Below are 72,089 nucleotides of genomic sequence, written 5' to 3'. Positions count from 1 at the left end.
CTTTGGGACAGTCATATTGTCTCCACCAAACTCGCATTCTTCAAACACCTTATTAAAGAGGGCTCTAGTGTAGAGTTTTTTAAAGTTCGCAATAACTTGCTGATCCATTGGCTGAAGAATGGATGTGGTGTTTGGTGGCAAATACTGCACCTTGATAAAAGGATAATTTTCCTGCAATATTTCCTCTAGGTCTTGAGAAGGGGCATTGTCAAGTATCAGAAGGGCTTTGAGCGGCAGTTCTTTTTCCAGCAAGAATTTCTTCACGGCAGGAGCAAAGGTTTCCAGAATCCATTCGTTGAAGATAACTTGGGTCACCCAGGCTTTTTGATTGGACTTCCAATGGACGGGCAGTTTGGACTTAATAACGTTATTTTTCTTGAAAATTCTTGGATTTTCAGAGTGATAAACCAATAGAGGTTTGATCTTGAGGTCTCCGCTGGCATTAGACGAAAACATAAGGGTAAGTCTGTCCTTCATGGCTTTGTGTCCTGGCAATTTCTTCTCCTCTTTTGCAATGAAGGTTCTGCTCGGCATTCTTTTCCAGAAAAGACCCGTTTCATCAGCATTGAACACTTGTTGTGGGCAGTATCCTTCATCCTTAATACATTTTTGAAAGTTAATAGAGAACTTTTCTGCTTCTTTCTTGTCAGCACTGCCAGCCTCACCATGCATAGTAACGCTGTAGATTCCACACCTTTTCTTAAATCTAAAAAACCACCCCCTGCTGGCTTTGAATTCTTCTTCATTATCTTGATTGCTGCTACTTCCAGGGACGTTTTTCTTTAGATCGTCATAAATTCTCTTGGCTTTGTGACAGATAATATCTTGGGTTGTTATGTCACCTTTCACCTGCCTGTCCTTAATCCAAATCACTAATAGCCTCTCCATTTCCTCGTGGATTGAAGACCTATGTTTTTCATGAAATAGTTCTGATACTCCTTTGGCTACTTTGGCTGATTTGATTGCATCCTTATTTGTCAAAATGGTGAAAATGGTGGTCTTGCTGAGGCCAAACTCTTTGACAAGGTCACACTGTTTTATCCCACATTCACTCCTTCTAATTATTTCCTGTTTCATTTCAACAGAAATCACCTTCCTGCTTTTTTTAGAAGCCATGATATAAAAAAAATATTGAGTTTAACTTAAAAGGACGACTGCCGTGATACGTGCGTGATTTAATTAGTAATGAAGAACGATTGCCGCGATACGTGCTTAAGTTAAGCGCAGTGACTAACGACTGCCTGCAGTGCCTGCGCGGAAGGATGGAATACATCGGCAGCGATCGTGGAAGCTCGGGCGAAGCAGTCGTGGAAGCTCGGGCAAAGCGGTCGTGGAAGCTCGGGTGACTTCGTTGTGTGAAACGAAGTTCGTTGTATGAATCATGAAATGAAGTTCGTTGTGTGCAGCGTTCTGTGTGCGAGGCGTTCTTTATGCGAGGCACCACTGTATGTGAAACTCATAAGTTGTCCTTTGAATCTTTGGAACTCTGGATATGACGCTCATTCCAAAAATCAGCTCCACAATGTTTCATAATATTTATTTCATAAATTCTCCATAAATTTGACACATCTTTATGATCCAAACTTAGTGAGAGTGTATTAATCATCTATGGTACCTAGACCTAGAAAATATTGTTTTATAAATATCATCCACTAATATTGAACAGAACTTTACAGTTTATAAGGTTTTATATGTATTTTTAAGTATATGAACTATATTTTTATAGTTTACTTCCCCAAATCTTTACTACCCACTTTATCTACATTTTAACTGATCATAAGTTTTATCTATTTTTATTTCAATCGTATATGGAACAAGATAAAAAGAGCAAGCTAGCTAAATATAGTGGGTGATATATACAAAGTTTCATTATCCATATTTTGTAGGTAGAGAATGTGAGTATGTCCAAGGCCACACATCTCACTAAATTATGAAGCTGGGATGCATACAGAGATGATCTGGCTCATACTCTTTCTACCAAAGCACACTTCCTTTCTGTGATGTGTGATCCATGCTAGTGTAATGCTTTGTCCAAAAGGTCAATCTATTAATAGTATCAAAGTTCACTTGTGTTGTGCTTATTTGTACAAGGCTGTCCCTCCAGCTACAGTATGAACTCTTCAAGCTTTCATATGTTAGCATGAGATGAGCAGTCAGATTGGCCTCTTTGCACTCATCCTGTGGCGATCCCATGCCTGGCACAGCAGTATGTATGCATGTTGGTTGACAGCACAGCCATGTGAGTGCACACACACTCGGGGCACCTCAGTCTTTCTACCTAGTCTCTTTCCAGTCTCTAGCCCTCACCCAGGTTCATTAGCATGCATACCAGGCTGGTGTCCAAAGGAATTTGTCGGACATGGATTTAGGAAATAGGGCTGTCCATGTGAACCCAGTGCAGTGCCAGGCATACAATGGCTGTTCAGTAAGAATAGCTAGATTCCTTAAAATTATTGAAATGTTTAAAATAAAGGACCCACTGATTGGAACATGGATATTTATTTACATTATAGCAAGCATTTTGGTATTCTGGTCATAATAGCAGTTCTAGCAAGATTTGATTTATGATGACAACATGAAGCTCACTTTAAAATCCAAATGCATCAGGATGTTTTCCAACACAACCACTCAGGCCATTTGAAGGAAGCCCAGGAAAAATGAAAGATGAGACAAAGGGACTAAAGAACCAGAACTACAGGCTTTATTAGAGGAGAAGACCCCTGCTGAGCTGCCTTCCAGAGGAGAGAGAGCCCATGTGCTGGGGTGAAGATGCCTTTTGACGGAAGGAAAGGGAAGGGCTGGGGCTTAGGTACTCGGCACAAGCTGATTGGTGGTTTCATATAAGGCACATAATTAGGCACTTAGGTACTTAGGAATCGGGGGCTTAGGGTATTTGGCAGGTGCTGATTGGTGGTCCAATGTACAGTCCATATAAGGTGCCTGGTTAGGTGCTCAGGAATGTTCGGACTGCAGGTGCAGGTTACGCCATACTCTGTCCATCAGTTGGGGGAAGGGAGGATCTATCAAAAACCTCCCAGAAGTCAGTATGCAACCCCCATGGAGTTTGGAGGACAAAGACTAGAAGCTGATTCTAGTCCAGAAGGAGGGCAGAAACTGCAGCCTTTTATGGCTGAGAAGAGAGCGCTTGGGCAGGACCAACCTGCGCTTCCAGAGTTTATAACACAAAAGAGCAGAGTGTTTCCTTTGAGCCAGAATAGATGCCAAGGGAAGTAAAGGGGTTCAAGTTGCCATGAAAGGACCATGCCCGGGTGGTTGCCCTCTAGGATTAGATGACTCCAATAGAAATAACTGGAACTAGGGTCAACGAGAGGGTACCTCTCCTCTCCCAGGGAACAACAGGAGTCTCTTGGGAACCCAAAGAAATCTTCTGATACTCAGAGGGCTACAAAGCCATGTGACCACTGTGCTACTTACGAAAGACTTTTAGGGGTCTCTCTCTCTCTCTCTCTCTCTCTCTCTCTCTCTCTCTCTCTCTCTCTCTCTCTCTCTCTCCTCATCTTGAACTTGAGAAATGAGTAAGACAAAGTGGAATATGGAGGGCAAAGTTAGATCACACATCCTCGTTCCCCACTGCAGGTTTCTGAGCCCAAGTCAGGGTGGGAGTTATGGGGTATGGAGAGGGTCTCTAAGTGTGATAGATGAAATTCTTGACATTCAAGATACTGGGCTTTCACGTTGAGTACTCTTTCTATGCATTTTGCTGCTTACTCCTGGCAATTTCTTGTTTTCTTTATACAGCACATATGTTAGGACATGTATGTCTTTATACAGCACATATGTTAGAACACACAGTGTAGTGCTTAGGAGCTCTGGGTAAGGAGGCAGATAGATGTGGCCTTGGGCTAGTTAGCTAACCTCTGTAGGCCTCAGTCTGCTCACATGCTGAAAGAGAATAACAATAGCACCACTTGATCAGGTTGTTGTGAAGAATGTGGCAGTCCATGGGGAGCAATAGAGGATTCATCATTTGATGAAAAATATTAAATATATACTGTATTCACTTCTTAGGACTACAGCAACAAAGTACCACACCAAAGTAGCTGAGAACAGCAGAAATGTTCCATAGCTCTGGCGATGAGAAGCCTCAAATCAAAGGGTCATCTGGACCCTGCTCCCTCTGAAGGTGCTAAAGAAGGATTTGTTCCAGGCACCTCTCCTTGCTTGTCTTAGCACCTTGGCGTGGGGCAGCATAATGCCAGTGTTCATGAGGCATTCTTCCTGTCCTAACTTCCTTTTACAAGGGTACCAGTCATATTGGATTGGGAGCCCACCCTTCTCCAGTGTGACCTTATTATAACTAATGAGATTTATAACAATTCCATTTTTCAGAACCACAGAATAGATCACATTCTGAGGTCCTGGGAATTAGGACTTAAATATATACATTTTTTATAATTCCGACTTTAATACTTTTTATGTGCCAGAAACTTCTAGGTACTGGCAGTCTGGAAGTGAATAAACTGTATTTAGGGTATTTGTGTTCTTTTTGAGAAAGTCACACAATAAATGTGCAAAGAAATAAAAAAACAAAATAATTTTAGATAGACAAAAGAGCTCTGTAAATGATCAAATAATGAATTAGAACAGTGGTCCTCAAACATTTTGGTCTCAGGATCCCTTTTTCCTCTTGAACCCCCCAAATTTTTATATATAAGTGTTATATATTTGTCATTTTATTTACCAGTTCCAAATTCAAAAACTCATTCTATTTACCAATTCCAAATTCAAAAATTGGTGACATGTGTTAATGCTTCATGTGGAAACACCAAGTTTAATATCAAAAAACTAAATGAATGAATGCTTAGAAATATATAAAATTTTAGTGTCAAGACTTATAACTCAAAAAGACAAAAAAAATTCGTGACTTTTTACATTATTTTATCACTTGAATGTTGATTCAAGTGATCACTCAAAAATCATGCCTAGCTGCCCTGACAGGTTTGGCTCAGTGATTAGAGCATCGGCCTTCAGATTCAAGGGTCCCAGGTTTGATTCCAGTCAAGGGCATGTACCTTGGTTGTGGGCACATATCCAGTGGGCAGCCAATTGATGTTTCTCTCTCATCAATGTTTCTAATGCTCTATTCTTCTTCCTTCCTCTCTGTAAAAAATAAATAAAAATATATATTTTTAAAAAAAAAAATCATGCCTAGCTAAACTACATGGAGCTGAAACCCTATGCAGTGCCTATCTCCTGGTAGGTAATTTATTATCACTTACCTCAACCTAGCTGTGCATTATAATCACTTGGGGAGCTTACAATTTGGGGGTGACTAGACACAACCCCCGAACCATTTAGGTCAGCATGTTTGAATTTGAGTTCTTCTGGGTATCAGTGCTAATCCCTATTTTATCCTACATAATTAAGCTACAGTAGCTATGAAACATTGGAACCAAAGAGACACACATGCCATGCAGATGATGTGTAAGCCAGGACTGAGAACTACTGCTCTAGTCCAAATGCATACTAACCCCAATGGGGGTGTGCTAGTAAGAGCAACCTCTCTCTCCAAATCCTGAGGATCTTCAACCTGACCTTGCTCTGCTCCATGGAATCATTTCAATCCAACATGAATATGAACTAGACTATGTACATCATATTAATCCCCCCTGTATTAAAACAGTCAAGTGATTTCAATGCTGGATGGAAATTTCAGCTCCTGCTGCCTTGGAAAATGCCCAACAATCTGTCCTGCTAAAAGGTTGAAATGTCAAATGACGTTGCTTCCTACAAAACTGAATTTAGAGTGTAACCTCAAATGTTAATATATGCAGATCTTTCCTCTGCCCTTAGAAGGTCAAATATTCACAACAGTCATAAAGTCTACTCCGCACTATCCTCCCAGGATTTCTGAGGCTGCAGCAACAAATTACAAAAACTAAAGAAAAAGACATTCCTATGAAAGGAAAGTTATAGTCCAAGAAAAAGGAAGACATCATGAAGACGGAGCGATGCATGTCATGGATCCCACAATGACGCCTAGTAGTTGTGACATGCTTTACAATTTGCAAAACTCTTATGTATCTGCCAGTTGACCTTCACAACAGCTGTATTTGGTGACTGTTACTCATATTTCCATGTTCTAAATAAGGAAATAGAGATCGCAAAAGGTCAAGTGACTCACCCAATGTTAACGGCACAGATAAGACCTGAATTCAGGTCCTAGTCAGGAAATGCTGAGTCCTTTCAACTGCCTTTCCCAGGATGTGGGAATGTGTCAGTTGTTTCTTGAACAGGTTTTCCTGTTAGATGCAACCTACAACGAAAACTTCCTTCCCAGAACAAATAAATGCAAAGTCTGTTTTCAAATTGTATCGATTTTTGTAGCACTCATAATTCAGAAAGGACGAATTCATTCGCTAAAATAATATTTTCAAAAATGCCCAGATTACTGGACTTTTTCTATACTTGCATTAACAGTTTATGAAACCAACAATCGTGCAGAGGAACCATTTGGGGGCAGATCCTGTAAATGCTAGAGAGCATTTTTTAAAACCTATTTTTATTGCAGTATTATCTCTAAAGTAAGTCAAATAAAACTGTAATAACTGAAAAATCTAACCAAGCAGACCTGAATGCAATCACCCCTAGGAGACAGTTCTGCATCAGGCGCGTGGCTAAATGAAAGAAAAAAGAGCTCTCTAGCATTTCATCTAAAATTGTGTGGGAAAAGCAGGTCGTAATGGTCACCCACATAAAAAGTCAGTACTTTGAATAGTAGTGATGAATATGAAATGCCCCATTTTAAATAACATCTGTGGCTCTTTGTTATCAATAATAATAAAATGATTCTCTGTGTGTTCTCATGCAGAGGGTGTGGGAGAAATAGCCCTCAGAGTAACAAGATGGCAGCGATACCCACTCCTTTCAGATCAATCCCCCAGATAGCAGTCAGCTTTTCCAGAGCCAAGCAGCCAAGTGAACACTGGACAGAAGAAGGGGCCCGGGCAGCAGAAAAGCAGATGCTTTGGCGAGAAGGCAGGCTATCAATGCTGCTTTCCCAGGATTTTGATAGCAGGCGTGTTGGTCTTATTGAAAGCAGAGTCTAATTGAATAAGAGAGTTTTTAAAATAGTGGGCCATTAATTAGGCGGCACTGGGTAAAGCAGGGACTCGGTAATGTAGGAGGCTTCTGGGACCACGGGCGGCACTCATCGATTATGTCGAGGTGCCAGAGGAATGAGAGCGCCGAATATTTTGCCTCCTCTGGAAGCCTACCTGATCCATTTGGAAGTGGCTTCCCCTTGCATTGCTTCTGTTCAAATCATCCCGTAATTACCCTGGCACCGTAAGCGGCGAACTTGGCGGGCTCTGAGAGAGATCAGATGTTTTTCTCATGCTTGCTGAACCTCTCTTAGACAAATTTTGCATTGTTTTTTGTGTCAGTTTTATCGTGGAACATCGTGTTGCCATCTGGGGAGAAAAACAACATGGTAGAGGAGCAGCTGGTGAATGGCGATGGCCAAATAAACATTGGCAGGCACCCGCCATTAGGTGAGATAAGAGGGATGGGCAGTCGCCAACACAGACAATCCCTCACCGCTGGAACATCTTTCACTGTCCCCTTCCCTCTTATCTCCATTCAAATTCATGGCAATTTTTCATTCAGAGGCTCAAGCTCTGCAAGTGTGAAGTATTGGGCTTTCCCTTTTTTTTTTTTTTTTTTTTTTTTTTTTTTTTTTTTTTTTTTTTTTTTTTTCCTGGAGGAACAAGACAGATCTACAAAGTGCCCCACTAATTGAATTTCACATCCTGGGCAGGACAATGGGCTTCTTAAACAAGGGGAGAGCTTTTGATACCTTAACAGAAAGGCTCCCCTGAGGAGTGAGAGGATACCAACACTCTCACCAAACTCTTCAACTAATGGACCTCATGTTGGTCACATCCTACATCACTGGAATTCATGGCTTTCAAACACTTCAATCTCTAAAGGACCATATATACATGGTAAACCAATGTAAATCATACTAATCTGTCTTTGGGAGCAGAGAGGCAAGGGGAAGTCAGTCACACTTAATTAACAAAGTTATCCACCATATTTCCTTGGTTCTAAGATATAAGTTTTCTATTAAAACATTTCTAGAATTGCATTTCTACATGCATAGAATAGATACCTAAAATATATAGAAAATATTATCTATATGCATAAAAGCCTAAGTGACCATTATGACCAGACAACCAGCCTGAAGCTATGATGCGCACTGACCACCAGGGGGCAGATGCTCAACACAGGAGCTGTCCCTGGTGGTCAGTGTGCTCCCACAGCCAACCTCCCATGGTCCCTCCCCAGGCAGGCCAGCCCTTATCGGCCCTGATGGGGATTGGGCTAGATGGGCCTTATCAGCCACAAATGCCGGCCAGGCTGAGGGACTCCACCCATGTACGATTTTATGCACCAGGCCTCTAACGTTGTATAATTAATTATATGTAAGATATAAAATGTAATATATAATATAATCCTATGTACTAAAAGCCTAATATGCTAAGTGTCTGACTGTTCAACTGTTGTTCAATCAGTTGCTATGACATTCACTGACCACCAGAGAGCAGACACTCTGACCAGTAGGTTAGCTTGTTGCTGGGATGGGGACTAGGTGAGACTCGCCAGACACACCCTGGAGCCCTCCCATGGTCCCTTCCCAGCTGGCCAGGGACCCCACTAGTGCATAAATCTGTGCACTAGGCCTTTAGTTAACATATAATTACATAATGTAAATACTATTGTATATAGTTTTCCCTAGTTCAATTATATAGTACATATATATTCAATGATGTATTTTATACTATATTCAATATATATTTTATATGTATATATAATTTTTTTCTCACACACACACACACACACACACACACACACATATTTATATATATATAAATTTTACCAGGAAAAAAATAGAAATGCAAACAAAACCTTGGTACTCTCAGTAAGATTATAGTCCAAATCCTAAAAAGAATGAGATTATGTACAAGAAGAGCAGTGTAACACCATGTCATTTATGAAAGCCAGTGGCTGAGAGCGTTTCAATGCTGGAGTAAAAAAAGCTAAATACAAATTTTGATTGTGATAGTTATGAAAATGGCATGAAATTATATGTATCAATGATTATTTTAAAAGCATCATACATAAAACCTGTGTAAATTGTTTCTTGCACCACCACCAACAACAAAAGTCGATGGGAATATCATAGGAAATAGACTTATTTTCAGAATTGTTGGGAATCATCTTACTCAATCCTTTGTTTTGAACAGTAAGGTCCTAAAGCTCCACAGCTTACTTGGACAGAACTCAAACTAGAAATTATGAGCAAAGTCAGGTGGAGAGGGGGACTTCATTGAAGGGAGAAGGGAGAACGTTAAATTAAATGTTTTGACCTAATGGGTAGGCCAAATTAGGACCAACCAGTAACTCTTTTTAAACAGCATCAATAGTTCTCTGGAAAAATCTCCTCTATTAAATCAATGCTCATTTATACATCTATGATTAAACATGATCAAGATTGCTGGGAAAATCTATCAGACAAAACAAAGAAAACTTTCTGAAAGTCTGTCTAAATTCACTTCAATATTTTTCATGAGAAAAGTGAGTCATTCTGACTGTCTCAATAAACCATATAATTTATTTGTAGCCACATTTTTGTCAATGACCTACTCATTCTTTTGACATCTGTCAGTTACCTATATGAGAGTTTTTATTAGTCTGATTTGAGCTGCAATGGGATTGTATTAGTCTCTCATTATACTGTTAATTCAGAAACTTTGAGGATATATCCCATTAGGCCATAATCCTCAGTCCATGAAATCCATAAGATTTTTTTTTATTTCTTACCAACATGTATAAGAAATTATGTCCTAGAGCAGCAGGGGAACATTTTCAAAAGTAAACCCATCATTGGCAGAAAGAAGCGCTCCCTATGTTCTTCTTGAGCATCTACTATATTGTAACACTAGATAGACTCTTTATAGATGACAAAAAAGGTCATTCCTGGTCTCATTTTACTGATACAGAAACTGAATTTCAAAGATAGCAAATAAATAACTGGCCTCAAGGTCAAGCAGCTTGAAAACCCAGAGAATCTATCTGGAAGGCCCATGACCATAACCACTATGCTGTGATGCAAGGTGTGCACTAATTAAATACCAAACCATTACCTCTATTACTACTTTAAAGTCAGTCAGTGTAGTTCAGGTAAACTTCCTGGAAGAGCTGGAAAATAGAATAGGGCCTGGAGGGATCGGTAAACTTAATTAAGGTAAATTTTGTCAAAGCAAATAAACAAAACTGAAAAGCAACTATTGCATCACAAGAAGGGGCATGTCAGGAGAGAATAAGTGGAGTTTTGTAGGAGGCCTAGAGGAGATGAAATCGGAATTGCAATTACATGCTGGCCAAGGCGGTGCAAATCCATTTGTAAAGGATGGATGTCCCCATTGGAAAGCTTCCAGGGAGACACAGCAGTACAGACAGGAAGTCCCCCACCTTGATGAGTGAGTCAGAGCCTTCCTGAGAAGGGTAATAGCCTTACCACTCAGTTGGACTCAGATGACAGAATGTAAGAAGGCGACAGAGCTAATATGGTCATTGCATGATAAATTAAAGCATATAATCACATGGATATTTTTCACCCCAAAAGACAGGATCTTGTCACTTAACAGGATCAATGAAAAAAGAAGCATATCCCTGGCCACTGAGAAGCATCCAGAGCAGATGAATTTCTGACCTGTTGAGAGGGAGATGATTTTGACACAGTACAAGTTCATCTTCGGACCGACCAGAAGGTCTCTGTTAACAAGAGAATTCCATAGGAATAGTGTAAAATGTAATGATTAAGTACCCCCAACTCTAAGAATGCAACTATATGGCTAAGTGAGAGCTCAGGCTTTCAGATTTAAGATATCTAGGGTAGGAAAATCTTGTCATTGACATTAGAAAAGGGGCATAATGAGTTTGAAAAAATAGGCAAATTATCATGAGCAAAAACAGAAAAGATGCTAGCATTGCACACTAATGAAGCCAGGCCAGAGATGAAGGAGGAGCCATTGGAGTGGGGGAAAGCCTTGCCACAGAGTGGGCCTACGTGGGAACCCTATAGGTTACAGAATCTGTTTAAATACGGAAGGACCACTTCTCAGCATTAGGCATCACCCCCCCACTCTCTCTCAGGTAAATGGCCCTGAAGCAGCAAGTTCATGACATCTAACTGACGTCACTCTCTGAAGGATAAATGGCATTAATAGTTTGATTTGGATATGTCAAAAGCAGGTGAGGTCAAACAAACAGGCAAGCAAACAAACAAAAGGAACGTGTTAATTACTTAATCTACCTGGAGCTTCCAGCAGAGAAGACAGCTTTTGTAACACACAGGCCCACCATACTTTAAAGCAGTAGCAAAGTTTGATTTCTCTGGCCCATGTTCCCTGCTTCCTTACTCTCTTCATTCCTTTCAATCGCTTTTTAATTACAGCTTCAGGAGCACCCATGTACACAGACAGCTGTTTGTTAGTAAAAATAGGCTCTGTTGCCCTATTCTGTTTGTCTCAGTGGATAGAGCATCAGCCTGCAGACCAAAGGGTCCCGGGTTCGATTTCTATCAAAGGCACATACGCTGTAGCGGGCTCCACGAGGGCCCTGGTCAGGGGAATGCGAGAGGCAATCAATCAATGTGTTTCTCTCACATCGATGTTTCTCTCTGTCTTTCCCTCTCTCTTCTACTTTCTCTAAAAATCAATGGAAAAATATTCTCTGGTGAGGATTAAAAAAAATACAATGCTCTGTTATGCTAAATACAACTCCTGCTTCTAGTTATCTTTATTCCCTCTCATTCAAGCTACCTACCAAATATCACAGCATATTACATAGCTACAACAACTAGTATGTAGTGGTGCTGGTATATAAATTGACAGAAAAAAAAGTTATTAAATGACTTAGAAATAGGAAGTTGAGTTTATTAAAATTTACATATTGCAAATGTGATAACCTAAATCAGTTTTACCAGTAAATATTACTGAAATGATTAGTTAACTCTTAGAGAATTCAAATCTACTTAATTCCTAATCCATTTAAAAGGCAAGTGCAGCCTGGCAACCGTAGCTCAGTGGTTGAGCCTCTAATTACAAACCAGGAAGTCATGGTTTGATTATCGGTCGGGGCACATTGCTTGGCTTGTGGGCTCAGTCCTCAGCGTGGGCATGCAGAAAGCAGTCAATCAATGATTCTCTCATCATTGATGTTCCTATCTATCTCTCCCTCTCCCTTCCTCTCTGAAATCAACAAAAAAAATGTATTTTAAATAAATAAATAAATAATAAATGCAAAAATATATACCAGGGGGAAAATTGAAAATAAAAAGTAGGTTTATCAATTTTTCTAGGTTTTTAAGCTTTAAAGTTAAGTAAGAATTACAGGGGGAAATGGTTAAATTTGACAATATGAATACTTTGTCTTTATATCAGAAAACACTTTGAACAAATTAAAAATACAATAAACATCTAGTTTTGTGGAGGTAGTACTAACTTTATACTTCTATGGGCAAATGATGCTCCCTTCTGGCTTATTTAGGTCTATCTCCAGTTCCCTAAAAATGGTGTCTGAGGGAAGTGTGTGGCCTATCCTATATTCTATATCTATGACTATTTTTCAACCACCGTTATTAAGAAGTTCAAATTAGTAGCTACAGAATAGTCACGGGGATGTATTCTAATAATTAGTGTGGTGCTGGATGGGTGTGGGATTCATTGAGATGACCACATATTAAGTTATGTAATATCTGGTCACTGGGGTATATAAATTTTTTTAAATTAAAAACAAAAGAATGACTATTTTAGGAGTGGGCACATGGTTGGTCATGTCCTAGTGAGACTCAATTCAAGAGACTGTACTAGAATAGCTGGGATAGAGAATCCTGCACTAGGGTAGCAGAGAGAGGTGAGTCTCCCTCTGCATGGCCATTGGCCACCGATAGAGAAGGTGTGCTTGAATGGGGTCAATCAAGAGGAAATTCAAGCTGAGAGATGGACACATTCTGAGTTTAGGTGATGCTATTAGGTCCCTGAACTCAGCTCTAACTGGAGGCAGTTCTCTGAAGCCTTCAGGGAGCCAATAAATTCCCATTTTTATTCAACTAATTTGAATTGACTTTCTGTCTCTTGTCACCAAAAATAAAGGAATTAAAACTCAAAACCAGGAGGTATAGGAGATAGAATATACCGGGTAACATTACAGAAGAGTGGTGATTTTCTGAATATTTAAATTATTCACAAAGATTGATCAGTATTTTACCTCATAGAAGATTAGCAATTTAATAACAGGATAAAATGACTAATAAACATGCATAAAAGTTTAAAATAAACCATAATAATCAAAGAAATGCAATTAAAGCATACTTTAAGTATCATTTTCACCTTTGAGGTTAATCATCCAAAATGAGAGCAAAGATGAGGTAGAGGAGCACTCCCCAGCACTGCCTGTGGGAGTCTACATCTGGACAGACACTTGGTTAGTTCCAGGGTTTCCCCTGTGAAATATGACACTGGCCCTGTACATGGAGGGCAGGGAGAGACCGAAGAAAGAGGTAGGCCACTCCAGATTGGTAGGTGGCACTTTTAATCAGCAAGGGAATCTGAGGCTTGCTTTGGGTGACGAGACAAATACATCTCCGCATCCATTGGACAGAATTTAAAGTTTATATAGAGGCCTTATCTGGGCTCCATCATGCATACCGTCTGAATGGTCTCAACAACACATTGGTCTCTCAAGACTGCATCCTTGAGGATGAGCCTCACTGTAAGGACAGTGGGTAGAGCATGCATTCCAAGGACGGAGGAAGAGGTGAGCAGTCTCCGACTGCCCAGGTCCAATATCCTCTTGATAATCTTCTCCAACTTTTTAAAGGACCATTTACACACACACACACACACACACACACACTCTTAAAGGCTCTAACACTTTGTTAAAATAATTCCACATTTAGAAATCTATCCTAATAAATAATCTGAAATAGAGATAAAATATTATGTTTTAAAAATTTCAAAAAGTGTGTCATTAAAAATTATATTTATAAAAAGTTTGAAAAGCTTAGTAAAATATTTTCATTATATCCTTTAAAAAGGCAGCAAACAAACTTGTGTTTAATATGATTGTGACTGAAAAAATTATGTGAACAGAGAAAAAAAGAACAAAAGTAAGTCAATGTTCATGGTGACTGTCACTGGGTGGTTGGGTAATGGTTTTTCCCCCCCTTCATATTACTTTTCTAAATGTTCCAAATTCTCTATAATAAGTATAATCTTGAACCAAAACAAATTTTAAAAATTATTTTTTAAAACTTATTTGCCTCTTTGTTCCTTTTTTCTGATGTACAGTGGTGCCTCGCATAAAGAACGCCTCGCACAGCGAACGCTGCACACAACGAACTTCATTTCATGATTCATACAACGAACTTCGTTTCACACAACGAAGTCGCCCGAGCTTCCACGACTGCTTCGCTCGAGCTTCCATGATCGCTGCCGATGTATTGCATCCTTCCGCGCAGGCACTGCAGGCAGTCATTAGTCACTGCGCTTAACTTAAGCCCGTATCGCGGCAATCGTTCTTCATTACTAATTAAATCACGCACGTATCATGGCAGTCGTCCTTTTAAGTTAAACTCAATATTTTTTTTATATCATGGCTTCTAAAAAAAGCAGGAAGGTGATTTCTGTTTAAATGAAACAGGACAATGCTCAAAGGGAAGCGTCATCTGATAATGAGGAGCAACAATCAAACAATCAACCAATCCCAACTGCTGACATCAAGAACATCCTGGTCAAATGGAAAGCAGTTCAGGAGTTTCCAATGCCCACTATCCGGATTCAGCTGAAGCAAACAGGATCAACGATCTTTACTCCGATACTCTTGTCCGTTATTTCCGGCAGATGTTGGAGAAAAGAGAAAAACAAACGACTTTGGACAGGTTTTTCATGAAACCATCGGCCAAAAAGCAGAAAATGGATGAAGATGTGCAAGATTCGGTAGACTCTACTTAGTCTGTCTTAAAATTAAAAAAATGTGTGTTTTTTTTTTAAATTATGTTTTTAGATGTATCTAAATAAAAATAATAACAAAAAATTTATCTTTTTTATGTCATCTTAGCATATTTTATGCTACAGAACGAATTATTTTTTTAACATGTATTGTTATGGGAAAACGCATTTCACATAACGAACTTTTCACATAACAAACTTGCTCCTGGAACGAATTAAGTTCGTTGTGTGAGGCACCACTGTATATGGACTTTTGAAGGGTGCAGACTGTCAGACTCAATAGGTACTCTAATTCAGTGTTTCCCAACCTTCTCTCATGATGAGAATCACCTGGTGGAGTTGTTAAAACACAGATTCCTGAATCCCAACTAAGAAGTGCTAAACTAGAATTTCTGGGAACATATAGGTAAAATTGTATACTTAACTAGTGCTCTAAGACAGATTTTATATACAGAGCACTAAGTTAGGTATGCAATTTTACCTATATGTTCCCAAAAATTCTAGTTTAGCACTTCTTAGTTGGGATTCAGGAATCTGTGTTTTAACAACTCCACCAGGTGATTCTCATCATGAGAGAAGGTTGGGAAACACTGCTCTAATTGGAAAGGGTTTCAGAGGTGATGTGGATCAACATTTCCCCTAATACCGCTACCACATCTGCAGCACCTCTGACAGATAGTCCTTCCTTCTCCATTTGAAGACCTGCAGTGACAGTGGGAGGAGCAAGGCACAAAGCTGACTCATACTCAAGAGGATTCATAACTAAGTGGTAGAAAATTACCCCTTATATTGACAGCATCTTACGCTGGATTTATACGTTGATTCGCCCCTTGGTAACTACAAATCATTAACCCTAGTTCTATTTTTTGAAGAATAAAAATTATGTCATGGGAAAATCATGGTTTTATCATCAGGTAGATTAAAGTTTGAATCTCTGCTACAGCATTGTGCTAGTATTATGATCTTGGACCACAACTCTGAACTTTTGTTTCCTCAAAATGGAGATAATGATACCTATTTCTCAGACAAGTAAAAAAGGACCCATCTGTAAATCACCTAGTATAAGTATACACAGTACTTATTGAAAATTAATTCTCTCACTGTCACCTCACTACATTTAATTTTAAAAGATAAAGGAAAATACAAAAAAAAGAAGAAAAAATACAACACACCAAAATTTATGGGATTTTGCTTCTTTAAAAAGTAATTCTCTGTTCTCTTATCCTAAGGGCTAGGCATACTACAGCAAGAATTCAAAAATATTTTTGAATGAATAGTTTCTCAAACAGCTGTGAATCCACCAAGCAAACAATAAATATTTGAGAATGCACTGAGAGAGTGTGAGATACTCTATGGAATTCAGGATACATTATTATTGCAGCTTTACTCTGAATTAGATAAAATTGAAATTTAGTACATTCTAATCTAAGCAATACTTACTAGTAGGGAATTCAAACACCCCTAAATTATAGTTCCTTTTGAAAAGTGAATAAGGAATTGGACAGGTGTGCCATATCCAGCATGACTAGAGACAGGATAACAGCAAAGTGAATAACATGTACTTTCACCCCAAATACCTGGGAAATAAGCACAGATAAAATATCCAAGGGCTTAAAATATAGGTGTGGGAAATTTACTGCAGCAAAATAGAGAAGAAAACAGCTGATCCCAGAGGGAAGCAAGTAGACGGCAATGTAGGATGCAATTAAGAGCAGTGGCAAAGTAATTCACCATTACTATTTGTTTAATCCAGTCTCTCTAAGCAAAGGTAGCCACAGGGAGGGAACCATACTCTCCACTCCAGTGTCTGGGGAATTCAGGGATTTCCAGCACAAAGACCCATCAGTTGAAGGGCGAAGTGACAGAGGCTTGAGAGAGATTGGTTGGCTAATGGACGAGGAATAAATTCTCCCAGAACTCTCCCTGTTCAAACCATTGGAAATGGAGTCGCCCTTCAGATCATCTGTGTGCCTGTTTCTTTTTTCCATTTTCAATTTATAATAACAATAACGACCTAGACATAGGACATTTCCTGGGCTTTAATGACTGTCTGAGGTTAATGGCCCTCAACTACACCTCAGGCCATCAACCCCTCCCAGCCCGTCATTAATCTCCAGGAAATATCCTGTTCCAGGGTCATTATTGTTTCAATATCAACTATACCTTAAAAGCTTTATGGATTCTGCAAATACAGGTCTCTTGCCAACAGAGGTTATAAAACCTGTTTAGAATTCTGAAATTATCTTACGTTTCACCTTTCAGATATGTTTTGTTCAAAACTAAAGTTGCCTTAAGAAAATATGCAATTTTATCTGTTGACATCTCCTCAGGAAAGAGGACTATTAAATATTACAAGGACCCAAATAAAAATCGGTGATTACTGGAAGACAAAGGTCAGCTTCAAAGGGAAGCACGCTCTCTCCTGGACAGTAGCATAACTCAACCTTTGAGAATACTACTTGATTTGTGAAAATAGCTCCCTAAAATGATTTATGTGTCTCCAGACTACACTCCATGCATAGAATTTTCAAAATACATCCTAATTCTAAAGTTTCATTTTTCACTTCCATAAGAAGTACCCACTTTATACATTAACATTAGTATAATAAGCATTCTGCCCACAGCTGCTGAAACGTGGGTGAAATACAACTTCTAGAAGGGAACAGCCTTCAATGTTCTGATTCAGCAGCCAAAGGAAAGATGTTGGCCCAAGAAGCATTTGAAATCTAAAGAACTGGTATAAACAAAAGAGGAGGGCAGGGCAGATGTTTAAATCCAAGGAAATCCAATAAATGGAAACCAGGGCATGCCCCAGCAAACAGGCAGACCTTAGAAATGTGGGGAAGCACCAGACTGGCCCCAGCTTTGGGTCAGAGACCCATGCATAGTGGTTCTGGCAAGAACTGAGCCTAACCACAGCATTAGGCAGAACTGCATTCTCAACTGGACTGTGACAGAGTCCCAGACCTTGAAACGAAGGAATAAAGTAGGTCCCTGGTCACAGGACTGGGCACAAGCTGAGGTGCCATACCAGGAGCACAGCCAGAGAAGACAGGAAGAAAGGCTAACTGGATCATAGCGGAATTCAGATTCCCATGGTCAGTGAGGGAGTCATTCTGGAGCCTGACTCGGAGCTGAATCTGTCGGTGACACACAGCTATCTTCTCCAATATTATTGTACAATTTCAGAGGGGGGCAAAAACCTTTTATTTGAAATGCCACTAGAAGATTTTACTATGGGTCACATAAATGTGAAAAGTGCAAGGAATTAGGACTCAAAGCTGGAAGCAGGAAGAAAAAAAAATTGTAACCTCCCACAATTTTCACATTAACTCTTTATTGTAGGGGAATAAATCAGTTAACTCATAAAAACTGAAGCAATGGGGCAATGGTAAAATATGTTCACATATAATACCTTAATAAAAAAAATGAAGAAAAAAAAACTGAAGCACTATGTTAATTTTTTTCCTACTTAACCATGATTATAACATTTTTTTTTAAATATCAAAGTTGACATATAAATTGCTACTGAAATATTTTAATAGTTAAATTAGGAAAGCTTAAGACAAAAGATGAACTTGAAGCAGACCGTGAGATAAGGACTTCAGTGAAAATAGTTTATTTGGAAAACTTCTTAGATGATTCTTAAACCCTCACCTGCTTTTAGAATTAAACCTGAGCCAGATTGGAAGGAAGACTTCTTCAGAGGGCTGTGCTGTGTGTGAGTTGATGCCCACAATGGGGAGGTGAGAGTGCCACCCTCCCAGGCCAGGGAGATGTGAGTGACGAAGGGAAGGATGGGAGCGGCTTTTCCCTTTCCTCAAGACAAGTCTGCCCCAAAGATGTCTGTCCTAAGGCTCCGTGAATACGGTACTTCACACAAAGGGTCTTTGCAGATGTGATTAAGGATCTGGAAATAAAGAGGTTATCCTGGGTTCTTGAGATGGGCCAGAGGTAATCATAGAGTCTTTCTAACAGAGAGCTAAGAGGGTGAGAGTGAGAGAAGGCAATGTGATGATAGGAGCAAAGGTCAGAGAATCCAAGATTTGACGATCGTGTACTGTTGGCATTGGAAACGAAGGATGGGCCATGAGCCTCAGCCTCAGGGCGCAGGTAGCTTCAGGAAGCTGGAAAAGGCCAGAAAACGGATTCTTTCCTGGCGCTGTCAGAAGGGACACAGTTCTGCTGACACCTTGAGGTTACCCAGTGAGAACCTTGTCAAACTTCTGATCTCCAGAACCGTATGATAACACATTTGTATTGTGTTACGCCCCAAAATTGTGGTAATGTATTACAGCAGCAATAGGAAACTAATACACCAAAAGAAGGCTTTGGGGAGCTCATTGGGAGATCTTTCTACTTGACCTCTAAAGCACAGGAAGTACTAGGAACGGCTGTCTGACTCTCATCTGGGAGATTTAAGGATATGACACAGGTTAGCTAACTGCTTTGACAGCAGAATAAACAAGTGGTAATTGGTCTATGTTCCAGAGCCTGTTTAGACAAAGAATAAATGAGTGTGTGCTGCCTACATAGGATTATCTTAAGTCTTATTTGAGGGGTCGCTTCATGAACATAGGACTTCTGCAGTTAGAGAGGGATCTGCTTTCAAAAGAAACCTGTACTTGGTTTAATGTTCTTCTGTCACTGACTTGAAATTCCTAATTCTTTTTGAGCAAGAGGTTCTACATTTTCATTTTTGCGCTGAGTTAGCAAATTAGGTGACCAGTGCTGGACACATGGAAGGGCCAAAGACTAGCAGAGAGAAGCTGGCAGAATAACAAAAGTCTTAGTGGTTGAGGAAAAAGCAAGTGATTAGCTGGACTACACATGCAATCGCCCAAATCAGATATAGAGATTGTAGGTACATTGTGACAGTGGTTGGGCGGCCTCCACATCCTTTGGAAGAGCACCCCCAAGAGAAAGAATCAGGTTTAGTCACCAACCAGGCCTCAGGGAACAGGGTGCCAGGGCACATCTGTATCAATCAAGTAAAGACTTTCAAGTCCTTCCTTCCTCTTTGACCCAGGGGGTGTCTGAAAGTGTGGCCAGCTTGGTGAGGAGAAGTAGATGTGCTCTGTGTGGAAAGAGGTAAGTAAAATAAACCCATTCCCTGTCGCTACCTTCCTACCCAACAGTAGGCCTCAGCTGCCAAAGGAAAGAACCCTTGACTCCACCAAATTTAGAGTTTTGATTATGACATGGTACTGGATCCTTTGATTACTGAACTGGGAACATAGCTTTGTGACTGAAAGCAAGCAGAAAATGTCATGAGAATGCCAGATTTTCATTTGGGGAAGAATTGTCCCTAATAAAAACAATTTAAAAGAACAATGGGAGACCAAATAATCTATAATACATACTTCAGTTGTTCAACACAGTGGTCACATAGGTCTAGGTAGAAGAGTTAGGGATAAAAAGCTCTTGCACTGCAAGTTTGGTGGACATTGTTCAATCAAGAAGAATAAATAATACAAGGGGGGAGATTTCAATATACAATTTCCAATTAGAAAAAAATGATAATAAAAATGTAAACCCCATTCCAAATGGAAACATAAGGTAATCCAGCTCCCCTAAGATGTCTCATTGCAATGCCCAGTATCAATCAGCACTGGGGATTCTTCCTCCCATGCCCCCTACATTGCCCCAGAATTATCTTTCTTAAATACAATGGCCATGCCACTTTTCTACCTAAAATTTATATGAGCCTCGTGGGGTGTTTTAAGATGAACCCAAATTCTTTAAACAAGTGTATGTAGTGCTCCCCACTTGACCTAGCTGTCTCTCCCCGACCTGGCCACAGATGCTCATAGGGCATCTTCAGTTACTTACAGACCACCTTCACAGTGTTTGCGATATTCACATTCCCTATGAGAATTCTCTACTTAATATATTTATATTAAATTAGTACTTTTTTTGCTCAAATAATTTATTCTCTTCCAAAGCTGTCTTTAAATCAAGTTTTAATGTACTGCTTATAGCGTTACTAGTTAGCTATTGCTATTAAAATTCATTCTTAAAATTAAAAATGTTACCTCTGTGTCCCACCTAAAACCTGTTTCACCACCAGTTGTTCATGCAACACATACGGGGATATGCTACTCTAGACAGGAACAACAGTGAGTTGTGGGGGTTTTTTTACCAGTGAGCATACTGTGCCTTTGAATCTGTTGTTCCCTCCTCTTAGTATATCCTTTCCTATTATCTGTAAACTTACTCGCTTCCTTTAGGACTCAGCTCAACCTGTAAGACACCTCCCCTTTGAAGCCCCCCTAAATCATAGTTACATGTTCCCCTCTGTATTCCTAAACTCTTTCTACCTGCCAACACTCTAACATTTATCACATTGTAGTGCCATATGAAACTTAGTACTCTAGTCATCTTTGGGTCATTTCATTATCTAGATCAATACATATTGGTTACTCATAAAAATGTTTGCTAAATAAATGAAGAATGATGGAATACAGGCATGCACCACATATCATTTTGTCAATGATATAGTGTATATACAATAGTAGTCCCATAAAATTATAATGGAGCTGAAATTTTCATATCACTTAATGACACTATAGTTATCATCACATCATAATGTCATAGCGTAACACGTTACTCACATGTTTGTGGTGGTGCTGGTGTAAACAAACCTACTGTGCTGCCTGTCATATAGAAGTACAGCACATACAATTATAGTGGTGAGCTACACTAAGCTTGTGTGAGAATACTCTATGATCTTTGCACAATGATGAAGTTGCCTATGGATTTATTTCTCTGAACATACCCTGTTATTAAGCAGCACATGACTGTATATAGCCAAAGCTAAGCCAATCATAAATCATTTATGCTATGAATATTCTAACATTAAATTATTTCTGTCAAACAAAATACATCCTAAAATTTCAACATATAGAAGACTTCTCTATAATTATCAAACGGGACTAACAAAAAAATTTAAAGGGCTGTGTTTCCAGTGTAGCCCAAAAGAACACAGGACAATTGAGAAGGTAGTATAAAATTACACCAAATATCAGTGTAATATTTTGATAAAAATTTGCTTGCAGAAACTCTAGTTATCCTTTTTTAGAAATCCCCTATTTATTGCTCACTTTCTAACTGTAAATTTTAAAAAGTAAAGCCAATGAAGCAAATTTAAAATAAAGCTAAGGGTGATTAAAGCAGAGTTCAAGCATCAATTAACTTCAAAAGAAATGACCTCATTGAAAACAAAAGTAATGTCACTAATATATAGGATATACTGAATAACTGCTCTATAATATTAATTCCATATTATAAGTAAGGAAATTCTTTTTCCTACTGTGCTTTCTCAGTCTTTCAGAAGAATAAATCTGAAAAAGTGTTAAGAGGTATGGACTCAGGTATAGGAGATTTTTTTTTTATTGATTTCAGAGAAGGAAGGAAGGGAGAGATAGAAACATCAATGATCAATTGATTGGCTGCCTCCTGCATGCACCATTGGGGACTGAGCCCACAATCTGGGCATGTGCCCTTGATCAGAATGAAATCTGGGACCCTTCAGTCTTCAGGCTGACACTCCATTCACTGAGCCAAACCAGCCAGGAGATATTTTAATCTTCTTTTTTAATCCCAACAAGACATTTAAACTCTCTTGTCCTTATTTCCTTATCTGTAAAATAAAAAGCAGTTGACTGATGTGCGAATGTATAAAAATTCAAAATGGAAAAAAATCTAAGTGCATGTTTTGGTTATACATAAAAAAAATTAATGACTGTCTATATAAATAAAAAGTTGATATGCAAAGTGTCCCCTCGGGAGTTCCACCAGGAGACTAGGAGTACCATTGCTCGCTATGACATGTGCTGACCACCAGGGGGCGGCACAAAATGAAGGAAGACCCCAGCAGCCAGCAGCCAGGGAAGGAGGGCCCTGGGCAGGTAGCCAGAAGGCCCTTATTGGCCCTGATCACCGGCCAGGCCTAGGGACCCTATCCTTGCACAAATTTCGTGTACTGGGCCTCTAGTGTGTGTATGTATATTTATATATGTGTGTGTGTGTGTGTATATATATATATATATATATATATATATATATATATGTGTGTGTGTGTGTGTGTGTGTGTGTGTGTGTGTCTAAAATATATTTTTTTTATTTCAGTGAAGAAGGGAGAGGGAAAAAGAGATAGAAACATCAATGATGAGAGAGAATTGTTGGCTTTTATTGGATTTTTTATCTTTAGATACAATCAGTAAGGTGAGTAATCTTGGGAGGACACATATGTTTGCATTGTCCTCTTGATTGGTTGCTTCCTGCATGCTCCCCACTGGAAATCGAGCCCATAACCCGAGTATGTGCCCTTTTTGGGAATCAAATCATGACCTCCTGATTCATAGGTTGACACTCAACCATGGAGCCATGTCAGCCAGGCTAAATGTATTTTTGAAGTGCTTCTTTTTGGGGAATGGGAAAACCACCTGAGTGTTTATAAACTTGGTCACAGTTTAACACTTGTTGAATACTTCATGTAGATTGAGTTGTGTCCCCAAAATTCATGGATTAAAGTCTTAATCCCTCAGAATGTGACTTTATTTGGAAATAGGGTCTTTAAATAGATAATTAATTTTAAATGAGGGCATTGGGGTAAGCCCTAAACCCATATGATTGGTATCCTTATAAGAAGAAGAAAGTAGGACAGAAACACACAGACGGATGACCATGTAAGAACACTGAGAGAAGCAAGCCAAAAAAAAACAGCCTCAGGAGAAACAATCCTACCAACGCCTTAATCAGGACTCACAGCTTCCAGAAATGTGAGAAAACAAATGTCTGCTGTTCAAACTCCCCCGTCTGTAGAACTCAGCTATGGCAGCCTTAGAAAATGAACATAGGCATCCTCCTGGCCCTCAAGAGGATACGGGTATGCAAACAGAGAAACTGAATGGTTAGAAAGAAATGGTGAAGCAAATTATGAATCTGATCAACTCATAGAATTTTAAGCAGTGAATGAAATAATAATTATAGAGAATATGTAGGAACCTGGAAAATGTTTATAAAAATGTTAAGTAGAAAGACAAAACACTGTAATATATATATTCTATGATAACAATAAAAGATGGTTTGGTAATAGAAAAAAATATATAAGAAACTTGGAAAAATACAAGGTTTTTGCTAAGGAGAGATCCTTGATAAACTTTCTTTTTTATTTTTATTTTTTATTGCTGTCCTAATTGCAATGGTGCAATAAACTTAAAAACATTTAATTTTAAAAGAAAAAATATATATTTTTTTACTGGTTCAAACTACCATAATTGATTGTTAATGGCACTCTCCATCTCTCTTTTTATCCTTCACATTTTAATTGAAGTTTTTACTTTTGAAAAAGCTACTCTGAGAAGATTCTGAAAGGAAATTCAAACAAAGTTTATGAACCTAAATATTGTACAGAAATAGTCACTAAAAATAACTAGGGACCAAAAAATAAAAATAGCTCTGGCTGGTGTGGCTTGGTTGGTTGGAGGTTCAGTCCCTGGTCAGGATACATACCTGGGTTGCAGGCTTGATACCCAGTTGAGACAAGTACAGGAGGCAACTGATAGATGTTTCTCTCTTGCTGGGGTTGGCCAGCAGCCCCTGAATGACAGATGAACAGACTACTCGGGCACAGTTTCACTGTGAAAGAGAAGGCTAAGGGACGACGTGGCTGATGGTAGCCAGGCAGCCTCGATTGCTTGCCTCGTTAGGCCTTTATTGGAATTTTTATCTTTAGATAGGGTGGGTAATCTAGGGAGGATATATGTGTTTGCATTGTCCTCTTGGCCAGGTCACCCAAAGATAATAATAAGGATTCCAGTAAGTACCAAGGGGCCTGCATTAGCCCAGATTTGTTTGGAAAGGTCAAGGAGTAATTAGGGGCATCACTTTTGACACTTCCCTAAGTCTCCCTTAAGTTGGAATTCTGATAAACAGGGCAGGCGACCTTCCACATACTTCCCTTTTCTCAGAATGTCCTCCTTACAACTTTCCAACCAATCTCATGCTTCCTCTCTCTCTCAAGAAAAAAAAAGAAAAAAAAAACTCAATAAGCATGTTCTCAGGTGAAGATATTTTTTTAAAAAGTAAAAATAAAAATAAGTAGAGACATAAGGGAAATAGCAAAATTGATTCTGTATTCAAAAACAGTGACTAAAAAAAGAGGTTTTAGAGCCTTGTCTGAATGTGAGCCTCAAAACTGGGCTCATTTATAAATTATCTAAGAAAAAATTACCAAAGTGACATGCAGGGAAGCAAGAAGTAGTTCTCCACCTCTGTGAAGCAGCAAGAAGGCCAAGGCCCAGGACCTCCATTTATGGCTCATGTCCCCTGCCAGTCCCCTCCCCGCAGAAGGGTAGAGGCCCAGCAAACAGCCTGAATGCCTGGTTTGGAAAAAGAGAGAGTTGTTTTCACAACAGATTTCCACACAAAGGCCACTGCATGCCTGGCAGCAATGCAGCAAAGCCTGACCTCTCTCAGCGACTCTTCTGAACAGGGCAGGACCTGACATGCAAAAGTTAGCAAGGTGAAAACAGCTGCTCTAAGCTGCACTGGGCGTTAATCAAACCACCTCCTGAATAGCAGGAAGGCTTATATCAAGGACCTTAATTTACCCCCAAGGCCCTGTTTTTACCTTGATTTAACAATTCTCACTACCCAGCAATCTGTTGTCCTCATCCCATATGAGGCCCCAACCTTGGGGTTCTGCTGCTCCTGTAGGCTTGTCTTTGGTAGCTCCTCAAGGAGAAAAGCTCCCCTGGAAGGAGAGAGAGCTTTATTTTTATCCCAGTTAAAGTCCCCATCCAATGCATTAATAGCCACGATAACCTTGGTCCCAGGCATTTCCTGGAGACGCTATAACCTGCTGGGGTTAATGAACTCTCCCTACCATTAATTCCTGGGAGAGGCCATTGGCCTGAATTGTTACTTAATTACTCTTCTGTGTACAGCTTCATAAAGCAATGAAATGCCTTCTTTCAGGAAGAAGGGAGATGGTAATGGGGTCATCAGAGGCCATTAATTTTACAAATAGTTTGTTGGAAACTACAGTGTGTTAAGAAGTCACTCTGGACCACAAATCAACTCAATGTGGTCCTTATCAAGTCAAGATCCAAACTTCCCAGGTTAACATGGTTCACACACACAGAAAGTTACCAATGGTGCAGAATCGGGCCAAATATACATACTCCGGTATGTAGAAACGTATTCATTGTATGTATTCTGCACTTGATTTTATCATCCTCTTTTAGCTCCTATGCCTATAGTTGGGGGGAGGGGGTGAAGACTCAATGGGGCCAATTCAAGATAATCATGAACTTTTCCCAGTTAAAAAAATCTCTTTTGGGTAATTTCCCGGTATTTTAAGAAGATTCTCCCTCTTCAGAGCTCTCTTCTTTCTCAGGAAGTGGGAGGGATAGGGAAAAGCTCTGCATCCTTAAAGCATTGAAGGAGGAGCTTCGGGTCTTCATGCCTCCCCTCGGGGCTCCTGGACCCACTGGCCTTCCCAGCAGCATGCTGGCCCAAGCTACTACTGACCACAGACTCGCTATTACCCGTGACTGTGATGTCTGTGGATTGTGCATCTATCTCAGCAGGACATAAGGTGTCCAATTTACTAGGACTCCTAACACATCTACATGACCAGCTCTAACAATGCCCATCTGCTTTCTCTGCTCTGCCCTGTTTGAAACTGCAACACCTTCTCTCCCACACACACAATACACCATGCATTTCCTCTTACCCACTCCGCCCATTTGTTTCTTCCTAGCATTCTGCTCTGTTATCGCACCAAATAAAAATAAATATATTCATTTATTTTGTTGCTTGTGCTACCCTTCCCCCATAAATACACATCCTAGAATGTAAATTCCACGAGAGCTCAGTGTTTTGTTCACTCTGTCTGCCTCCTGTTAGAACAGTGCCTGCCTGGCATATAAAGGTGCTCTCTCAATGTTTCAGTGTTTGATGAATGAATGAATGATGAATGAATGAATGGTTAGTTAGCTACATAATGGGATCAGACTGCTGGTCTTAGGACTCAGAGTTCTCACATTAGTCACACTTGGGAGGGAGCTCAACCTCCCAGAGAAATAAAAGAAAGGGGCTACCCCTTCATGCACCCCAGAAATCAGGCCCATTAAATCAACTGCTACCAGAGGGAAGACTCGGCCATGAAACACGTGTGCCCATCTAGGCTCTGAACTCTACACCAGTCCTGAGAACCCATTGTCATCCTCCTCATTGTGACATGCTGCCCCACCCACCTAATGTCAACAGCAGAGCCATGACTACGTGGGAGTTACTGAGATTCTACTGGATAGTTCCAGTGGGAAAAGATTAGACTCTTCAGAAGAAAGCTGACTAGGGCAGAATCAGAAAGATCATATACATCAGGGGAGGTAGAGCTTGTTGAAGAAATGAAGTAAAAGAGAAAACTGAGGGGCAGAATGAGCCAAAAACTTTGGCTTGGTTTTTCTTAGCCAATTTAATATCAAAGATCTTAATATACAGAGATTCCTGCAGAGGCCAGGCTAGAGAGCAGAGGAGTTACTTTTTAGGGTGGTTATACACACCATCCTCATTGAGGCCTTAAAGAAAGCAGCAAGGCCTAGAGCAAAAAGTTTATACACAGAGGTAAGAATAAAGATTATACTTTATTCTTACCTCTGTGTATAAACTTCTAAAGGTTTTGGGTTAGTGATCCATCTCTGAATATACCTCCTAGCAGGACATATATTTAACTTGCCAGCATTATCCCTATCTCCTCACTTTATCCTTACTAAGGCATAATCAGATATCAAAAGGCTAGGTTTTGTCATGGCCAAAATGTGAGGATTGAAGGGAGAAAACCAGTTAATTTAATTTTGTTCCTATGTTTTGGACTCTTAGCTAGTTACTCTGTGTTTCATATATAGACCCATTTCCCCAATTCATTAGAAACATCTCTGCTGGTATTTTAGGGAATCAACAATGGAAGAACAGAAGGAAAATCAGCTAGATTATGAGTAAGTAATCATGATTATGCAAAGCCACATCCAAGGACCAAGGTATGAAGCAGGTCTGCTATTGGTGCTTTCCCTTGTCCTCTAGTCTCCCTTTCTCCTCCTCCTCTTATCTATCTGTCTTCCACTGTACTCCACCCCAAGGCCTTTATGCCTACCTGAAATGAGAACATTTGCAAATTTCCTATCTAAGCCAGCTTTCCAGGGTAGGACTTTCTTTTCCAAAATCATCCCATTCCTATTCAAAAGTCCTTTTATCTGACTACCTTAATTCTGGTTAATCATTTCAAAGACAATCCAAGGAAAAGTTTCTTGAGAGCTTCACGTGTGCCAAACACCCTTTCTAGACTACTCTAGTGTTACCATTCAAATTTACTTCTAAAAAGATGTTTGCATGTTTTATTAAATTTATTGGGGTGACATTGGTAAACAAATAGGTTTCAGTGTACAGTTCTAAAATGTATCACCTGTATATTGCACTGTGTGTTTCCACCCAAAGTTAAACCTCCTTTTGTCACCATATATTTGAGCTTTACTATCTCTTCCCCACCCTTCTTTCCCTCTGGTAACAACCAACTGTTATCCACGAGTTTTTGTTTGTTTGTCTTGTTTGTTTTCAGTTTTATATCCAACATATGAGTGATATCATAGGGTTCTTAACTTTTTTCATCTGATTTATTTCACTTAACATGATATTCTTAAGATCCATCCATGTTGTTGCACATGACAATATTTCAGCTTTTTCCTATGGCTGAAAGTATTCCATTGTGCATTTGTACCACACCTTCGTTATCCAATCATCTATGGAAGAGCACTTCTGTTGTTTCCATGTCTTGGCTACTGTGAATAATGCTGCAATGAACATAGGGATATATCAGTCTTTACAAATATTTTCAAATGTTTTGGGTAGGTACTGAGAACAGAGATTGCTGGGTCATATGGTAACTCTATTATTAATTTTTGAGGCAACTCCATACTGTTTTCCATATAGTGGCTGTACCAATTTACATTCCCACCAACAGTGAATGAGGATTCCTTTTCCTCCCCAATATCTCTAACACTTACTGTTACTTGTCTTATTGATGATATCTCATGGTAGTTTATATTTGCATTTCCCTAATAGCTAGTGATGTTGAGCATCTTTTCTTTCATATATCTGTTGGACATTTGCATGTCTTCTTAGGAGAAGTGTCTGTTCAGGTCCTCTTACCATTTTTAATTGAATTATTTTTTGTTGTTGAGTTATATGAGTTCTTTATATAGTTTGGATATTAAACCTTTCTTGGAGGTGTTGTTTGCAGATACCTTTTCCTATTTGATTGGTTAACTTTTTGTTTTGTTGAAAGTTTATTTTGCTGTGCAGAAGCTTTTTAGCTTTATATAGTGCCATTCATTTATTTTTGCTTCTTGTTCCCCTTGCCTTTGAAATCAAATTCGTGAAATCTTCTCTAAGATCAAGACCCATAAATTTAGTATCTATGTTTTCTTTTATGCAATTTATTGTTTCAGGATTGTATTTAGGTCTTTGATTCATTTTTAGCTATTTTATGTATGGTCCCAGAGAGCAATCTAGTTTTATTCTTTTGAATATGGCTTTCCAATTTTCCTAGGACAATTCATTAAAGAGGCTTCCTTTTCTCCATTGTATGCTTTTGGCTATTTGGTTGAAGATTATTTGCTCATATATCTGTGCCTTTATTTCTGGAATCTCAATTCTGTTCCATTGGTCTGTATGTCTCTTTTTCTGCTGATACCATGCTGTTTTGATTATTGTAGTATAATTTGACGTCACTTTGTAGTATAATTTGACGTCAGAGAGTGTGATACCTCTGGCTTTGTTCTTTTTTTTCTCCTGGCTGCTTTAGCTATTCAAGGTCTTTTGTGGGTCCATGAAAATCTAATGATTTTTGTTCTATTTTAAAAAATAATATTTCTATTAATTTCAGAGGAAGAGAGAGAGAGAGATAATAGAAACACCAATGATGAGAGAAAATCACTGGCCAGCTATTCCTGAATGCCCCTTACTGGGAAATGTGTCCTGACCTGGAATCAAACTGTGAACCCCTAATTCATACATGGGTCAATGCTCAACCATTGAGCCACACCAGCTGGCTATTCTACTTATTTAAAATACCATTGGGATTTTAATGGGGATTGCATTAAATCTGTATATTGCTTTGGGTAATATGGCCATTTCAACTATGTTAATTCTTCCAATCCATGAACACAAAATATCTTACTGTTTCTTTGTGCCTTTTTTCAATTTATTTAAATAATATCATAGTTTTCAGTGTATATGTCCTTCACATCCTTTGTTAAGTTTATTCCTAGGTATTTTATTCTTTTTGTTGCAATTGCAAAGGAAATTATTGTTTTTTCTTACCCTGAAATTTTGCTGTTAGTAGATTGACTTTGTATACTGCAAATTTATCTTATTCGTTTATTGTTTCTAATAGTTTTTACCTGGAGTCTTTGGGGTTTTCTATATATAAAGAATCATGCCATCTGCAAAAAGTAACATTTTTACTTCTTCATTACCATTTGGATAACTTTTATTTCTTTCTCTTGCTTGATTGCTCCTGCTAAGATTTCCATTACTATGTTGAATAGCAGTGGTGAGAGTTCCTGATCTTAGAGGAAAAGTTTTCACTTTTTCATCTTGAGTCTGATATTAGCTGGCAGTTTGTCATATATGGCCTTTATTATGTTGAGATATTTTCCTTACACAATCATTTTATTGAGTGCTTGAATCATAATTGAATATTATATCTTGTCAAATTAATTTTTTGCATCTATTAATAAGATCATATGATTTTTATCCTTTATTTTGTGAATGAGGTGCATCGTATTGACTGATGTTGAACTATTCTTGAGCTCCTGGGATGAACCCCATTTGATCATGACGTACTATCTTTTTAATGTATTGTTGTATCCAATTTGCTAGAATTTTGTTTTGGAGTTTTGCATCTGTAGCTTTCTTTTTGGTGTGTTATTCTCTCCAGATTTTGGTATCAGGGTAATGTTGGCCTCATAAAATGTGTTAGGAAGTATTGCCTTTTCTTCAATGTTTTGAAAGAGTTTGAAAAGGATAGGTATTAAACCCCTTTTGAATGTTTAGTAGAATTCATGAGTGAAGCCATCTGGCCCTGAACTTTATATATATATATATATATATATATATATATATATATAAAATTGATTTTTTACAGAGAGGAAGGGAGAGTGATAGAGAGTTAGAAACATCGATGAGAGAGAATCACCTATCAGCTGCATTTTGCACACCCCCTACTGGGGAAGTGCCCAAAACCAAGGTACATGCCCTTGACCAGAATAGAACCTGGGACCTTTCAGTCCACAGACCGATGCTCTATCCACCGAGCCAAACTGGTTTTAGCTGGACTTTTACTTTTTTAGAGGTTTTTGATGGTTGCTTCTATTTTCTCACTGTTGACCATCATTCTGTTTAGATTTTCCAGGTCTTCCTGATTCAGTCTAGGGAGATTATATATTTCTAAGAACTTGCCCATATTCTAGGTTACTGTTTGGTGGCATATAGGTTTTCACAGTATTCATGTATGAACCTTTGTATATCTGTGATGTCTATGGTTACTTTTCTTTCATTTCTGGTTTTGTTTGAGTCTTTTCTCTATATTCTTTAGTGAGTCCGGGCAAAGGTTTGTCAATTTTATTAATTTTGTCAAAGAACCAACTCTGTTGCCTTAATTTTTTGTATTGTCTTTTTATTTTCTGTTTCATTTAATTCTGCTTTAACTATTTTTTTTCTTTGGCTAAATGTGGGCTGAATTTCTTCTTTCCCTAGTTCTTTAAGATGTAATATTAAGTTGTTTAGTTAGGATTTTTCTTGTTTCTTGATAGCCTGTAATGATATGAACTTCCCTTTTATTACTGTTTTTGCTGCATCTCAATAGTTTGATATGTCATATTCATTCTCATTTGTCTCTATGGATCTTTTTATCTCTTCTCTGACCCATTTGTTTTGTAGTAGCATGTTGTTAATCTCTAAATATTTGTGGTATCCCCCCTCCTTGCTTTGTGCAGTTGATTTCCAGATTCAGAACATTGTGAACATACTTGGAGACACAAGAAAGCACAGAAAGTTTAATGGATTCAGAAATAAAATAAATGAACAAAATGAATATTTTTACCAGAGTCTGAAACTTAAAAAAAAAAAAAGAACCAAATAGAAATTCTGAAGATGAAGAACTCAGTAAAAGACATGAATGATTAGCAAACTGAGGAAAAAGAGTTGACTAGAAGGAGGAAAGAATTAGTGATATTGAAGACAGAAATTTAGAAATGATTCAGATGGAAAAAAAAAAAAGATTTGAGAGTAAAAAACAAACAATGAACAAAAAAAAACACAAAAAATGAAAAAACTACGAGATCATACTTTGTACAATATAATTTCAATCTTCTTAAAGTTGTTGAGGCTAGTTTTGCATCCCAAAATATGGTTTGTGCTTGAGAATGTTCCATGTGCACTGGAAAAGAATGTATAACTTGTTCTGGAATGAAGAGCTCTGTAAATGTCTGTTATGTCCATTTGGTCTAATGCGTCATTCAAAGCCAATGTTTCCTTACTGACTTCCTGTTAGGGTGATATACCCATAGCTGTCAATGGTGTACTTAGATGCCCTACTATAACTGTGTTTGTGTCAGTTTTTCCCTTTAATTCTGTTAGTAGTTGCTTTATATATTTTGGTGCTCCCTGGTTGGGTGTATGTATGTTGAAAAATATGTTTGTTTTTTTTGAAGTATTGTTCCCATTATCATCATAAAATGTCCACCGCTGCCTCTTGTTACTTTATCTTAAAATCTGTTTTGTCAGATATAAGTATGGCTGCATCCACTTTTCTCTGCTCATTTGCTCAAAAAATCATTTTCCACCCTTTCACTTTGAGTCAATATCTGTCCTTACAGTTTAAATGTGTCTCCTAAACGTCACATATGATTGGTTTTTTTTAATCTAATCTGTTCCTCTGCCTTTTTATTGCTAAATTCAGTCCATTGATATTTAGGGTGGTTATTGATGTATGCGGATTTCCTTTAACCATTTTATCTTTTATTTTCTGGTAATTCTGTGTCTCCATTGTTTCTTTTCCCTTGTGTGTGTGTTTGTTGTTTTAGTTTGGAGGAGTCTATGATTTTTTTTCTCTGTTTTCTCTTTTTTTTTAACTAATGTGTCTCAGTTTTAGGTTTTTGTTTTATTTTGTTTTGTTTTTGTTTTGTTTTGTTTTTGTATGTGGTTACCATTGGGTATATGCAAAAGGAAGTCCTTTTTCTTCTGAATGCATCTTATCTCCATTCCCCTTTGCAAATTCAGACCTTTACCTCCTCCCATTTTATGTTTTTATTGTCACAAATTATCTCTATTTTTTATGAGTCCATTTCTAAATTATAGTAATATTGTCTTTGCCTTCTCTCCATTTTTAATGTTTTTACTTCCTTTAAAATTTATTTTAAATGAATAATACCCATTTCTGAAAAAGGGGTACAATATACTGCTTCTGTCTGTCTAATAATCTTACTCATAGTTTTGTTTCAGATGTAATTAACCCACTTCATTGTGGTGATAAATTCTATCAGCGTCTGTATGTTTGGAATAGCCTTTATTTCTTTTTTCATATATATAGGATAACATTCTTAGCTGGTAGATTTTCTCTTTCAATAGTTTAAATATTTGATTTTACTCTCTCCTAGCTTGTAGGGTTTATGCTGATAAATCTAATGGGATTTCCTTAACATGTTACTGTCTTCTTTTCCCTTGCCTGCTTGAGAATTCCTTGTCATTAATTTTTGACAATTTTAATATTATGTGCCTTGGAGAAGGTCTTTATAGATTGAGATAATTAAGTGTTCTGTTTGCTTCCTGGATTCAAGGATCTAGCTCTTTCCATAGGTTTGAAAAGTTTTCATGAAATATTTGAATAGGCTCTCTATTCTCTTGTCCCTCTCTTTTCCTTCTGGTGAGCCTATTACTCTTTCTGATGTAGTCAGATAGTTCTTGTAGTTTTTTCATCTTTTGTTTTATGTTTGTTTGTTTGTTTGTTTGTTACTCTCAAATTCTTTTTTCATCTGCATCATTTCTAGATTTCTATCTTCAATATTACTAATTATTTCCTCCATCTAGTCATTTCTGTTTCTTCAGCATGCTAATCATTCATGTATTTTACTGAATTCTTCATCTCCAGAATTTCTATTTGGTTCTTTTTTAAAGTTTCAATCTCTGGGAAAGTATTCATTTTGTTCATTTATTTTATTTCTGAATTCATTAAACTTTCTGTGTTTTCTTGTGTCTCACTGAATTTTTTTCAGAACTGAAATCTTGAAGTCTTTGTCATTGAAATCATATATTTCTTTACATTTATTTTCTGAAGATTTTTTGTTTCCTTTCTGAGCTACCTCATTACTTCGGTTATTTTAGGTATTCGATGGATTCCTTCTCTGTCCAGGCATCTGAGGGAATTATATTATTAAGAGTGACATTCTCTAGTAGATTGATAAGGAGAAGTCTTTCTTTTGTTTTTCATTTAGGGGCACTGAAGCACTGATGGTTCTTTTAGTTTCTCTTGCACTGCACTGGCTTCTGGGATTTCCTATAACCGTTTTATCTTTTTTTCTGGCATCTCTGAAGGTGAAAAATGCCCTTTATTTCTTAGTGAGGTGGGCATATCCTTTGTGATCAGGAATCATTGGTCTCAGGGCACCACCCCCATAGGGGAATGTACCAAGCTGTACCCTGCAACCAGCCTCTGCCAACAGTGAGTGGGAGTGAGATGAGCTGGGAGAGACCACCTGACACTTTTATAGCTTTGTCTTCCCCCCAGTACTGATGACTGCCAGATATCACTTCTGTGTCTTTACCCCCTGTCATAGAGATCAGCAGCAACATTTACCCATGACTCAGGAGAAAAAATACCTCCATTGTTCCAGTTCACAGGGTTGAATACAGTGTGCTCTGTAGTCCAGCACTCACCACTACAGCATCTTCTGGGGCCTGCTGCAAGCTCTGAGAGGGTGAGGGGGAGCAAACTCTGGATGGATGAAGGGAAATGGCCAGGCTCCTTGGCTTTGTTTTTCTGCCTGTCAATGGCAGCTGCCAGATAGTTGCAGTAACCTCTGTGCTCTGTCTCCACCTGGGTCATGGGTTTAGCCACAGCGTGCACCAATCACTCTGGCAGAGCTTACAGTATCGCCTTGCTTTTCTAAGCTCAGGGAGTGCAGGCAGCCACCTGGTTCTTCCCCCTTCCCAAGATGTACTGTGAGCTACAGGTTGTCAGTCAATGGCACTGTCCCACACTTCTTTCTCCCATCCCTCTTCCCTAGCTCACTCCTACTCACCCACCTTCAGAAGTTTCAGCGTGCTTGTCTCTCAGACATGTTTGTGTGTTGAGCAGGGAATCCTTTGTTGAATTATAGCTGTTTAAATTGTTATAATTTTAAGGGGAGAGAGCAGCGGAACCTCTCAAACTGTCATTCCTCTGATGCCACCAATGTTTGCATTCTTGAAAGTGAATGCTTCGGTCATATTTGTGCGCTCAATGTTATGATTTCCCATGGTAGTTCTCAAGCTTTCTACTAGGCAATGGAGAAAATTTGAGATGGGAGGGAGGGGAATGACTAAAGCCCTACCTGCTGGTGGAAACCTCTTGTGGCTCTGCACAAAGCTGGGCGCAACCATAGTGATGTGCCAGCTGCCTGAAAAGTACTCAATAAAAGTGCATTGTATGAGCAGATGTTTGTGAAAAATGTGTATGACAAACCATTCTCTTCATTGCACGAGGAGATTTAGGGAAGCAAAGCTCCTGGAAGCAGAGTGGAGCACTCTGAAAAAGCTTGAGGAAAGAACTCCACTGGTGACTGAGTTTGTAAAGCATGATTAAGAAATATAACTTCTTAAGAATGAGAAATAAAAGGCTTGCTCCCAGAGAGAGTGATATTAATGAATTATAGGTCTATTAGAGATTCCCTTTAGCCCAAAGTTTGTTGATCTTAAGATAACTGGCCCTTGTTCATTTGGGGGGGCTGAGCTTATAGGTCAAATAAAGTGGAAATCTTAAGACTGGCCCAGTCAAAGAGGAACATTGACAGTTTGAACATGGACCTGGAAAAGGATATGCAGAGAATAGACGAAGCAAATCAGGAACTTCTCCTCAAAATCCATGAGAAAGAAGATGAGATTCAGAGGTGAGTGTTAGGGTTTCATATGTGAAACTCCCTATCTAAAAAGAGGGGAGAAGGGTGAATTTTCCAGCTTGCTCTAGAGACCTCTATCTTGTACAGCAAAAACTTGCTTCTTCATTCTTTGGCATTTCTCTTTGACTTATGCCCTGAAATATGGAAAGTTTCTAGCAGATTTCTAAGAGACTAGGTGACACTTACCTGAGTAGGAGGAACATTGTGTGTGTGACTTGGAAAGCAGGGGAGTCTTACTTCTACTACCTTTAAAGTGAATCTGATTCTAAGGATCCAGGAAAGGAGGGTTCTAAACCTGAGGTTTGTATTTGTTTTCTTTGAAGTACCCTTAAAACTGATTTCTGTGTTTTATCAGTTCTGAAACTGTCAGGTTCTCACAGTTTGTGCTTGTGCCATTCAGGCTGGAAAGTGAGATCACTCAGACCAGAGATTCGGCAGAAGATGAGCAGTGGGAGAAGGAAAACAGTGCCGCCCTGGAAAGGGAAAGAGTCTTGCAGGAGGTGGAAGAAGAAACAGATAGACTTGTAAGCTAGAAGCTGGGGAGAGCTATTGGATAAGTTTTATTCCTCATCCTGTCCCTCACCAATTGCCAGAAAGGCTAGTCCTCCCTTCTTTATTCAAAAAAGAGTCAACTGAAAAGTCATGGTGGACAAAGAACATAGTATATGCATAGCCCATGGACATAGACAAGTGTGGCGATGGCCAGAAGGGCGATGGGGTTGTGGGTTGCGTGAAGGTGGGTAAGGGGAGGAGGGATGCAGAGCATCTGTAATAGTGTCAACAATAAAATTGAAAAAGAAGAACTAGATGTATTTAATTAAAACAAACAAAAAAGCCATGGCAGAATGAGTTCATGCATGGAAAGGGATGTGTGGAAAGCAGAGTTTCTTTGATAACACTTAATATTGGTAGGCCCTACAGTGGGCGTCTCTGTCCCTGGAAAGTTGGTGTGTATATATTGAGATCAAACCACAGGTTCTTTATGAAGCAAGGTAGAGTTGCTGCAGGAAAATATCACTGGGTTGAAATGGAGAACAATCCACTGAATAAAGAAGGATGGTAGAGTACGGATGCACACTTACACTCTGCCTCTTTCAACAGGAAAGGAAGAATGAGACTCTGGTCCACAGTATAGGAGAACTTCAAAGAAAGGTAGAATGGAGTGCTGTGTTTCCCCAGTGTCCCCACATCATTCCCAGTCATCAAAGAGGCAAGGAGGGAAAATCACTATAGGAACCCAGATGTCAGGGAGGCCTGAGCTGGGGGTGGGTACTACTCCTGTTCCACTCTCCTGAGGCTGAACTTCATGACTTAAATGCCATTGATTCTCCCTGGAAGCACAAGGTGAGAGCAGTGGATGGGATATCCAGGGTATTCAGTGATCCCATGGGGTCTTCATTCTACCACAAGAAAAGGCATTCCAACAGACACTCAGTTGAAGTAATTAACTGGAGCCTTTGTGGTGAAGTAAGTTTTACTTTCATCAGAGACTTTTAAAAAACAAATTTCAAGAAGTCTCTTTCTGTTGTCCAGGCATTCCCTCTACCCCAACTTCTACTCAGAGTACAGTGGATTTCCTATGGTTACCCTACTTTATGACCAATACCTGCAACCCTGAGTGACCCAAAATTGAGTTCAGGGAAGTAGTCCTGTTTTGAGAGGACTCTAGCTTTGGTGGCTAAGACTAGTGAGAAGATGAAAGTAGAATTAAAATGTTCCTGTGTATCCACCAAGGGACCATCTTCTGGCAGTTTGTTTATTTGTTGTTATTGTTTTGTTAAGGGTGGGGGGAAAACAGAGAGAGAGAAACATCAACACGAGAGAGACACATCGATTGTTGCCTTCCATATATTCCCTGACCTGGGCCAGGATTGAGCCAAAACTGAAATATATAAATGTCCTTCACCAGTATCAAACCCGAGACCCTTCAGTCTGTGGGCCGGTGCTCTCACCACTGAGCAAACCAACTAGAGTTCTTGGGAGTTTTTATTAAGACCAAGTTACTAGCCCCCATACATCAGAAAACGCCTTTGTCTTCTATAGCTTTTAATTTGATGTATTTTTAAATTTTTTGAAATGCTTTTTTTCTTTTTTTTCTTTTTTTTAAACCATAGCTTACAAGAAAATCACCTAAAGCAACCAGGTCTGAAAAAGGCAATCTAGAGGGAACCCCAAAAGAGTCACAGGTAAATGAAGAAAAAAAAAAACTATTTTAAATGGGTTTGGGGTATGTGACCAGGAAATAAGCCTTCAAGTGGAAACAGTTGTCAAGATTGGAATGAATTGTTTGTAGTTTTAGTCCCTGTCAAGCTTAAGACAGAGCCACTGAATGCTGAATTCTCCTCTGCCCTTAGTAAGAATTTTCACTCTGAAGCCACCTATTGTATTTTGTTCTCACTTCCATCAGGAAAAGCAGAGCACAAATACATATATAACATTGGAGTCTGTAGTTTAAATCCTGGCCCCAGCATTTAGTGTGGTTGATGTATGAAGCTGGGCAATTTAATCAGTTATCGCCAGCCTCGATTTGAAGATTGAATGAGGTTGTGTATATAAAAATTTGTGTGGATAAAATATTTTTCCCCTTTTTGGAGGGCTAAACTTTTAAAAGTCACATAATTTTAAGGTAAGTGTTTAAAAATGTGACTGAAATATATGTATGAATTCAGAGGCAGAACTAGGATTTGTAAATCTACTGTGAATTAGACAGTTCACACACCTTGCCAATAATTCCAATACAGAAAGAATTTGTTCCATTGTTCACTTAAATATTTTGCAACCTACCCAAGGGAATATTATGCAGCTATAAAAAAGGAGTTCTTACCCTTTGTGACAGCATGGATGGACCTGGAGACTATTATGCTAAGCAAAATAAGCCAGTTAGAAAAAGACAAATATCACATGATCTCACTTATATGTGGAATCTAAGGAACAAAATAAACTGACAACAAAATAGGTCCAGAGGCATGGATGCATGGAACATACTTAACAGATCTCCATGGGAAAGGGGATGGAGGGTCCAGGAAGTGATTAACCGAAGATTATATATATGCTTAACTCATGGACACAGACCATAGTATTGAGAAGATCTGGGGTGGGGCAGGGGTGTGTGGAGTGGGGCAAAAAAGGAGAAAAGGGAAATATCTATAATACTGACACCAATTAAAAAAATTCCATCCACATCTCAGAGTTTGCTTTATTTACTTGGATTGATAAGACTTTGTTATTTTCTGAGCATGGCAAAAGTATCCCCATTGTCTATATGATGTATATAGTGACCTCTACCTACTAAGCTCATCACACAATGCTTTGCATTTCTCTGATTTTGTTCCAAAGTTAAGTATCTGGGCACAACCACAACCATCTGATCAAAGATACAAGATTAATTAAAGACTTATTTATTTTATTCAGAGAGCAGATATAATTCTAAATACTTTCTGTAGAATTAGTCTTTGTCCTTGCCTTATCTAACTTCTCTTTTGTTTCTTAAACCCACACTTAAGCTAACATTGAACTATATGTATAAAATCTCCAAAGATATGAACCCACTAAAAATAGAAACAGAAGAGGAAAGAACAGGGAATTACTCCCCTATCTTCTGCTGGCCAATTAGTGTTGATGACTGAAAAAAAAGCACAGGAAGTCCAAATCTACCAAGTAAACTTGCTTGGCCATGCTTCTCCAGGAAATTTATCTGGAAAGAAAGAAATCTGGAGACTGCAGGTATAGTGCACATTGGGAAGAAATTAGAGCTCAGACTAAAAAGGATTAGAAGCCCCTTGACTTCTTTTGCCATATAACTACAGCAATCCGGATTTTTTCTTCCTTCTTCTCTCCAGAACAAGTTTTTCTGACAGTAACCCAGCCAGGATTTAGTGGTGACATTTTAAGTCTGGCTGTGCTGGCTATGTCAGGTGAGCTGAGCTGATAGACAATAGATAGAGAGTTCCAGACATTGTCAGAACAATGGCTATTTTTTCCTGGCGTTATCAACCCAGTCCTAAAGAGTTCTTAGAGGGTTATTAACCACTTGAATCATTCCCTTTTGCCCATCTGCATCTTAGAATCATCAGGTGATATCTCTAATTCTATGAAATACACAGCATTTCTTTTGCTTCTGGTCCTCTTATATGTTGGTGATCAATTCAGCAGTTTAATAGGATGCTTGCTTCAATTCCTTGTGACTCACATCACTGTCTTGAAAATAGAGTCCTGAGCACATCTGGTTGTCTGGCCCTGGATATAACTAATTGGAAGGGAAAGGAACTGTTGGAAGAGTACAGATGTGACATAATGGTACCTGGATGAAAGTGGGAACAATAGGGTTGAAAATAAAAGGAGGGATATGCAGTTATGACTGCTCTAGCTACAGAATAAACCCCAAATGCACCTATTTCTCTCTGTTCACTACTACCACCCTTTTGGAAGGCACTATAACCTCTCACACTAGCCTCCTACCTAGTCTTCCTGCTTCTACTCTTACTTCCAGGGTACATCCCATAAGCAATGTTCCATGCATAGAAAAGTCCTCTTTAAAAACACAAATCAGATTGTATCTTTACTACTTTGAGATCTTTCCTGGCTTATCACTGCAATTAGAATAAAGAATCAAACTAATTTTAGAAATTATAAAACCCCACATAATCTCATTCGTGGCAAGCATTCCTCACCTCATTTTCTTCTTTCTCCCATGTTCCAGCCACATAACTTCTCCATACACACCAAACTGTGCTACTCGACAGTCTTGGCCCTTGCTGTAACTTCTGCGAGGAACATATTTCTTCCAGATATCCATTTGTCTAATATTTATCACTTAGACATCAGCTCAAATAGCATCTCATCAGAGAGGCCTCAGCCAACCACCTATAATAGCTCTTACACCATCACTCACTCTCACCACATTACTCTGTTTTCATTTCCTTCATAGCACTTATCATTATCATGTCGACTTATTTGTTATGTCCCCCAACTAGAATGTCAGCTCCACGAGGCAGAGAGCCAATCAATCCTATCACCCCTGTATCGTCAGTGCTTCCTCTACCCCCTCCTGTCACTCCAGCATAGTGGCCAATAGAGAATTGGCTTTCAACAAATATTTAAGGGAGGAAAAAGAGGGATGAGGGGACGCAGAGAGTGAGGAGAGGGTGAGCAATTTATAAAAGGAAAAGGAATAGTGAACTTTTTCAAGATTGATGTTTTCCCTGAGAAAAAAGGCTAAAAAGGAAGTTGAGAATTGAAGTTTAGGGGTGAAGGAAGCACTGATGGATAGAAGAGGTCAAAAGTTTAGAAAAGCAGGTCCCCGGGCAGCTGCAAAGGATGCTGGATGGTTTGGCTCCTCCATCAAAAAGACACCTGCGATGGTGCCTGATGTACTCCAGCCACCTTCGAAAGAGCATTTCAGAATGGGTCCCCTCTGGTTTTCACTTTGCTGTGTTACCAATCTCCTTTCCTTCCTCCAGGCTAGGTTACAGCAGTTGGAGGTTTCCTGTGCTGACCAAGAGAAGAAGCTGACCAAGGTATCGGCAGGAATTTAAACATTACTTCTCCCAAAGGAAAGGAAACCTAATCCTTGGTCAGACCGTTTAATGCATTCCTCAAATGACTGAGTTGGAATAGGATTCCAGATCCAGGCCATGAGGGACCCATGGAGGAGAGGAAGAAACATTAATACAGTCCCCTAGGTGTACTTCTTTCTGACATTGTTCCAGGGTACATCCCATAATCCATAAAATCCACAAATTAGTATCTATTCTTCTCCAACTCTTCCCAAATATTTCCCATTGGGATTGGAAAATACCACTTGTTTATCCTTTAAAAAAAAAATGAAATGAGTACATACATACAGCTAAAACATACTAAGAACAATTCACATTCGGGGTTTTCATGTAGAACGAAACAAGCATACTCTTATTCTTGTAGCAATTTACTGAGAGAACTTGAAAACTGAGTTTTGGCTTCTCAGGTAATGGAAGACTTTGCATTTGTGGTCCAGCTCTGTGAAGACCAGGCCCTCTGCATAAAGGTACAGCTCCTAAGCAAAGGGCTAGCAAAGGGTTTGTTAAGACACGGGATGAAATGTAACCAGGCTTTTCAAAGAATACTATCTCGAACAATTTTAACTCTTCAAGGTGGTATTACAAAAGACTTCATTCAGGGCCCTCGAGTCACCACAGCTAATATAATTCTATTACTGCCATGGTCTCCCAACCTGTCTGCTCTTAAATTAATAATGAGCACTTTGCCTATTTATAATCCCTATTACCTCAGGGTCCTGCCCAATGGTGAATTATAGTGAGAGATCAATAGCGGTGGGGTGGGGGCAAGGAAAGCAGACAAAGGGGCAATAGGAATACCACACACTCATGTTACAATGTAATAATACATGCTTATTATGATTAGAAAAAGCATAAAGTTTCTCATTAGTAACTTTGGTTTCTTTTCTTTCCCTTTGAAGAAATACCAGGAAACTTTGAGGAAAATAGAAGAAGAATTAGAGACCCGGTTCCTTGAGAGAGAAGTGTGAGCTTTGGCAAACAAAGGAACATCCTGGTTTTAGTGGTAACTCCATCTCAGCCTGGGTCAGAGCAAACATTTCTCTGACCAGTTCTTAGCTGGAATTGAGGGTGCCCAGCTTTCCCTGCCAGTGATCTGGTGGACCCCCGTTAAACCATATCAGCATTAAAGTGCAGGTCCTCCTCCCCTTCTTCTAAAAAGACTTGAGAAACACATCTCCTTTTATAAGTGTATCATATTAACAATTATTCAAGTTTATATTAAGGTCAAAAATATATGCTTTAGAAAGGATTATTGGTCAGTCACCTTGATAAGTAAGACATTCCTTATATATTACAGAAAGTATCTTAAAACTTAATACCATCCTTATTTCCCCCAAATATATGAAAACAAAACCATATGGGATAAAAATTAAACTAATCCCTAGACAAACATTAAATCTATCATAGTATAAAACTCAAACTATATTAAACTATGAACATTAAAAATTAGAAAGGAGGGGCAGAGATGGGTGGAGGTGGAAGGGGATATAAGAGGGATACATGGTGATGGAGGGGAAACAAAATTTAAAAAATAGAAATGATAAATAAGAGTCTAAATGGTGAGAAACGAAAACTGAAAATCTCATTTCCATTTCTTGACCCTCCTTATAAGTCAAATCTAAGTTTAGTCAAGACGTATTTCTATTTATTAAATAGTTTTGAATCTTGGGAATCAAGAGAAGGAGACCCAAACTGCATTTAGTCTCTAAATAGCCCAAATACTCACTATGGCCTGGGGGTAAGTGTACCATGACTGGGAGATCCTCACCTCTAAAGGACACCTTCAAGCTTGCCCAACTTCTTGAGCATTAGCTATGGCTCGACTTCTAAGCCAAGATCCTAGAACAGGGCTGCCCATAAGAACTTTCTGTGCTATCCAATAGGTAAAACCTAGTCACCTATTGCGTTGTCTCTAAGTAACTGATTTTTTCTTAATTTAAGTGTAAATATCTACATGTAGCCATAGTGGACAGCTATTTAAAAACAAGAATCTAAAATTATTTTTAAGTTTATGAATAATATGAATATTTGAGTGTACTTTATTCAATCCCTATTTTGGTTCTTTTCCCCAAGATCAAAAGTCTTGAGCATGAGCTCGTCAAGAAAAGGGCATAACAGAAAAAATAATAAGGTAAGCACTCCACTGACCCTTCAGCTTCTCTCAGTGCCAATGCCTCTCAAACGAGTTTTCTAAATACCACAAGTCACCAACCATCTATCAGTCTTCCTATGTGTATTTTCCAAGAATAGTACCAGACATCATTCTAACTAGCCTAAGACCTAAGGGAATGCAGAATGGAAGCAAGAAGGAACATATAACTGAGGGTACGCTTTATGGAGAGGAGACCAGCACACAACACGTACACCACTCATTCCTTCCATCTCCCACATTCCTTCCATCTCCACAACCACATAGTCTTTCCTGATGATCCCAACATGGTCCTGAATCTTTCACAACACAGAGCGTCAGGCATCTCTCACCATCTAATCAGAGTTGGCCTGAGTTAAAACATAAGAAGTCATTGCTTCTTTGTGTCTATTTATATATAACATCATGATGTCACCAGGATATATGCAAAGGTCTGAAGGAAATAGAATTAGGTATAAAGCACTAGGCCTCTTGGCCCATGTGACATCTTATATATAGCAGCAAGTACATAAGACAAAAAAATAAACTTTTTGGACTTTACTTTTGTAATTTATATTGGCTTTAGAGCCGAGGTTGGCATTCACCAGAAATGTTATGTTGTGGAGATATTTGGACTTTATAATCTAACAAAAGAGAACTTATCTGTTCCTTATAAACAAGTATCAATATTTAACCTTTGAGCCTGAGCAGGTGTGAGTCAATGATTGAGTATCAACCTATGAACCAGGAGGTCACAGTTTAATTCCCATCAGGGCACTTGCCCAGGGTTGTGGGCTCTATCCCCAGTAGGGGGATGTGAGAAGGCAGCCAATCAATGATTCTCTCTCATCATTGATGTCTCTCTCTCTCTCTCTCTCTCTCTCTCTCTCTCTCTCTATCTATCTATCTATCTATCTTTCTCCCTCCCACTCTCTGAAATGAATAAAAACATATTTTAAAATAGTAATAACTAACCATTGATTGTCCTTGGAGTCATCCAGATGTTTAGATATTTGTTAGACAATGTTCATAGTGGCCATGGTTCTCTTTGTCCTAAACAAGATAGTCTGGCCCCAAGCTTGCATAACCTCTCAGCAAACAAAACTGAAATTGACCTCTCTTGAACCAAGCATGGCATGCTCCCTGATGTGTCCCACCATCTATTTCCAGTAGCTATTAGTGTTCCCTCTGACCACCTGTCAGAGGAAAAACAGTTATCTTTATCAAGATTATCAATCCCATAATGGTTTTCTGACTATGATGTTTAAGCAATCTGTATAGAGAGGCTGCCTGTGTAACTGTGCTGTGTAACTGTCTGCTAGCATGCCACCTGATCTCACTCCAGCTGTAACCAAATCTGTAACCCAGGAAGTTTCTAATTCCAGTTCTGTGAGCCTCACTACCCCACTTTGAATGATTATAATTTCTGTACATATTTTTATTTTAAAGTTAAAACTAAAATAAAATAACTAAGAAAATACTTTAGAATAGAGATACCTCATAAATTCAGGATCTATCGTCACCCTTACATTTTTATAACTTTTAAAACTTATCCCTTTGAATAAGTTTGCATGGTTTTCAAAGCCTGTAACTTCTCTTAAGGATTACTGGCTGAGGAGAAGGTAAGGGCGCACCTGAGAGAGCCCAGAATTGGCAACATGCTTTACCTTTCTATGCCTTCATTTATTCCTATCAGTCTGTAAAAAGAAAACATAAAATTTTTATATATTTTTTATATTTTAAATTTTAATATTTTGCCCTTGCCTGTGTGACTCAGTTTATTGAGAACTGCCCCCAAGCACCTGAAGATCGACAGTTCTATTCTCAGGGCATATGCCCAGATTGTAGGTTCACTTCCCAGTAAGAGTGCATGTGAGAAGCAACTGATCAATGTTTCTCTCTCACATCAATATCTCTTTCTCTCTCTCTCTCTCTCTCTCTCTCTCTCTCTCTCTCTCTTTCTCTCTCTCTCTCTCTCTTTCCATCTTCCTTTTTCTCTCCCCCTCTTCTTTTCTCTCTAAAAATCAATAAAAACATTTTAATATTATATCTATTTATGCATATTAAAATATAAGTTATTACCTAAATACTATGTAACATTAACTAATGTTCACTGAATATTATTTTACAGTAGTGGTAGCTTCCAGAAATTGCTTATCAGTGTTTCTTCTTCTCCCAGGTTAATTCTCTCCAAAATAATGGAATATGGTTCTGTAAAAGGTAAGTAAGTATCTTTGAGTACACTTCCTGGAAAACTGAGAGTTATGCTTAGCCATCCTGGCAGAAAGTGAAGTCTAGACAAGGAGAACTTTGTAAAAACACACACACACACACACACACACACACACACACACACACATCAACAAATTAATGTCATAGATGACTATGTTTCTCAGTTCTAATGTTATGATTTCTTTCTTCAAAGACAATTACTAATCTCAACTTTCCAATACTAGAAAATAATGGCCCAATGGCCATCAGAAACAAGAATCATTCATCTAAAACAGATACAGCACATCTCATCTTACTCCATTTTCCCTTTAATAATTTGAATTAGCTTGATGTATCTAGTTCCTCAGTAGCATCAGTAGTTTGAAAATGGGGAGATCATTCTGTGATTCATAAGCATGATTATTGGGTGTTCATGCTATTTTGTATAATAGTCCTCCTTCAAACCTTGTTACAATGTCAGTACATTACCCCTCTGATATGGGGGGGGGGGAATGAGGAGAGAACTTCTAAATGCAAGTATACTACTATCTAACAGCACATAAAAGAGAGAGAGAAATGACTAAGAAAAGAGATAGCACCTAACACTATCCAACACATAAAAATTGCCCAAAAATACATGTTAAACTAAATAAGAACTCAAGATTCAAACAACTGAGTGGATATTATTAGTTCTGAGGGACTCACTGTGATAGCAAAGTAAAATTGGTATTCATGAGGCCCTTGAATTTCCAAGAAAAGGTCAAATTGTGTCCAATACAATCTGTTTAAGAAGGCATAAAGTGGTTTGAAATAGGATGTAAAAAGAGTTCCATCAAAATAGTTAACATGAAATTATTGGTAGTTAAAGGTTAGCTTCAATTGTCTGGAAATTTTCATACCAGATAAGTGATGCATTACTTATTTTGATATATCTAAATATAAAGTTTTCTGAACAACTAGCAGAATTTCTTCACCTATACTTTAATACCAGTACCCAGCCTGGAATTTCCTGTACAATTTACAATATCCAAAATCTGGGAACAGCCAAAGTGCCCATCAATAGATGAATAGATAAAAAATCTGTGGTATATTTATACCATGGAATACTATACAGCAGTCAAAAAGAAGAATATCTTACCCTTTGAGACAGCATGAAGGGACCTGAAGAGTATCATGTTAAGTGAAATAAGTCAGTCAGAGAAAGACAAGTATCGCATGATTTCACTCATATGTGGAATCTAATTAACAAAATAAACTGGTGAATGGAGTGGATCCAGATACATGGAAGCATGGAACAGAGTGCAGAATCTCCGAGAGAAGGAGGGGGAGGGTGGGTAGGTAGGAGGTAATCAACCAAAGACCTTGTATGCATATTTGCATGGCCCATGGACATAGTCAATGAGATGGTGAGGGCCTGGGGCTGGGGGTTGGGATGGGTTGGAGGGGGTCGGTGGGGAAAAAAAGGGGACATATGTAATACTTTCAACAGAGAGTTGGTATCCAGAAGAGAGCTTCACAACATCCTGCAAGTCTAGTTCATCATATCAAACTACAAATATCTTTCCTCTTGTTCTGCTCTGACATCCTGTGGAGCACTGACTCAAGAGATAAGAAAGCTAGGTTATTCCTAGGATTTTCCCTGGAAATGTCATTCCAGAGATGTCATCGCAAAACCTTCTCATGAATGTTATATGCAGCTTCAGGGAGAGTGGTGGGAAGAGCCTTGTAAAGGGCTTCTGATTCTAATTCTGACCAAGATGCTGTACTAGAATGGATCCTGGGTCCTGTCACCAAAATTGACTCTATAGGAAAACTTTAACAGCTGGTAGGAATGGACTGTTTTTGACTGGTGTGTGAAAGTGGATGGTAAATTTGTCCTGGGGCAGTCGAAAGCCCAGCACAGGTAGATAAGGGTAATACAAAAACAAACAAAAACGGTGGAAGCTTCCTCCTGCGTATTATTTTAAAACCACATGTGCAAAATAATCAGTTAAAGAAGAAATAAAGAATACCATAGGGAAATTTGTAAAAATGTATCAGGAAATATTAAAAGTAACAAGAGTGAAAGAGAAATACCATAGTTATGGATAGGAGGCCTTAACGTCAAAAAGATATCAATTGCCTCCAAATTATTAATAGAGTCAATTCAATTCCAAACTCCCGAAAAGATTTTTCATGCACCTAAATAAAGTTCTAAAAAATACTGTATATGGGAGAGTAAGAATTAACAATAACCTGGGCAACTTTAAAGAAGGGCAAGGAGCAATGCTCTTCCATGAATTGCTATGAAGCTACAGCGATTATGATTGTGTAGTATTGTCACAGGACTTAGAAAATTGACCAATGAAATAAAACAAAAAGTTCTGAAACAGTGCACTTATAGAATGTTGATATGTGACAGTTATTGTATGTCAGAGGGGAAAGGAAGAATTGTTCAATAAATATGGTGAGGAGAAAATGGTTATCCAGATTATTACTCTTCAGTATATACAAAAAGCAAGTCCAGATGTGCTGAGGACTGAAATGTCAAAAACAAAACAAAACAAAAAAAATGGGCATTAGTTACCTACCGCTGCAAAAAAAGAAAACTCATGGACATGGACAAAGTGTGGTGATTGTGAGGGTGGATGGAGGTGGAAGAGGGCATAGAGGGGATAAATAGTGATGGCAAAACTAAATAAAATAAAATAAAATAGAATAAAATAAAATAAAATAAAATAAAATAAAATAATAAAATAAAATAAATAAATAAAATAAAATAAAATAAAATAAAATAAAATAAAGGTTTTCAAAAGAAAAAAAAATGACTCCAAAACTTAGTGGCTTCAAACAACAAACATTTGTTATTTCACAATTTCTATGAGTCAGGAATTTGTGAACCACCTAGCTGATGGTTCTAGCTCAGAGCCTATTAGAAGGTTACTGTTAAGATCTTGGCCAAAGTCGTAGAAGGTTTGGCTGGGACTAGAGAGTCAATGTTTAAGGTAATTTATACACACATCTGGCAAATTTTATTGGTTATTGGCAAGAGATCTTAGTTCCTCATCTCATGGACCTCTCCACAGGCCTGATTGTGTGTCCTCACAGCATGACTGCTGGCTTCCTCCTAAGTGTAAAGAGGAAGCTGCACTGTCTTTAGCGTGCAGCCTGGGAAGTCACATGCTATCACTTCCACAATATTCTCTTCTTTTGAAACAAGTCATTAAGTCCAGTCCGCATTCCAATGGAGGGGAATCTCTTGAAGGGAAAAATATCAAAGAATTTGTGGACATATTTTTAATCATAAACGCTTAATAAAATAGTATCTCTTAGGGCTTCAGATAAGAAGTGATTTTTTTTTAATGACACAAAAATCATTGATTCTAATTAAAGAAAGGGCTAATAAGTGACTGCTGGCTTCCTCCTAAGCTTAAAGAGGAAGCTGCACTGTCTTTAGCATGTAAATATTCTCTTAACTAATCATAAACTCTTAATAAAATAGTATCTCTTAGTAGTGTGTAAATGCCTTTATATGGGATTGTTGAGAATAAAAGGAGACATTTGACTACCAAGAAGAAGCTTGACATGCATTTTCATATGACTTATTATTTTGTTTCAGGTTTTCTAACCTCTAGTTAACAGTTTCTTGGCTTTATCTTTGCAGGATTTTTCGATACTCCTTTTTCACCACCCTGTTCTTCATCCGACTTCTGGGCTACTTGTTTTTCCATATAAGTTTTATAAACCCAGATGTACTTATCAACGTATTGCCCAAGATACTGAGCAGGGGCATCTTGTGGAAGCTAAAAAGCTTCCTGTTTCCATCTCTCACGCTTGAGACAGAGGACATGCTACCCCACTGATCCCCAAGAAATATCCTTGAGCGAAAGAAGCAAGTGGTATCAGTCTAGGAGACAGCAGACCTTGAGGAGGGAAAGGTTTTCTTCCATTTTCCCCATGAGGTTGGCCTGCTTGATTACCTTTTCTCCCCATACTGTCTTTCCAAGATTGACCTTGCCCAGTAAAGAGCTCTGTCAATAGATTTCTGTGGCTCTGTGGATACGCTAAACCGTACCAGACAGTAAACAAACTAGACCATTTTTAGAATAACATCATGGATGCTAAGCAAAGTTAGAATTTATCAACTCTTCTGGTGAATCTTAATCTAAGAAACTGGATCCCTGCAATGCAGAAGACTGCTCACTACTTATGTTAGAACTCCTTGGTTGCAAATGACCTTCACTTAAACTAATTTATAAATTTATATCAGAAAGATCATTGCCTCATGGAACTAAAAATCTGGGCTTCAGGTATGGTTGGATCCAGAAGCCTCAAAGCAATGTTACTGGGTTTCATCTCTCTCCTCTCTCTTTGAAAGGCATTCTCCTCTTAGTGACAAGAAGTCCTTGGGAAGGTAGGAAGGAGAGACAAATATATCACATGCATACATGATGTGTCCCACAATAGAGAAAATGGAGGAGGGATTCCCATACCTATGTATGTCCAATAGGTGAGATCTGATCCATGTATTATGCTAGTCTGAGACAGGGAATGACATACAAAGCACTAAGTCAGCTGGTCGCGTGTTCGCAAAGCCATTCTTTACTGAAAGACTAAAAGAATCTTCTACATAAGATGAATATTTTAAGTGAGACCAACCAAATAGAAGTAACTAAATAGAAGTAATCAAATAGAAATACCAAACAATTGAACAACTTAATCTGGTAAATTTCATGTAATGAGTAAATTCCTAACTCTTGGCTTCAGAGAACACCAAAGCTGTTTGTGTGTGTAGCGTAATGTACAAGTACCTTTAGGCTGACAGCACAATGAACTCTTGAGTTATTTACCCAGCACCCTAAATGGAAATACCCTCCACAATGTCAATAAAATCTACATTCTCCCCACCACTTATTCCTCTAATGAATGGCAATGGAATTCTGAGATCCAGTGGAATCAGGCAGTTTTTTTCCCGTGGAGTGGCCAATGCTGCATTAAAATTGACTACATTCTTTTCAAATATACATATATATATATATATATATATATATATATATATATATATATATATTATTGATTTTTTACAGAGAGTTAGAAACACCTATGAGAGAGAAACATCGATCAGCTGCCTCTTGCACCCCCGCCCCCGGGGATGTGCCCACAACCAAGGTACATGCCCTTGACCGAAATTGAACCCAGGACCCTGCAGTCCGCAGGCTGACACTCTATCCACTGTTCCAAACGGGTTTCGGCAAAATGGACTACATTATTGATGGAAGAGAAAGATAAGATATGGCCAGTTTCCTTTTATCAACATCCTGCCACATGATAGAGTAAGAAATGCATGCCCTCTACACTCATAAATTGAAACTTGGAATCATGAAAGAAAATGCGCTTTCACAGACTGAAGCTTCAGAGTCATTTAAGAAAACTTTTAAAAAATTTTCCTTTCATGCCTATTTCATTACTCATCACTATGTATTTTTGGGGGGTAGCTAAGTAGAATAATGCTTCAAAAGTTATTGTAAAGAATGCAAATTCCTACAAATGCAGGCTTACAAACCTCAGAATTCTCCTTTTTGTTGGTTAAAGTAAAAGAACACGCTGACTACTTTTGGAGGTCATACCCAGAATACAGTAGTTGAGAGAGAGAATTCAGAGCGCAGATGTCTGCTCAGAAGGTAAGGAGGGCCAGCAAAACAAATAAATAAAAATAAATCTAACCTGTTCCCAGAAGGTAGGAAAAGTTAGCAAAAACAGTTTCCCCCATGTAACATCATTACTGTAGATTATAGGGGTGTCGAACTCAATCAGAGAAGGGGCCAAAATCTAAAATCCAGCCTAAATCGCGGGCCGAATGGTTTACTGAACAGTCATAAACTGTCATTGTGATGGAAACGCAGTGGAGTGCAGTGATGACAGCGCGGTGCGGGCCAGTGGCCTGGCGGGACGGATTTGGCCCGCGGGCCTTGTGTTTGACACATGTGCTGTAGAAAATGGTTCTGTGGCCTTTGAAAATAAAAGATGAGAAAAATAAAAGATTCTGTGGTATTTTAGATGGTTTTATTAAAGAAGAAGAAGAAGAAGAAGAAGAAGAAGAAGAAGAAGAAGAAGAAGAAGAAGAAGAGGAGGAGGAGGAGGAGGAGGAGGAGGAGGAGGAGGAGGAGGAGGAGGAGGAGGAGGAGGAGGAGGAGAAGGAGGATGGCAAAACAGGAAGGAAGGAAGAGTAAAGGAAAGGAAAGGAAAAAATAATATTTTGATCCCTTGCTGGTATAAACTTTGAACTGTTTCCTATGACAGCCTCCTTAAAGTGGTTTAAATTTTTTAATTTTATAATACTGAGAAGCTAAGGTCTTCTAAAGGCAAACTTCAATGGTTAAACTCACTGTTTTACAACTTCTTCCTGCCGAAGCTTCCAGATTGCTGAAGTGGAGATTTGGGGGCAGTGATGTGCTCAGGGGCCATGGAAGCTCCTTCCCTTTCCCCATACCTCACATGTCTTCCATTTATCTGTTCCTGAGTTATATATTTTATAACAAACTGGTAACCTAGTTTAAAAATAACCATAAAAAATTTATTTCTGCTGAATGACCAGCATGGCTCAGTGGTTGAGCATCAACCTATGAACCAGGAGGTTGAGGTTTGATTCCCTGTCAGGGCATATGCCCAGGGTTGCAGGCTCCATCCCCAGTGTGGGGTATGCAGGAGGCAGCCAATCAATGATTCTCTTTCTTCATTGATGTTTCTATCCCTCCCTTCATCCCTCCCTCTCCCTTCCTCTCTGGAATCAATTTTTAAAATTATTTCTGCTAAGAAGCAAAACTAATAGGAGCTCTTCTGTGTTTGCAGGGAGAAGTGGGAGGGGAGCATTCATACGCAGCATGGGGTCAGCACCTGCCTAGAAACTAGAGTAAGGGAGGTAAGCTGCTGCTGGCAGGGCTGTCTTGCTTCTGCTGAGGATTTACAGCAATCGGTGCCAGCAGCTGGCCTCCCAGTGTCCTAATGATTGCAGTCAGCAGAGCAGCTTTTTTGCTCCGGAGCAGTGCACTTCCCTCATGATCTGACCACAGCTGCATGGTTCCCTCAGGAACAGTAGAGGGCACTGTTTCACGATGCTTGTGCCATGCAGCAATTTCTTTACATTATATGTCTGCTCATTGCAGACCAGACTTTTATTGTGGGGAAAGCCCACAATAAAAGTAAACCTGTCCCATTTTTCCCCACAGGTTCCTAGGTCAGAAAGGTTTGAACATCAAGAGCATAGATGATATACGTAGTGCCCTGACCCAAGATATTATAACCTGCCTAAAGTCTTCAAAATAGATGTTCTGAGTAGATTTCCTTAACATACTGTGTTCTTACAACTATGCCCACCTTGAAGCAGGACTCCACACTTTGATAAATCCCCAAAACAGATCTCACTCCTCAGTGCTAAATAAAGTTTTATAAATATTTAAACTTAAAAATTATGAAGTCAGAGGGGAAAGGGTGCATGGTGCTCATCGCTCTGCAGAAACTGGATCAAATTCCCTCGTAGTAATGTTTGTTTTTCCTTTTTAAAGTCCTCTCACCTCCCAACTCTTTCCATAATCTACTCTCTTCTTACTCCACACAGCCTTAAAAAATATTGCTGCCTAGAACCTTCCAGTTCTCCCTCTCTGATATTTTCCACTCAACAAAACTACAACTTAGGAGTTACCTAAATAGTTAACTTGATTCTTTCTACCACACAATAAAATGCCTCAGCAGATTCAGAAAGAGCACAGCATGAGTCTGCCATGACACTCACCCAGCCCTTTACAACAAACATGATGTTAATGATCATAAATCCCATTTATTGAGCTCTTATTGTAGTCTTGGCACTTCAGTGTTTCTCTTGCATTCTTATATTAAACACAATCTTACAAGGTAGATATTATCATGCCCAGTTTACAAATAAGAAAGCTGGTTCTGAAAGCAAATAAGGCAATTGAAGTTCAGAGATGAAGTAACCACAATCCATGCCTATGTCTGACTCCAAAACTTGACCTGTAAAACCCCTATTATTGACAGCAGATGTTAACCAGACAGCTGGCCAAGGAGAGGCTGAGGCATAGTCCAGAGTGTTGGTATGTTCACCCATCTGTGAAGGGGGAAACCTCAGCCACGATTGCATTTATAGAAGAATCAGGCAACCAGGAGACTCTGAAACAAAGCATAGACTCATGGAATTGGCAAGAAATTTGGGGACCGCTCATTCAAAACCAGTGATCTTTTCCCAAGATTACTCAACTAGTTACTAACAGAACCAGGATAAAAACCTGGTCTCCTGAGTCCCTTTTCAGTGGTCTTTTTAGTAAACCAGCATCCCCAGACTCTTCAAGGGAAGGCACAAACATAATGGCAGTTTTGTTGCAATTGTTATTTAAAACCAAAATCAACTTTACCCTCCTGTCTTCTAAAATAAAGGTATCATTCTCACTTCTGGGAAAGTAAATTTCCGTATTTCTGTCCCCGCTCCTATAGAAACCAGCAGCAAAGGCAAGAAAAGAAAGGGTGACACTTGGAACACATCAATCTTTGTTTGCAGAGCGCATTAATCTTGAGCTATGCAAAGTGTGAATTGTGGGGGAATAGAGGGAAGTGCTAGAGCTGAATGCTCTTTAAATCATAATATAAAGGAATTTTTGTCACATCTGGGAGAGGAAGCAAGAAAGCTGAGCAATGGGATGAGATACTGAAATCCAAGTTGGTAGAAATGATAAAGGGACTTTTAGGTGCTCATTTCAGTTTTATTTTCTAAGTGGTGCTGCAACCTCTGCTCCCACACACTTACTTCAGTTGCTAGTAAAATCTACCACACATGATTGTAGATATTTGCCCCTCCAAATTTTCTTGTGTTGACTCTTACAAGCAAATTTTGGGAGAAAAGAAAGGATTATGTCTCAAGTTAAAACCGATGTTGGATCAGAGATCAAGAGCCTTGTAAAGTTACAGAATGGAGAAGTGACTAGGAGAAAAGATTTGCAAAAATTCTCAGGAGCCTAAACCGGTTTGGCTCAGTGGATAGAGCTTCGGCCTGCAGACTGAAAGGTCCCAGGTTTGATTCCTGTCAAGGGCATGTACCTTAGTTGCGAGCACATCCCCAGTAGGGGGTGTGCAAGAGGCAGCTGTTCGATGATTCTCTCTCATCGATGTTTCTAACTCTCTATCCCTCTCTCTTCCTCTCTGTAAAAAAATCAATAAAATATAAATAAAAAAATTCTCAGGAAAAGAAGAAAAACCTGGAAGGTGGAGGATGGCAGGAAAGGCAATCTTAGCTAATATCAAAGAATAGGGCGGGGAGGGGAGGGGGCTTGGTGACACCTAGATTATAGAAGAATCTTTTACATCATTCTCCTCTTTCCTCTTAGCTTTCTCCAGAATCAGGCCAATATCAAAGGAGCTTTTTCCTTATGTTTTCTTCTGGGAATTGTATGGTTTCAGGTCTTACATTTAAGTGGTTTGAGTTGATCCATTCTGAGTTTATTTTAATCTGTGGTATAAAGATCCCATTTCATTCTTTTGAGAAACCCACTTATTGAAGAGACTATTTCCCCCATTCTGGATTCTTGAGGCCTTTCTCAAAACATAGTTGACCTTGTATGGCTGGGTTTAATTATGGACTCCATTCTGTTCTACTGATCTAGGTCTCATTTTATGCCAGCAGCATATTCTTTTGATCACTACAGCTTTATAATGCAGTTTGGAATTGGGATGTGTGATGCTTCCAGTTTGTTCTTCCTGCTCATGATTGCTTGAACCATTTGGTACTCATGTGGTTTCATACAAATTTTAGGATTGTTTTCTTCCTATTTATGTAAAAAATGCCATTGGAATTTTGATAGAGATTGAATTGAATTTGTAAGTTCCACAATTCCATTTATTTGTGTCTTCTTCAGTTTCATCAGTGTTTTATAGTTTCCAGTGAACAGGTCTTTTACTTCCGTGGTTAAATTTATTCCTAAATATTTTGTTCTTTTTTATGATATTGTAAATGGAGTTGTTTGCTTGATTTCTCTTTTAGATAAGACATTGTTAGTGTATTAGGAATGCAACTGATTTTTGTATGTTGATTTTGTATCCTGCAATTTTACTGAATTCACTTATTTGTTTTTATGCCTTTTTTTGTGGTGTCTTTATTAATTTTTATTTATAGGGTGTCCCAAATATATATATGCACACATTTTGAATAATTATAAAGGCAGGTTTTATTAAAATACATTTCATTTTCAAAATTGAGCTATCAGCTGTTAAAGTATGTATGCATTTTTGGGACACCCTGTATAAGATTATATCATCTGCAAACAGAAACAATTTTACTTCTACCTCTCTGATTTGGATACCTTTTATTTCTTTTATTGGCCTAATTAATCTGCTAAGACTTCCAGCACTCCGTTTAAGAGAAGTAATGAGAATAGGCACATTTTTCCTAATCTTAGAGGAAAAGCTTGCAACTGAGTATAAAGTCAGCTGTGGGCTTGTCATATATGGCCTTTATACATTGAGGTACACTCCTTTCATAGCTAAGTTGTTGAGAGTTATCATGAAAAGATGTTGAATTTTGCTAAATGCTTTTACTGCATCAATTGAAATGTTCATATGATTTTTATCCTTCATTTTGTTAATGCGATGTAATATATGGATTGATTTACATATGTTGAACCATCTTTGCATCCACTTGACCATGGTGTATGATACTTTTAATGTGTTAAATTTGTTTTGCTAGAATTTTATCATGGATTTCTGCATCTATGTTTGTTTATTGGGGATATTGGCCTATACTTTTCTTTTCTTGTAGTGTCCTTGCCTGATTTTGGTATTAGGGTATTGCAAGCCTTAATAAGCCAGTTGGAAGTGTTCCTTCCTCTTCAGTTTATTGAAAAAGTTTGAAATGGATTGGTACTCTTTTTAAAATTCTAGGTAGAATTTATTAGTGAAGCCACAGTCCTGAACTTTTCTTTGTTGGAAGAGTTTTGATCAATCTCCTTACTTGTTATTGGTCTGTTCAGATTATCCATTAACTTTTTTTTTTAATATTCACCAAAAGAAATGCTTTTTATTGGTTTTAAAAGAGAGGATGGGGCAGAGAGAAATTGATGTGAGAAACATCAATCAGTTGCCTCTCCTACGTGCCCTGGCTGAGGATCAAACTCGCTGATCCTCAGTGTACAGGATGATGTTCCAACCAACTAAGCCAATCAGCCAGGACCATCCATTAACATTTTTTTATTGTAGTAAAGTACCCATAACATAGAATTTACTGTCTTAACCACTTTTAAGTATATAGTCCAGTGGTTTTTATTATAATTATGTTGTGCAGCTATCACAGCCATCTATCTCCACAATTCTTTACATCTTGCAAAACTTAAACTTTATAACCGTTAAACAATAACTCCCATCACCCTCCCCCCAGTCCCTGGCAAACACCATTATACTTCTGTCTCTATGAATTTGACTACTCTAGGTACCTCATATAACTGGAATCCTCCTACCTAATACAAGGGTAATATACAAATTAACCATCACTCCGTAACAAAGATGGCATGGCCCTTAGCCACAAGATGTTGGCACCCAGTCCTCTCAGCCCCACCAGAGTCCCCCAGACCTGGGAGGGCAGTGCTGAGCAGCGTGAGTGGCCTGACAGAATGCTTGCTTTGTTGCTATGGCGACAAGACAAGCATTCCACCCCTGCCATAGAGGTCTTCTGAACAGCGGGTGCAGAGTGGTCAAGGGGTGGGAAGGGAACTTGCCTCGTCACCCTGGCGATGAAGCAAACATTCTGTGCCTGGCCGTGGATGAGTCTCTGAGCTGCAAATAGCCTCTGGGCAGCAGGTGCAGAGTGGCCAGGCCCCACAGAGAGCTACTGGCACACGGATTCCTGCACAGGGTTACTAGTCATACATTATTTGACTTTTGTGACTAGCTTATTTCACTTAGCATAATGCTCTTAAAGTTTATCCATGTTGTAGCATTTGTATAAATGCCCTTTCTTAAGGGTAAATAATATTCCATTGTATGGATATATCACATTTTGCTTATCCATTCATCCATCAGTGGACATTTGGGTTACTTTTATATTTTAGCTATTGTAAATATTCTGCTATGAATATGGGTGGACAAATATCTCTTCAAGACTCTGCTTTCAATTCTTTTGACCAAGAGTGGAATTGCTGGATCATGTGGTATTTCTATGTTTAATTTTAAGGAAATAACATATTTTTTCCAATGGTTTTTCCATTGTACATTCCCACAAAATGTCCACATCCATGTAAACACTTATTTGCTGTTAGCATTTTTAATATTGTAGCCATCCTAATAGGTGTAAAATGGTGTGATGTTTTTATGATTTTGATTTTGATTTCCATAATAAATAGACGTGTTGAGCAGCTTTTTATGTGTTTCTTGGCCATTTTTATTGTTTATATGGCCATATCTTCTTTGAAGAAATATTTATTCGAGTCCTTTACCCATTTTGGAATCAGGTTATTTGCTCTTTAGTTTTTGAGTTTTAGAAATTTTTAACATATTGAGAATATTGTTTATCTTGCAAATATTTATTTCCATTTTCTTAGTTGCATTTTATTCTATTAATATTTTTAGTGTGCAATTATTTTTAATTTTCATGAAGTCAAATATTTTTTCTTTTTTTGCCATGCCTTTGTTATTACATTCAAGGAATCATTGACAAAAATCATTGACAAATTTAATCATTGACAAAATCTATATCGTGTTTTTTTTTTCCCTAAAAGTTTCATAGTTTAAATTCTTTTATGTTTAGATCTTTGACCCATTTTAGCTAATTTTTTATATGGTGTTAGGTAAGAGTCCAACTTCATTCATTCTTTTGCATGTGGGAAATCAGTTTTCCCAGCCCATTTGTTGAAAATAAAAATGACCTTTCTCCATTGGATGGTCTTGGCATCCTTGTTGAAAATCATTTAAATGCATATGCAAGGATTTATTTCTGGGTTCTCTATTCTGATCCATTTGTCTATGTGCATGTCCTTATCCTAGTAACACACTGTCTTAATAGCGTAATGTATAACTTTGTAATAAGTTTTGGCATAGGGAAATGTTATTCCTACATTTTTCTTCTTTTTTTTCAAGATTTTAATCTTGAGAGGTTCCCGCTCAAGATTATTTTGACTATCCACTGTTCTTTAGATTATATATAAATTTTTGAATGGGTTTTTGTGTTGTTTTCGTTGCAAAACAAAAAATAAAAAGTCGTTGAAACTGGTTTGGCTCAGTGGATAGAGCATCAGCCTGTGCACTGAAAGGTCCTGGGTTTGATTCCGGTCAAGGGCATGTACCTTGGTTGAGGGCACATCCCCAGTAGGGGGTGCACAAGAGGCAGCTGATAGATGATTCTCTCTCATTGATGTTTCTAACTCTCTATCCCTCTCTCTTCCTCTCTGTAAAAAATCAATAAAATATATAAAAAATAATAAATAAATAAATAAATAAATAAATAAAAAGTCGTTGAGATCTTTAATTTTGGTAGGGGTTACATTGAAGTTGTAGATCACTAGAGGTAATATTGATGTCTTAATATTATGTTTTTTTTCAATTCATGAACAGGAGATGTTTTTCCATTTAATTATGTTTTCTTTAATTTTGTCCAGCAATGTTTTGTAGCTTTTATTATTAAAGTTTTTCACCTCCTTGGTTAACTCCTAAGCATTTTATTCTTTTTAACGCTACTATAAATGGAATTGTTTTCCTAATTTTCTTTCAAACTGTTCATTGTTAGTATCTACATGTGCAATTAATTTTGCAAGTTGATTTTGTATTCTGCTACTTTGCTGAATTTGCTTATTAGTTCTAACAGGTTTTTGTGTGACATCTTTAAGTGTGTGTGTGTGTGTGTGTGTGTGTGTGTAAAATCTATGAACAGAGATAATTTTACTTCTTCCTTTCCCATTTGAATGCCTTTTATTACTATTTTTCCTAATTGATCTGGCTAAAATATCCAGTGCTGTATTGAATGGAAGTGTGAAAGCCAGCATCCTTCCCTGTTCCTCATTTTTTAGAAAAGGCTCTCAGTCTTTCACCTCAGATTTTTTTATATATGGCTTTTAATTCTGTTGAGGTACTTTCCTTCTACTTTTAGTTTGCTGAGTGTTTTTTATCATGAAATAATATTGAATTTTTTGAAATGCTTTTTCTGTATCAATTCTGTTATTGTGGTATAATACATTGATCAATTTTCATTTCAATCATCTTTGCATTCCCAGAATAAATCCCACTTGGTCATGGTGCATCAGTCTTTCAAAATGCTGCTGAACTTGATTTTCCAGTATTTTGTTGAGAAATTTTGCATCAAAATTTATAAGGAAATTTGTCTCTGGTTTTCTTATAGTGCCTTTGTCTGGTGTTGATATCAGGGAAATGTTGGCCTCATGGAGTGAGTTAGGAAGTGTTCCCTCCTCTTCATTTTCTTGAAAAGAACTAATTAATTAGTGTTAGTTCTTTAAATGTTAAATTCCACCAGTGAAGCCATCAGGTCCAGGGCTTTTCTTTGTTGGGAGATTTGTGATTACTAATTCAGTCTCCATACTTGTTATAAATCTGTTGCATAGACTAGGTTTTCTACCCTTTTTCATGATCCAGTCTTGACAGATTTTGTACTTTTAGGATTTGTCCATTTCATCCAAGTTATCTAATTTGTTGATGTACAAAAGTTTATAGCACTCTCTTCTTCTTCTTTTAATATATTTTATTGATTTTTTTACAGAGAGGAAGGGAAAAGGATAGAGAGTTAGAAACATCAATGAGAGAGAAACATTGATCAGCTGCCTCCTGCACACAGGAGAGGATGTGCCCACAACCAAGGTACATGCTCTTGACCGGAATCGAACCCAGGATACTCCCTTCCCCAGTCCACTGGCCAACTCTCTATCCACCGAGCCAAACTGGCCAGGGCTACAACACTCTCTTCTAATACTTTTTAAATTCTGTAGCATTGGTAATAATGCCCCCACTTTTATTTCTGACTTAAGTTACTTAATTCTTCTCTTTTTTTTTTCCAGTCATCTAACTGAAGGTTTGTCAATTTGTTTACTTTTTCCAAGAACTAACTTTTGATTTCTCTTGCCATTTTCTATCTGTGTTCTAGTCCTAACTTAACTCTAAATCTACACATATCAGGTGGCTCACTCAGCTTCTTGTCACACTTAAGTTTGATAAATGGCCTTCTACAGAGGACAGCGCCTCAACATGTCCCTAGAAACTCTCCCCAGATTTGCATCAGCCCGTATTCACCCACAAGAAGCTCTTTCAATGTGGAACTCCAGATATATTAATGTCTACAGCTCTAGGAGCAAGACTGGTTATAGGAAAGAGTAAAGGGGATGTGCTAAGGCAATAGTGACGGGTGGCAAGAAACTGTTCTACACATTTTCCTATCACTTTAGTAGTTCATCAAAGAGCGGAAGATGTTAGCACATCTGAGAGTGGTACTAGATCTTAAAAAGCAACAGCTCTCCCTATCTCCATTTATCAAAGCCCTCTCCTGAGATGCTTACCAGCCAATTTAGAAATGAGGAACGTCCAGGAAGTGGGCCTTCCCTTCTCCAGGGTTCTTGGTGCCAGTGGCATGGGAAAGGCTACTATGGAGGAAAAAAATATTTCCCTTTGCCAGCCATTCCCCCACCATGCTGTTAGGACTACAGCCATAGTCAATAGAGTGTTTCTAATTGTTCTCTTCTTTCCTTTTCATTCACCCAAAAGAGTCAGGGTGGGGGGGGGGTGATTTGATAAAATTATTTTATATCCTCCAACCAGGTTTTATTTATCTTCCTTTTCTCTGAAACAGCTCACATCCCTTGGGCAGTAAATGTCATAAAGTTGCCTCAATAATAGCTCCTGGCATTTCTTAGGGTCCAAATCATCTGATTCCAAATGAGGGGTCTGATTTCTACTCTCCTAGTACAAAGCTGCTCTATGAATCTTCCACTGTCATGTTCCTGAATGCAGTTCGGTCATTTTACAAAAGCATATTCTTGAGAGCAGTATCACACTATTGAAAAAATATATTTTTATCTCTATGCTGCTCTGCAATGACTCAGAAAAGATATAAGACATAGGCAAAGAGATAACAAAATCACGTTTCCAAAGACATGATGTTGGCCTGTTATGCAAGCCAAGGAAAAGTCTGTACTCACTTTATCCACAGGGTGGTGCTAGCCTCAAAAAAACTACCCCAAAAGGAAATGAAAACAGTTTCACTTTCCTCTCACTAAAGAGAAAATTTAACACTGTGGACAAGACATACTCCCCTAAGAGGACTATACATTAATTCTGTGAATAAGCATCTAAAAAATTTGACTTCATGCTAAATCTTCAGCCTCACCCTATTTGGCAGTGGTAATAAAAGGAGCCAAATCACCATTCTCTTCAAGTCGCTGATTGAATTTTTACCAACCCTTGGGGCAGAAGAGTGACTCCGCTATGCTGTTAAATGTGTGCAGTCCTGGCACAGAATCTTACTATGCCTGACAGGGAGCTGGTCAACTAACCATCCAGGACTCCTCGGCGGGTTCTCCTAAGTGCTGCTGGCAGTAGGAGATGATGCATGCTAGCAGCAGACATTTCACTGGTGTTGCTGAATAAAAGAAGGCGAGTTCAATGTAATGCCTTCCAAGTCGACAGGCAGAAAAGACTAGAAAGTCTGTTTTGAGCTTCTCAACCCAAAAATATGCTCTCAACCTGTCATACGACCAAGTCTCACCAGCTGCCTCTTCTTTTCATGGAATCTAAATCTTCCGTTTAAATGATTTTAGAGCTCAGGAGAATCTTGTTAAATATGCTAAATAGTGCTTAGGCGATGTACAAGATGCCAAATAGAACCAATTGCCAGGTTGGTTTTTTTAAAACATGGTACCTGTCAACACCAAAGAGTTCCCTCAACTTTGGAAAGGGAGAACTGAGAAAAGTTCATTAACGTCCTCTATTTATCAGCCCTTATCAGATGCTGATACTGATAACAATACAACCATGAGCAGGATGATACTGGTCCAAAGTGTGTTCAGACCTGGCCCTAGGCACTGGCAGCTTGCTGATTTGGAAGGCAGGACCAAATGTCACTTGCAATATACCCAAATACCCTTTCTGGCCTGTCAGACTTTTGACCCTTTTACATGTTTAAAATCCTCAACTTCAGTGAAGAATTGCTAAGAATATCATTTCTATATCTCCATAAAATAAACATTTTATTTTTAAAAAATATATTTTATTGATTTTTTTACAGAGAGGAAGAGAGATGGATAGAGAGTTAGAAACATCGATGAGAGAGAAACATTGACCAGCTGCCTCTTGCACATCCCCTACTGGGGATGTGCCCGCAACCAAGGTACATGTCCTTGACCGGAATCGAACCTGGGATCTTTCAGTCCGCAGGCCGATGCTCTATCCTCTAAGCCAAACCGGTATCGGCAAAATATACATTTTAACAGAGAAAGTTGGAAAGACCCTAGGAAAAATTCCCATTAGGATAAATGAGTTCATTAGATTGGTTAATTCACCTTTAGAATAGCAAGAAGCTGGATGCTGAGAAGATGGTGTATGGGAAAATTAAATGCCACAAAGGCCAAAAAGTCTGGCAGTCCTAAGATCAAAAGTAAAAAAGTAAATTGAGGTACAAGCAAGAATAAGAATGCAAGAATTTTCCCATTTATCACAGATCATACTTAGCACAGGCTCCAACAAATTCACAGTTACATTTTGTTTGGTTCATACAGTTCTGTTTGTTGTTGTTGTGTGTTTTTGTGTTTTATTGTTGTTGTTTTTGCATTTGTTGCAAATATTTAAAATTCTGGAGATGCCATCTAAAAGTCTAGATTTTGGCCATCTCTTTAAAAAATGAAAAATTTTGCCACCACTGGACAGGATTTTCATGTGACATTAATTACTCAAAGCTGAGAAATAGCAGCTAAGTCAACGGAGTATATATTCGCTTGTTCACCATAGTCCCCATCTCCCTTACTGTGTCCTACTTGGTCTGCATCACTGCCACCACCACTCCCCTGTAAGTCCTAACTGATCTTCATTCCTAAGGGCCACACAGAGACAGAATCCTTAAAAGGAAGATGATGATGCCAACAGTGTGGGGAGGTACTGGAAGACAGACAACTTTCTGAAAAGGACATGGTCATACTGACAGAACATAAAGAAAACGCCTAGAAAAGGTAATATAGCATAGCTCACACTGGGGTAAATAGAAAACACGAGGGACTCAGAGCAGTGAAAAGAGGAAAGACAACTGGAAAACCATATGATGTGATGAGAAAGCCTTCCTGAATCTCAGCTTTCGATTTATGAGGAGGCAAACCACAAGACTTACTAACAAGTCATAGGAAATGGTCCAAGGCTCCCTGTGCGGCCAGGGTACAGCCTATGTGTCCCTTTCCCACAGCTTGTGGATGGGGAGTGATGGAACTGAGCTGCAATAAAGGAGGCGTGGCACAGGCTGAACATCAGGAACAAGTCATGTTCTAGGATTATACTCATTAAATTCTTAGACAATTGCACAGAACTAGAAATCATTTGTGCTTAAACACTCGGTGCCTGAGTCTGAGTTTACAGAGGTGACTAAGTGAGGACACGAAGAGGTGAGAATCACTGAAAGACAAGTGCGCTGTTACTCACAGTCCCCTAGGAATGAGAGTCATGGCACACCAGGCAGGGCCACTGGGAAGCACCACAGCGAATTGGGAGGCGGAAGCAGAAAAGAGGAGATAGCATAGTCTCCAGCTTGTTAGTCATGGAAGAGGAAAGGAGGGGAAGAAAAAGTAGCTTAGGATTGGCAAGTTTGAATAATGTTGGCAGCCTTTGGGTTATAAGAGGGGATCTCTAGTTGTTTGGTACCTGGCCCTGGGTGATTAGGAAGGGGAAATATGGCTTTGGTGAGAGTTAGTTAAAGGAGTTGATTGGGGATAGGCTAGAGAATTTGTAATATAATTTTTGCACACCTGCAAAACCAGATTGCATGGGAGCTGTAAAAAAACTCTGGCCATTAGTTTGACCCTGTGATTGATTAGTGAATGCTAAATAGGCAAATACAGAATCTAAGAAAAAAGTTAAAACATTAATAGAGTTTAAGAAGCCTCAGTCCGGTCCCTCCATTTTATAAATAAGGATACTGATATTTGAAGATGCAGTATCATTTGTCCAAAATCCACTGAAGCTTGTTAGCAGTGCTTCATGGAATAGAATTCACAAGCACTAATCCCAACTCTCTGACTTATCTGCTACTATCTATTGGCTGATGCTGATATGCATATGGACTTATGCAATTCTTTTCATTTTTTTAAGAATATAAATCAGAGACTGGCCAAATTTTTCTGTAAAGGATCAGCTAGTAAATATCTTAAGCTTGTGGATCATACAGTCTCTGTTACAATTACTCAGCTCTGCCATTGCTGCTATAGACAATGCATAAACACATGGGTGTATCTGTGTTTTAATAAAACTTTATTTATAGACACTAAAGTTGGAATTTCACATTGACTTTCATTTGTCATGAAATAGTATTTTTTTAAAACATTTTTCAACCATTTACAAATATGAAACTGTTCTTTCCTTGCATGCTATAAAAAACAGACAGCAGGCTGGGTTTTGCCCATAAGCCATTGTTACTTATCCTTGGGCTAAATAATACTTCCTATGAAATCTCAGATGTTTGAACCAGATGACAGTTCACCACTCTATGTCTTAGTTTCTCCATTGATATAAAATGAGTCAACTTGCAGACTACTGACCTTGGGGTTTTGCCAACGGTAAACAAAAATAAGTTCTGAAAGGGAATCTGTGGACTTGCCCTATTAAGAAACATCTCTCTCAGATAGCTCCAGGAACCAGAGTAATCCAGGGATTATATTGTGAAGAACATTATATACACAGAATTTTCAAGTAAAAGGAAATACCCATGGAATATATTTAGGAAACAGGATTAAATGAATTTCTCTACTCCAGGACTTCTCTAACCTTTGTATTAGGACTATCAACAGGAGGGGTCTTCCAAAAGCCAACTCTCAGACAAAAATTTGAGTGTTGGTAGTTTTGGTCAGAGGCAAAATAGGGAACACAAGTGACACAGGGAAAATTGAGATAGGGAAATGAGAACAGTCATATAGCTTATGTTAATGAACAAGTTACTATGTGAGTAACTGGAGCTCAATTCTACTGGAAACTCTCTGAGAAACTATAATGTGGCTTCAAAATTATTCCACAGAGGATGACCTCTCAGTGATTTAGAGTTGTCTTGAAGGTATAAATAATCGCACACTTACGTTGCACCTGCAGGAGCCCAGAGAAGCTCCCAGGGTGCTGAAGGAAGTCCTTGGGCAAAGAAGAGAGCTTACGGTAGGAAGCTACCAACTTGCCAGAAACATCTATCAAGGCTATATTCAAAGAGGTGATGAAGAGCAAAAAGTATGAATGTCGACATGTTGGCTCCAGAGGTAATGGTGATGTCGACATTCTCTACTTCATTTGCCCTCAATACACTTTCTATCTACCATGAAGCATCCCAACTCACTTGACTCTAAAATTCCTTTGTCTATGAAGCACCTGTCCCTGGAGAGATACTGCTCTGAGGTAAAGAGAATAGTGCCAACGACTGAGTAATCTCAGCACAATTAGAGGATCTTTTCAGGCATCATTTTCTAAAATCAATATGGCAAAGCATACACTAAGTACCAAAAAGCTTCTGTCATCCCTGGGGCAGAAAGCAGGCCAATACATTTCACACAGTGCCAGGCATGAGGTTAACTCCAACATGAAAAAGAAAAACAAACAAACAAAAAACACCACAGCAAAGAACAATTCACCTCCAAATGAGGTTGCCATCTGAAGTGATGTAAATATGAGGGGGAACAGAATGTTCAAAGTGTGGTTGGAAGCATGACAAGGCATCACCATCTGCCATCTGAGTTCCATCTCCCGACTCCTTTAACCATCTGTACACCTGCTCAGGCATGTCACACTGAGGGAGGGATGGTCATGCCATCATTAATACAGCGGCAATGAAAGCAAAAGCTCAATACTTGCTCTAAGGCCTCCAACCATTATGTCCTTAAATTTGGGATCTTCTTCCATGAATAAACATATGGAAAAGAGATTCATAAGACTAAAGCTTAAATCTACCCAGAGCTGGAGTTTCTGTGTGATCTTGAATTTTTAGACTACCAGGTCATACATAGAAAACCAGCAAATTGTTGAAATAACATAACAAATGTTAAGCAGAACCTAATCTGGAATCCATTACATACATTCTCATTTTGAACATTGATCAATGCAAGCATAACCTCGTCATCTTCTTTTTTTCCCATTCATATTTCATCTTTAGACCCACTATTCCCAGGAAAGATGGAAATAAATCCACCAAAAACTAACGATGGAGAAGTGCTTGTAAGTGCTCAAAGCAATCTGTTTTCCTAGAGAGCCTTGCACAAAAGAATGAGGTTTTGGGCTATTTCAGCTCTTTAGATCATCCACCGCAGAGAATGTTTTCTGTGGCACATCCAAGGAGGAATAGACCTTGCTCAAGATCCATTCTGTATGAAAGCTGAGTTACTTGGTCTATCTTCAATAGGCAACAGGATTTTTATTCTGAATGTTAAGTAAGGTCCTCTCAGTTCAAGTGTCTCTCCTTAAGAATGATTGAAAGGGTTCTTTTAACTTAAGGATTTAAGATAGCAAAAGCCACAATATTAATAAGAAGTCACTGAATATATTGCATGCAGTAATATATCTAGTATTCCCTTTTCTAATTAGTTGAGTTAAGCATGTGAACCTATAGGGAGGCAATACAACATAGCAGTTAGATGTACAAGCTCGGAGGTCAGACTGCTTGGGTGCCCCTGGCTTCACTGCTTATTAGCTGTGTGACATAGTTAAAGTCATAAAACTCTCTGAGACTCAGCTCCTTTGTACCTAAGTGAGGCATGTAAATAAAATGCATGTAAATAAAAATACATTTAAACTATTTACAATGGAATCTAGAGCATAATAAGAGTTTTTAAATGTTAGCTATTTGTGGTAGGCTGAAAAAGGCCCCGTAAAAGACATCCATATCCAAAATCCCAGAACTTATAAATGTTACGTTACCCAGAAAAAGCATTTTTGGAGAAGTTATTAAATTAAGGAGCTTGAGACAGGGAGACTGGATTATCTGAGGGGTCCTTAAATGCAATCCAGTTATCCTTAGCAAAGGGAGGCAGAGGGAGATCTCTCTCTCTCTCTCTTTCTATTTCTCTCTCTCTCTCTCTCTCTCTCTTTCTCTCTCTCTCTCTCTCTCACACACACACACACACACACACACACACACACAGGCACAGACACAGGCGCACACACACAGGCACATGCACAGATAAAGCCAATTGAAGATGAAGCAAAGAGAGAGAGATCTAATGGAGCTGGTCTTGAACACTGGAGTGATATGGTAAAAAGACAAAGAATGTCGGCAGCCACCAGAAACTGGGAGAGAAGAGGATTGTCCCCAGAGCTTCTGGAGGAAGTGCAGCCCTGCCCACACCTTGATCTCAGCCCAGTGATAAAGATTTCACCCTTCTGGCCTCCAGAACTGTGAGAGAATACATTTCTCTTGTTCTAAGACATCGAGTTCGTGGCAATTTGTTAGAGCAGCCATAGTAAACTAACACACTATTTTTAGACATGGGTATTAATTCTCTATTGCTGCATAACCAAACTTAGTGGCTTAAAACAACAAGTATTTATTTTTGTCTCAGTTTCTGTGAGTCAGGAATCTTGGCACAACCCAGCTAGGCATCCCTGCCTCAAAGGCTCTTAAAAAGCTGCGACCAAGGTGTGGGCTGTGGTCTCATGGTTACACTTGAGGGAGAAAAACAGTCAGGACTTGCATTCAGGCTTTCATGAGCCTCTCAGCCTCGGATTCTCACCAAATGTTGGGCAGAGGCTGCCCTCGGTTCCTTGTCCCTGGTGCTTCTCCACAGGGCAGCCCACAGCTGCTGACTTCCTCAGAGTGAGCAAGAGAGAGACGGGGAGAGAGGGAGAAGATAGAAGCCAACGTCTTTTTTAACCTCCTCTTAGACGTGATAGCTCATCCTGTTTTCTTCTTTGTCTTGGTTTGAAGTGATTCTCTAGGTTCAAGACCATCAACTAGCCAGAATAATTACTGCACACAATCTTTTTATTTGATAGTTTTCCTGGTTTTTCTTCATAATCAGCTGATTTAAAATATATATATTGAACTAGCCTAACTCACATTGATCTGCTTATTGTAAAATGCAAGACTGTTAAAAAAAAAAAAATCCAGTCTTTCAATCTGCAAATGCTTAACTCAGACTTTAAAATAAAGAAGTATCAACAATACTTATGTAACGTTACACTTGTTTCCATGTGTTTTTGTATAATCACTCCAACTCTAAATAAAATGTTGACTATGTAGCTGCCTAGAAATGGCTTCTGTCACTGTTGTGATGAGAGGACTTTTCTAGATTTCCCTGCCTTTGGCCCAATGAGAATAACTTCCGGCTTACAACATATCTTCCATTCTCTTTTTCAAAACATATTTTTATTGATTTTTAGAGAGAGAGGAAGGGAGAAGAGATAAAAACTTTGATGTGAGAGCAAAACAGCCATCTGCTGCCTCCTACACATGCACTACTGGGGATCAAGCCCACAACCCTGGTGCGTGCGCTGACCCAGAATCAGACTAGCAAACTTTCAGTGCACAGGAGAAGGCCCAACCAACTGAGCCGCACCAGCCAGGGCTCATCTCATTCTCAGTGGTTATTCTCTATGTCTCAGGGTCACATGTGTCTCTCTCTACCCCAGGATCTATGCTTCAAAATTTTCAGCAACATTTCATTGTTTGAACATTCATACCACTTAGATCAAACTTCATAGAACCTTTGAGCAGAAAATACCTTACCTGTCTAATCAAACTCTGTAAGAGAAAAGCTCAGAGTGATTTCTCTCTGACACTCTCTTTTACTCTCAGAGTCAGGGTCAGAGTTGAGTCTAGAGCCTATTATCTCATTCCTGATGAAATGTGTGTGTGTGTGTGTGTGTGTGTGTGTGTGTGTTCATGTGCGTGCATGCACTGTTCATTAGGCACTGCTTTTAGATACTCTGATTAGTTCTCAAGTATACAAAATGTACTCAGGAAATGTTTGTAAGCAACATCAAACCCCAAGCCAGAACAAAAAAAATATATATCCGAAAGAAACAACACTGTGATGAGGATTCTGAAAGGAAGTGCAGTTAATGTGTGAACTTAGCCCTACATGGAACACTATCTAATTCTTTCCTTGACTTCATGTCCTAATATCAAAGGGCAGTCAAGAAGCAGAAACCCCATAGTAATTTGAATAGGAAAGTTTTAATATGGAGAATTATGAACTATTTCCAGGGGATCAGCTACCAAACGGGGATGTAAGCGAACCCTAAAGATCACTTTAGGTCTGAGTGAGAGAACCCAAAGGAGGAAGGGGCCCCTCCCCAAGGCTGGCTAGCAGACCTGGTGAGAGGCTGTGGGGTAGCCTGTGGGATGCAAGAGGCTGTACTGCCTGAGGCCACAGCTGTTCCGCAGTCAGAGGGCCAAGGTGGGGGTGCAGGGAACCACCCCTGGGTGCCAATGGCAGCACCAGCAGAGGCGGCTGTGACATTCACTGGGAAGCTCTCAGAGGCACCCACAGGCCTCGCCTGGAAGCCACCCACAGGGAGGCTGTTTACCTCCCAGAGAAGCCAGTTTTCCAGGATGCTGCGTGACATTGGGACCACAGAAACGTGCTGGGCCAGCACCTCCACTGGCACTTCTGCAGTAGGATGGCCAAACACCGCAGGAACAAGGGCAGAAAAGCACATCTGAACCAGGAAGGAAAGCCCCTGCCTAGCGAGTTTCCTCTTTGCCCTCTACAGGCAAAACTTAACATAGTGCCGGGAGGTAAAGAAGAATTGATTACAAAATCCATTTGAAGCATGACAATGCAGGGTGGATTCGGAGCTGAGAGGCAATAAGTCAATAATGGGTGAACTTGCATCACCTGAAGGGGCACAAGCTCTAGTCCCAGCTCTCTACACCTGCTAACACCCAGGAAGTCTTAAACACATGATTCCATGCCTGATGTCTTGGTAGCTCTCTACTTTCCTTAATTCAATCCATGGAACATTTTGAGTTTGATAGTTCCAATGTCCCAGTCTATTCATTTAACACGTAATGACTGAAGATAACAAACAAAACACACTTAGCAAGGTTCCTAGAGCCCACACAAATAGTATTTTTTTTCTATTTTACTTTGCCAGATACCAAACTTTAAGAAAAATAATTATTACTTGATTTATACAGCTGCTTGTGATATTGTAACTATAAGAAGAACTATATTTTCAGTCTTTTTCCCCAGTTCCTAACACAAAAATTTCTGAAACCCTTGAAATGTCCTAAGTGATGGGAGTAAAAGGCTATCTTTAGTTACTCATAATAAGCCCATGTCAGCCATACCTGAGTGTATGCTAGCAAGGATGCTCTTGGTGGGCCCCTAGACAGTTCAGAATCCTCGTGGACCCTCTGTTGGCAGAACCCTTTTTCTGTTCAGCATTCAAGTTCTAGAGATGAATGTATGTATACCTTCAGGAGGCCGTTGTTCTGTCTATCATACAGTCCTTCCTAAACTTTAAGTCCCTTGAGTGTAACCTGGATTTTGCTTCATGTATATTTTCTCACATAAAAGGGTCTCTAAACTTTCCTACCTAGTTCTCAAAGTGCCATAATGAGTCAACAGATACCTTTCATTTCTCTTCAGGTCCAGTATTCTTAATGTTTCTAAGAAAATTTTATTTAACCAACTCCCTCCTTATAATTCCTTTTTATTAAACAATAAAATAGATAATATTTTAGGTTATAAATTTACTAGACCTAATGACTCGAGAGCCTCCCACATACCACTAAATT

At 38.8% G+C, this 72,089-nt stretch overlaps 1 protein-coding gene and 1 non-coding gene across 3 annotated transcripts; both read left to right on the top strand.

Moving 5' to 3' along the window:
• The first annotated feature begins 28,010 nt into the window (after nt 1-28,010).
• On the top strand, nt 28,011-49,995 carry TMCO5A (transmembrane and coiled-coil domains 5A). 2 transcript variants are annotated; one of them, XM_036407884.1, is made up of 11 exons: nt 28,011-28,045; nt 36,101-36,250; nt 36,660-36,783; nt 37,361-37,411; nt 38,374-38,445; nt 41,719-41,775; nt 42,222-42,281; nt 42,714-42,778; nt 43,888-43,978; nt 46,908-46,912; nt 49,797-49,995. In XM_036407884.1, the coding sequence occupies exons 1-11, from the start codon at nt 28,011-28,013 to the stop codon at nt 49,993-49,995; spliced, it is 909 nt and encodes a 302-aa protein (XP_036263777.1). The 2 variants fall into 2 exon arrangements, with proteins under 2 accessions (XP_036263777.1, XP_036263855.1); XM_036407962.1 differs by lacking the exon at nt 28,011-28,045 and adding an exon at nt 28,056-28,087.
• LOC118710823 lies at nt 46,549-46,652 on the top strand. Its single transcript, XR_004985549.1, has one exon. It is a non-coding gene; the product is annotated as a small nucleolar RNA U13 (small nucleolar RNA).
• Nucleotides 49,996-72,089: the final 22,094 nt, after the last annotated feature.

Source organism: Pipistrellus kuhlii, unplaced genomic scaffold, assembly GCF_014108245.1.
Source record: "Pipistrellus kuhlii isolate mPipKuh1 unplaced genomic scaffold, mPipKuh1.p scaffold_m20_p_1, whole genome shotgun sequence".
Classification (NCBI taxonomy): domain Eukaryota; kingdom Metazoa; phylum Chordata; class Mammalia; order Chiroptera; family Vespertilionidae; genus Pipistrellus; species Pipistrellus kuhlii.
Note: the sequence above shows the minus strand (reverse complement) of the source record. Positions and strands in the feature narration are given on the sequence as shown.

Coding starts and splice junctions, on each gene's coding strand:
- TMCO5A (XM_036407884.1), top strand. CDS start 28,011: ATGGAAGAACAGAAGGAAAATCAGCTAGATTATGA. Junction 36,784..37,360: donor AAGAAGAAACAGATAGACTT/GTAAGCTAGAAG, acceptor CTCTTTCAACAG/GAAAGGAAGAATGAGACTCT. Junction 41,776..42,221: donor AAGAGAAGAAGCTGACCAAG/GTATCGGCAGGA, acceptor TTGGCTTCTCAG/GTAATGGAAGACTTTGCATT.